The following is a 70,880-nucleotide window of genomic DNA, read 5'->3' on the forward strand; positions in this document are numbered from 1 at the left end:
CCCGTTTCTGGATGTTTCTATCTATCAAATGTTCGCTGGCAGTTGGTTTAAGGCGATCAGCTCCGCTGTGAAAGAAAGCCTTACACACTACTTGGGCTTAGCTGCTAAAATATGAAGGGCTGCTGAATGGTGTGGCCCCAAGCCTGGCTTCTAGGACAGAAGCTCGTAGTCTCTGTCTATCAGCCCTCAGTGGAAAGAGCCCACACTCAGAAGACTGGCCTTAAAGAACGATCCGTAACAATAAAGGCCAGCGTGGGACCCCCAACGACTGCCTGGGGTGGGGGCAGGCAACAGTGGGGTTAGTGGGGGGTAGGTCCTTAAGGAATGTAAAGTAAGTGAACCCAAAAGTCGGCCTCCTGCCCATGCTTTTAGACCACAGTTAAAATTTAACAATTTTTTATGTAAATCATCTGGTATACTCAATTCATGGGTTGTGGGGTGGGGGTGGGGGTGCGGGGAGAGGACAAACAATAGGTTTGAGATTAGATAATTTAGTTAGCGCGAAAATTCCAGGAAGTTTGTGTTGATCTGGGGCCTGGATCTTGTTACTTTTTAGCTCAAATCTAAATCTTTATCTTCCTATTATAGTTGAGAGGACTTTTTTTTTTTTACTTAGTCATTTTTACAGTTGTGATTTTTACCCCCCCTGTCACCAAATACAGCCAGTTAGATTAGCAGCTCTTAGCACGGCCATGAAAATATTGGTAGGGCCCAATGGGCCCTGTTTTGTTTATTCTAACGGAGCAGGCTTTGATCTAAACATATTTCCTGGGGTCTGGACGAGATGACCTAATTCCTGTCTTATCCGTCGTCTCCACTTTCTGTGAATCTCAGATTGCGCTTTACTGGGCAACCCTTTGAAATTCACTTTGCATTTTTTCCCACTTTGTTACCCCTCTGACATTTGTTTCACTTGGGGTAGAGTGTGTGACTCTTAGTTAAGGTTCTGATGCTTTATTTTTCTACCAGGGCTGCTAGATTTTAACAGAGTGGGACCTTTTTCTTTTCTCCCACCTTTTTTTTTTCCCTTTTAGGCTCTCTCATTCTTGACATTCACAACACGCCAAAAACAATAAGCAAATAATCTACGGCGAGAAGTTTATGTCAACTGCAAATCATTTCGGATTTTCTGTATGAACCCTTTTTCTAATTCAAAAAAAACCACAAAAACCAACAACTGTCCCCTGTCCCCCTTTCCCCCAATTTATGAAAGTCACTCGACTAAACCTGGCCCATGAGGACTGAGATAGAAAAATCAAAAACTGAGGGTTAGCTTCAGGTGTCTCTTAACTGATCTGCGGGAACCTGTTTCTTCCCTGACTCCACCCCACTCCCACACAGCCCCTGGGCTCCTGGGGGTGTCTTGGGCAGCTTGGGTCTGTGATTGGTCTCTCTCTTCCTTATTCCTCCCCAGGTCCTTGTCAATCACTAAACTGCTCTTGCAAGAGTATTTGCTACAAAGAAGGAAGCCCACGCGCGTGCGTGTCTGTGTTGTGTATAGGGGAGCGCAGTGCACATGCAGGGGGGAAGAAAGAAGGAACACAAAGGGATATAGGGAAAGACCGACACAGGAAGAGAAGGGGCAAGAGAAGAAGGGAAGAGAATGACAGTGACACAGAGAGACACAAGGGAGAAAAAGAAAAGCATAGTCAAAAAAAAAAAAAAAAAAAAAAAAAAGAAGAAACCCCGACAAGTTGCTAACGATTGCAAATTTGAGCCGTGGGCACAAGGCGGTTTGTTCCCTTATTCGCTGTACTTTCCTATATTTTTCCAATTCACTTTTTTTTTTTTTAGAAGGAATGGGGGGGCACTTGTCACCAAAGTCAATATTTTTAGTTCAAAAATGTTGGGGACTTCGCTATCATCATTCTGGGCGGTAGCAACCCAGGGAATTCGGTCCCCCTTGGTTTCCAAACTGCCTCCACGCACCTCGAGTGTCAGAAGGGGCAGCGGGCGGGGTGTGGCGGCGCGTTAACGTGGGCCGCCTTAAAAGAAACTGTGTTGCTTTACAAATATGAATCCATTTCTCTTCTGCGGGGCTGAGCCAAAAGGCCGAGTGTAGGGATGGCAGAGTGAGGGGGGCAGCAGGGCTGAGGACGATCCTCGATTTGGAAATGAATTGGAAATGAAGGGCAAGGCGAGTGGGCAGGTAATGATCAATAGGTTAGAGAGATAGTCCATGGATCGATAGATGGAGAGGCAGGGACAAAGGCGCAGGGAAGCGGGGTGGGGGTGGGGGGGTGGGGAGAGACCGGGACCCCAGGGCTCCGACCTTCCGTTAAGGGCTTCGGCTGCCTGGGGAAGTCTATCTAACCAAAAAGTTATCTTTGCTCCCCTTAACCCCCTTCCAGAAAAACCTAGGTGGGAGGAGGTTGGTGGTGAGCAGGGAAAAAGAAACAACTGCCCTGCTCCCGGCCCGGACCGCCCGCCTCGCGGAAACGGACGCGCAGCCCAGGGTGGCTCAGGGCCTTGACCCCGCGGGCGGCCGGGCGGGTGGGAGTCCCGGGCTGGGGGGCGGCGAGCGGGGGCCGCCGGCGGGCGTGCGCCTGGGACGGTTGTCGGGGCTCAGTCCGCGGCCCCCCCACCCCCTGGAGCGGAGGGAGGGGCGCAGGGGCGCCGCAGCGCAGTGCGCCCAGGGGGCACTGCGAGCCCGCCCTTTTTGGTGGCCCGCGGCTCCGATCCCCACAGCCTGTCCCCAGGCGCCGGCCCGGGGTGCAGGGGCCGCTTCCGGGAGGAGCGCCCCGACCCTGAGGCCACGCGGCCCGGGGCGCCCCCGCGTCGCCGCGCCCAGGCTTGGGAAGGGGAAGGACGCCCCCTCCGCCACGGAAACGTCCCCTCTGGCCCGCGTAGGACAAGAGCTTCTGGCCAGAACTGTGGCCTTCCCTGGCGTCCCCACTCTTGAGCAAAGGCGTCTGTCTTGGGGCGCGTGGCCGGGACCGCGGAGGCGCAGTCCCTCAGTGTTCGCGCGGTGAAGTGTCGGGCAGATCTCCGCACACCCGGACTCTGAGCACAGCCCCACCCGCACGCTCTCCTGCTTTGGGGGCGCAGGCCCCCACTTTGTCCTGCCCTGGCCCCCCAAGCTGAGTCACACAGCTTGGAGTGGCCTGTGTCCCAGTGCAGACTTCTAGTGGGAGGCGACCCGAAGCGTGTCCCTTACCTGGGTGCAGGGCCACCGGCTGCCGGCGGCTCACCACCTCCCTGAAAGAAACAAATTGTCGACCCCTGTAAGACACTAACTTCCACCCTGTCCGTTTGCTCACCCCAAAATAGTGCTCAGGAAGAAAACATGTTTCCCCTATAATAAAAGGGAGAGAGGAAGAATCAGGTTGAATTTTGATGATGAAATGCTCAAATCTTACTGGACTTTTTCTTTCAAATACTTATGTGTGTTTAAATGTTTGAAAGCCTAATTAAAGAACGTGTTGACCTCTCTGGGTTGAGGCCTAGTTTCAGAGTCAGATTATATAACCCCCCCCCCCCCCCCCCCCCCCACTGCATCGGGAATTCTCCGGCCACGCTGCTCTCCCTGCCTGAAAAAAGCAACTGAATCAAAGGAAGAGAAATCAACATACTTGAAATAAACCTGAAGTCTAAATGCGCCACATGTCCCGGTTAACATAACCACTTTTTATTTCCTTTCATTTTTCCTGGGGTTTTTTTCTGGGGCGGGGGGGGGGGGGGGGGGGGTGTGTGTGTGAGCCGTGTGCCCAAACAAGCCATAGAGAACTGGGAAAATACTGAGATCCTCCAAATGAAAAAGAGAAAAAGGAAAAAAAAGAAAAAAGAAAGGAAAAGAAAAAAAATCCACAGGTCATGCAAACCTGTTTCTGTGACGCCTTTTACAATTCCTTATTTAGAGAGAGAGAGAGAGAGAGAGAGATACACACTCACATACACTACTTACTAGTGCCTGGGGAAATGTGAAAATACATTTCAGGCCCTGGCTACATAGAAATGCACTCTAAAAACACAGACACAGTATTTTGTTTTATCTGTTGCAAAAAAAAAATGTATTTGATTACTTGAGTAAAATTACAGTATCTCTGTTGTTAGTAAGTATTAAATGTTAAAGAAATTGGACCCCCCCTTTCCTTTCAACTTTCCAAGAAAGTGCATGTAACAGTCCAATTTTTTCCTTCCATACCTAATACAAAATAAACGAACACTATACCTGCTCTCTTGATCAAGAAGAAGCATTTGCTCTTGTAAGGAACATATGTACATTTTAATGAAAGTGATATTTCTTATTGTATATACAAGAGCATCTACATTTTCTCCACTGAAGGTTGTTCAAGATGCTATACTTAGCAGCATTGTGAAATTCCAGCACAAATTTTCTATTGTGAATATACCTACAAGGCAAAATGTTACGTCTCAGTTTCAACTACCAAAACAACACTTGTATTTTCTCTAAAGAATTCTGCGTGCTTATTACTGTACAGAAACTTATCAACATTGAGGACGACTCAAGTAAAAAGCACAATACAAATCGCAGTTCAAAACGGAAATGGTTAAATCTACCAAAAAAAAAAAAAAAGCAGGTTGAATTTTAGAGTAAAAAAAAAAAAACAAAAAACCCAAAAAACCAAAAAAGCCATAAAACAAAACAAAAAAACCCCAAACCTTTCAAAGAACCACATTGATCAGTCTGTACTTCCAGTCCTTTGCTTAAATTTGTTTAGAAAGATTAGACAATGTGTTTGCTGATAAAATTTTCCAGCAGGATCAAAGTGTACATTTATATACAGACTTTATTAGAGATCTAATGCATCACTGAGGCATTGCATTAACACCAGATTCATATTAAACCGGATATAGAAAATAAGTTAATGCCAGATTAAGACCGCCTAGCAGGGCAACTTGTGATTGCCATAAATGTTACAGCGCTCTAGTCAATTAGTATTTAGTCCAAAATACAGAAGACCAAAGTTAACGCTTGCATTCTGTTTGCAAAGCAAGGTTATATCACTAATAAATAAGCTTTCTTATAACTCTAGAAGTTGAACAAAGTACAAAAGAATGTCTTCATCATGTTGTAGTTCATAGATCTGGGGGAACCAGGAGGGAAGGGGTGGGGGGGGGGGAGGAGGCAACAGTGGGTCTCCTTCTGGAAGGGGGTTGTTATTTCTCCAGCCAGGGTTGCTTTAACTTGTGACAATCTCTTTGCTGTCCTCCACGAAGCGGGTGAAACGGAAGTTGGTTCCGTTCTCACTGCTGGCCATCTTCTCCAGGCCGGCCAGCGGAGCGCTGGGCTCTGAGTTCTGGAGCTTCTCCAGATTTCCCGTCAGCCCACTAATAGGTGAGCTGCTCCCGCTGCCGAGGCTTCCAGGAATTGGAGGGATGCCGCCATTCTGAATGACGGAGATCTCATTGGCCTTCATCGCCAGCCCGTTGGAGAGTGCCGCTGCATACTGATTCCAGAAGCTGGAAGGATCCCCGCTTCCTGACCTTGCCGCCAAATCCTTCTGGAACATTTCTGGGAACTTGACAGGATTGCCTCCTAGAAATGTCATGGGGCCATCCACAGAGAGCCGCCGACCCCGTCGTGCAGGCGTGCTATTCCACATGTGAGTGCCCATGTGTACCTGAGAGGAGGGCAAAGGGGCGGGGGTGGGAAGGGGGCAAAGAAAAAAAAAAGGGGGGGGGGGAGAGAGAGAGAGAGAGAGAGAGAGAGAGAGAGAGAGAGGAAGGGAGAAGCTTAATAGTCGAATCTGTCTCCGCTCATATCCCAACACCCGACAAAGCAAGTGGCCTACATGTCTATTCTTATTAAGTGCCAGATAGTGGAGAAGGTAACGGGAGCTGTCCACTCCGGCCGCCTCCTAGTAACGCGCTCGCTTCTCCCCAGGCCTGGGCCGCCTTCCCTCTTCCTGGGCAAAGATGCCGGCCTTACTTACTCTTTTTTTATTACCCGTATTTAGTTTATAATGGCCTCCAGCAGGCCAGTCTGTCGCAGATAGCTCCTTTCAGGGTTAGAATTGTTATGTCCACTCTCATTGCAATGGTAAGTATTGTATCTGACACCCTTTACCCTATAAACGTCCTCTGCAGATGGGAAGAAAGTACCCCTCGCAGATTGCCCATCGGAGGGCCCGCGCGCGGCGAGAAAGAGCCAGAAAGTAATTATTCATCTCACATTACTGGCAGCGATCTCTAGAGAGATACTCTGTCAACAAAAGATGTACACAGTGAGAGCACTCAACTGTTGCTCTAGAACCTAAGCATATTTGCTTTATTTCCAACACATATCGGGAGGAAATGTATAATCAATTATCATAATACCCATTTAGCCGAGCAGTGACGTGATGGTTTTTAGGAGAGCAAGCCACGCTGGGCTGCATACTTGTGAAAAACAGATGCATCCGCCGAGGAGGACTGTAATTATTAAGTGATACGGGCTGCTCGCAGGCCACGTGGAGGTCTTTAATCAATACCCCATGGCAACGCCGGGCTGTCGCACTTGGTAGGTGAGGCAATTCATTTGGTGCACTTAGCGAGACAGCAAGAGATGGGCAGCTGCTTCGCTGGGGCACCAAATTATTCAATGTGCTCTCACGTCCAGCAGGCTGCGGCCCGCCCCTGACCCGCGCGGGCGCCTGGCCGCGGTGGGCCACGTGCGGCAGGTGCCCCGGCGAGAACGCCCTCTGCCTGCGTGGTTATCGGGGCTGCTGGCTGGCTGGCTGGGTGGGGGCGGGGGGGGGGGTGTGAGGGACAGACAGAGTGAGGTACCTTCAGATTGCCTTTTGTCGTGAAAGCTCTCCCACAAATAGTGCAAGCAAAGGGTTTCTCTCCAGTGTGAGTTCGCTCGTGAATCTGCAGGGCACTCGACGAGGAGAAGGTCTTGCCACACGTGTTACAGTAATGCTGTTTGGGGGTTCTCCTGGGCAGAGCCGGGAGCAGAACTGGGGACGTGGCAGAGGAGGACAGAGGCCCAGAGGGGACGTGACCGGTGGAGGTGTCCTTGCTGTCCTGAGGCGTGACGTGCACGAAGCCGTTGACCTCTGTCTTGATGAGAGACGACAACGAGCTGGCGGGGATCGCCGCCGAGTTCTGATTGGGGCCGAGGTTGGGGCTGGGCTCAAAGAGCTGTGATGGTAGGTCCCGCATCTGATGTGTCAACATGTGCTGCTTCAAATTACCCTTTGTGGAAAAGCCGCGATTGCAAACCGTGCAAATAAATGGTCTCTCTTTGGTATGACTTCTGTAGTGAATGTCCAAGGCACTCTGACAAGCAAAGGTTTTGCCACAAATGTCGCAAGCAGTATTTTTAAATTTACCCCGGTCTCTGAAAGGGAAGAGGATCCCCAAAGAATCTTCCTTGATGATCTTCTCTGCGTGGCTGGACGTCAAATCCAGAGCCCCACCGTTCACCGGGGTGGGGGACGGGCCGTTGGCGAACTCGCCCGGGACTGGCCTCTGGGGCTTCTCCTCCGCGCCGGGGGACTTGCGGAGCTCCTGGGTGCTGTTGGACGGGGACAGAGCCTGCATAGAAGAGGTAGACTCTGAGATGGCCGGGCTGCCCGCACTCTGGCTCTCCATATCGCCGCCCACCGAGGACGAATCGTTGGTCAGGACGTCCCCCTCGACGGAGCCGTTCTCCACGGACTTCAGGCTGGCCTGCAGCTGCTCCGCCAGGCCGGCGCTGATCATCTTCATCTGATTTTCCAAAGCAGCGATGCTTGACATCTCTAGGGGCAAAGGCGAAGAAGATAAGCTGTCCTGGGACGCGTCCGCGGACTTGGGCGTATCGGGGATGCTGCCCTCAGGACAGTCCTCCATGTTTTCGTCGGAGAAGGTGTCCAGGTCGTCGAAATTCTTCTCGTCAAAGGAGCCCGTGTCGGACTCCATGGACTCGGGGTAGCTGTCGGGGACTGGGGTGTTGGGGATCTGACCTCCCATGTGCATTCGGATGTGCTGCTGCAGGACCACGGCGTTCGTGAACTTCTTCTGGCAGATGGGGCAGGAATGCTGGACTCGGAGCGGGGGCATAGCACGGTGGACGCTATAGTGGGTTTTGAGGTTCCCCTTCGTGGTGAAAGCCCGGCCGCAGATCTTACACTTAAAGGGCCTCTCCCCGGTGTGCGTCCGGTAATGCATCTTTAGGGCGCTCTGACAGCTGAGGACCCGGTGGCAGATGATACACTCGTTGGGGTCAGTGGCCTTCTTGTCAATGTTCTCTACCAACTGCTGAAGCTTGGAGGTCTCTGATGCCTGGGCCGAGTCCAGGAGCCCCCCAAAAGGAAACTTGGCCTTGAACTGCTCAGACATGAGCGGCAACAAGGGGTTGGTGAAAGCGGTGGCCCTCCCGGGGCCACCGTCGGCCGTCGCCACCGCCGGGGAGCTCAGAGAGCTGCCGCTGGCTGCCGGGGCGGAGCCAGGGGCCATGGTGCCGTCCTCACTTTTGCCACCGGAGGGTAGCGCGGGGGGCCCTTCGGCCTCCTCTGCGAGCCCACCCGGGTTTCGCGTGGCCGCCTCGGGGGCCCCGGAGTCACTTTTGACTGAGCCCGGGGGGCTGCTGGCAGAATGGCTGATGGGGATCGGGGCTGGCTCTTCGGTCTTGATGAAGGGTGTGAGGCTCGGGAGGGTCGGGGGCAACGGCAGGCCGACCGAAGTGGTCAGAGTGGGCAGGACCGGTTTGGTGTCTAGCCAGCTGGTGACCGGCTTCTCCGGAGGAATGGACATGCCGTACGGGATGCCGGTGCTCGTGGGGATATTGTCCAGATGCTCAGGCACGGGATAGGGGTTCATCTGGATATGAGGGTACTTCTCTTTGTGGCGCTGAAAGTGGACTTTGAGGTTCCCCTTGGTGGAGAACCTGTTCCCACAGATGTTGCACTTGAACGGCCTCTCGCCGGTGTGGGAGCGCAGGTGGATCTGCAAGGCACTGTCGCTCCCAAAGACCTTCGCGCAGAACCTGCACTTGTGTTTGAAGAACGCCTCATCCGAAGCGCTTTTCGCTTCGAAGGCGGCGACATTTGGTGGCTTGCTTTTTCTTTGCTGGGCCAAGGCGGACAAGGAGTTTAAGTCCTCCGCAGTCGTTCCGATGTTGGGCAAAGGGCTGGGGAAAACCGAGTTAGCGGGGGCCGGCTGAGGTAGAAGTGCACTGGACGCAGGAGTTAACAAACTGCTTATTGCAAAAGCTGGTGACGACGATGCCGAGGCCGCGGGGTGGCTGGCGTGGGAGGCGCCGGCGCTCGAAGCCGCTTTTTCCGAGGACGGGGTGGTCACCGCTGCCGCCAAGATGTTAATGCTGGGGGAAGCGCCGCTGTGGGGTGGGAGGGTGTGGCCAGAAGTGCTCTGAGGTAGCTGGAGGGGGGGCAGCTGTTTCACACCGCTGATGTTGGCAGACTGGCTGGCGAGGCTCTGTGCCAATCCAGCCGCCGCCGCCAGCTGCTGAGATAAATGGGAGCTTAGTGTGGACAAGGGGTTGGCGGATGTTCGTAAAGTACCTTGAGAAGGACTCGAAGATGTTGGCAAGTCTGCGTTCTGAGAAGCCAACAGCAATATTTGGTGACGGATCTGCTCGATCAGCTGCAGCTGGTGGATCTGCTGTTGCTGCAGGGCGAGGAGCTGCTCCATGAGGGCCGGGACGGCCGGCTTGCCTCCGGAGGCCCCGCCGCACCTCGCCTCCTGCGAGAACTGGGCCACCGCCACCTTGGTGCTCTGCAGGTTCTCGATGATGACGTTGCTGTTGATCACGGAGAAGTTGCCCAGCGTCGTCAGGTCCCCGAGTTGAGGTAGAGAGGTTGTGATCGCTGAGGTACCTGTGGAGGGGCCGCCGCTGCAGCCTGGGGTGACCCCGCTCCCGCCCCCCCCCAGGGCGCCACCGCCACCTCTGTTAGCCGCCACCGGGGCCTCCACCTCCATGGACTCTTCCCCGTCGCGTCCGCCGTGTTCCGGAAGGTCGCCGCCGTCGGCCTGATCCGTTTTGCTCACGGTGTCGTTCATTTGTTCGTCGGGGTTATCGGGAGGGGGACTGGGAGTGAAGGTGTCGGGCGGGGTGGCCGGGCTCTCATTGACGATGAGAACTAATTGATTTTTAGTGCAGTTCTTCTTGTGGAGGAGAAGATCCGATAACTCAAAGAACTCGGCACAGCACCGGCCACACACGTGGGCGTCCTTGCTCTTGGTGGTGCGATTTGGTTGACCTTTCTCTGCGTCTCCTGCAAACATCAAAAGGGGCAGGGTTAGAAAGGGGGCCGGGCCACACAGGGTCACCCGCGCCTTCGCAACAAGAGGGAGGCTGGTCCATTGTTTTCGGTCGTCAAAACTCAACACGCGTGCCCCTGGAAAAGCAGTCGATATTACCCAAGAACGTTCATAATTAAATCTTAGGGGTGTGGAGGAATCCCTATCAATCCGGCATCTCAGAGAGCCACGGTCTTCAGATAATCCATCAAAATATAAAATACTACGAACTGAAGACATCAGTGCATAATGCAATTCCATAGGCCACTATTGATTTCCAATATTTTATACACCTTATTGTCTACTCATCCAGAGAGGGTCCAGCAACCATTCTGAGGACTTATTAGGCTCTTGAGTTTCTGTCAACCTTATTCATTTTCAACTGATTCAGAGATATCTGTGACAGTTTGTTCTGTCACTAAACTAATTTGTAGTCATTCAGATTCCAATCAGTTGTTGACAAGGGAGGGGAGCGAAATGCGTATCACCAAGCTGGAGACTGACAACTTAAAAATCACCTCCAGCCCCTACCTAGAACCTGAGCTGAGGCCTACCCGTGACAAACACGCTTTAGCCACACCAGTAACAAATCCTCCAGGCTGCTCAAGACTCAGTTGAATACAAACAAGAAAGCAGCGCGCACGCACGCACGCGCACACACACGCACGCGCGCACGCGCACACACACACACACACACACACACAGACACAACGAAGAGAAACACAGTGATCATAATCCGTTACAAGGCCTGCCTGGCACCTATATATCACCCCGTGGCATGTTTATTTTTAAAATTAAAGAATGCAACCCTGGCTACCATTCCACTGTTCAACTTATATATGCCATTGTGCTCCAAATGGCAACGTTACGCCTCTAAATATTTCATCAAGAGTGCTCTCTGTATCTATAAAAAACTGGCACAAGATTTACATTTCTGATTCAACGTCAACTTATAGAAGGATGTGCAGTTAAGGGGAAGGGAAGAAATAATTCTTGGTTTCGAGTTTGCAAATTCTGTGCCATTCTCCTTGTCTGAATGCCTTTAAAAACAGTTGGCTATTCGGTGTTATCAATTGTTTAACAGATTGTCCTGAACCTTTCATTATAAAAATCCCTTTATTTCATGTTTGTTTCCACTGGTTGCTCAGATTTCTTCTCACTAAGATCCATTTGTAAATTAAACATAAAAATCTCCAACTGCAAGCTAACATCCTATTCAAAGACAGGATGGAGCCTTATTGTTTGCCCAGCATGGGGAACACCAACTTCTGTTGTACAAATGGTGTGTGGTCATCTCCGAAGGCTGTGAAAAAAAAAAAAAAAACTGTTTAATTCAAGGATTACCTCCCTGCATGCTTTTCTGCAGAACTGAATCAGATAATAGTTAGTTTCCATGACTTCCAAATTGAATCTCCCAAGAAAACTTGCAGGGGGCGGGGGGGAAAGAAAAAAACTAACTGCAAATATGAATAAATACCAACTCAAAATGTTGCTTCTTCGGTAAACGTAAGAGGCAGCTCCTAAGGGTCAGCCATTTGCCTCTTTGTAGTAAACATCCTAAAAAACTTCAGTAGTGTGGCATTCCGGAAAATACAATTAATACCTAAATACTAACTTCTGGAAATTCCTTTAACTCTACTGGCCTTGCGTGGTGCCCGAGTTGATGAGGAACCCGGGTGAAGTATGCCAAATGTAGGCACACTTTATTCACTGTGAGTGTTATCTGAGTAGCTAAGTTATACTCAACAAGCTAGCTTTTCTAATAACACCCATCTTTTAATCTCCACAAGGGTATGCAGCAAAATGCAGTAACAATACCAAACAAATCTTGGCTGTGGCAGAAAATACCAATAATGATTCAGTTTTAATTTAATGTTTAATCATCTTAATTGGCACCGGGTTCCTGTGCACATTCAAGGTGCTGTTTTAAGCACTTTCTGTCTCTCTCCCTGCCTTAAAATAATGTAAACAAAATATTAAAGGAAATTCGCTGCAGTTACGTCGCTTAACTTGGGACAAAAATAATGTGACAAAAATTCTGTTTAAAGCTTCTTATTTTGACAACCAATTTTAAATGATGCATCCATTTCAGATGCTTATTTTAAACTAGGAAATGCAATTCCTAATATATTCAACAGAAATGTTATTTCTTTCTCTTTGCACATTTCCATATGTAATGGTTATGTTTCCATCTACTTTTACAGCCAATTATGAAGGAACAAAAGCTATTCTGTTTGTTCACACATTTTCAACAAAATGCATTAAAACTATTATGTCAGCATGTTCTATTAAGCTCTGCATTCAGTGGAAAATACTTTTCAACCAGCTCACATTTATCAAAACATAAAGCCACTTTAAAACACAGTTTTGCTTGGTCAGCTGGGCTTAGACAAATAATGACAGATTCAGGACTAAATAACTAGCAAGGGAAATCAGAAAACTGACTTCATCAATTGTACACATTACAATGTAGTTGCCTTCAAATATTTAGCACATCTGTGTTCACGATTAAAGGGCATTTTAATTCTTTATAACTCGCAAACATCTGATATTCTCATAATATATAGACAAAATGAAAAGAAGCTTACTTTACAGGATTTTGCTGATTATTACTTTCCTGGGCTTGAATTCTACATTTGGGCTGCTTCAAGACTCACTTGAGAATTTTCAAGTTTTTCCAACCTGAACATTTTTGTATTTCGGGCCGTGCTAACCGGACGGAAAATAGAGGTGCTTAAAAATATGCCTGCTTGCTTCGAAGAAAGACGGTGTTAAAAAGCTGCCTATGTTTCAGCTTGGATTTTCACAACATTTTAATAAGCTGACATGTGATTCCACTGCCGAGTCAACTAATTTAATTTCCGGATGTTTATGAACACCAAAAAAAAAAAAAAATTCTGGGTATCTATTTTGATTTATTTCAAAAGCAGGTGTCGCTGTACTAAGAGTTAATAGCTCTTAACTTTAAATGTATCTACATTCTGAACTGAACTCCAACAAAGACGCTCAACAGCAACAAAGACAAAACATGAGGACTAGTTTGAATCTTTAACTACCAAAGGGAGTATTTTAAGTTGTAAGAGACACACACACACACACACACACACACACACACACACACACACACAAACGTGTTCCAATTCATTTTTCTGACTGGCTGCTATCTTGTTTCTCAATAATCTGTTACACAGGATTGCAACTGGTGATCCCATTATAGTAAATACAGTTGCCTTGTTCCCTGTGCTATGGTGAAAATAACATTCCAGTTCCTTCTCTATGGGTTTTGCATCCAAATTAATTTTATGATCCCAGTCACAAAGGAAGAATTTAAGAAGGAGTAGTTTTCTGAGTATGCACACACACAAAGATCTCTGGCATTTTTCTGGGATTTTTTTTTTTTTTAGAGGATAAGGGGGTGAACTTGTAGCTGCATTCAGTTTATGCTAAAACCCCGGATGTTTCAGTTCTCGTACTATTTAGGTACTTGACCCCCAATTCAAATTTGTCAGTTTTTCATCATCTCAACCAAACATTGCAGAACAGGAGGCAGAAAATGGAAGTGTTCCAGTGTATCTGTCTACTGTGAAAACAAAAATAAAACTATGCCCCACACGGCAAGGTTTAGCCAAGCCAGGAAAAAACCAAAACAAAACAAAACAACCCTATTCTACCACATTTAGTTTTCTTTTTTGGAGCTCTTCAGAAAGATCCTTCCCTTTACTTTCCACGACCTTAAGATCACATTAACGTTTTTAATGGAACCCCTTGTGATTGGGATTGTGGAGCCTATAATTTTAACAGGCTGTGCTTTCCCGGAGACCCATTTGGAGAGGCCATCAGCACCGTTTCTGACTGATTGGTCTTTCACCTTTTTATTATCATCATTATTGTTCTGCACCGATCCGGGAAAAGCCTCCACCTGAATGTCCAGCTCAAGATGCCAAAGAAATTTTAAACACTGCCACATATGCTCTGTATATTCTCCGTAATGTCTGAAGTTTCCTCTATGTGATATGCAACCAAATGACACATTTACTGGCCCGCTTCAACTCCCTCCGTGTTCTGGCCGGGATTAGTGGATTCTTGAGTGGAAGACTACAAGCGAAGGCTCTGGAAAAAATAACAACACGGTCCAGACACGCCTTTTTAAACAGTGATACAAGCCCACCTAACGTACACAATCTGTGTTGGGGGAAAATGTCTTCCCCTCGGATGAATCAAACTGAACGCTAGATGGGGTTCCAGTTGCAAGGGTTTTTGTTCAAAAACTTCTTTGTGGCTTTCCTATTCCAGTGACGCGTAAAAAGAGAGACTCCTTAAGGCGAGATCTCAACTTTGACTACATAAACATTGGCAAAGGCACAAGAAACTAAATCCCTGTTGTTTGAGGGTAAAACTGAGCTATGGGAACTACCTGTCAATCTTCCCCTTTGGGGGTCTGGCATCTGAGGGTGACAGGGGAATAAGGTTAGGAAAAGACACCAAGCTGATAAGGTGAAACTAAAATAAACTACTAACTTCCTGCTAAGTGACTAGGAAGACTGAATTTGGGGGTCACTGGGAAGATACTGAAGGACATATTATGATCTGGACCTTGTCACCTCTGCATGGGAGGAGGCTAGCAAAGGTTAAAACAGCTCGACACATTAGCTTTTGTAAAGCCTGGCACACACACTTTTTTCTGCTGGGGGGAGGGGTGCTGGGGCTTAGGATAATTTACCATCTTTGCTAAACTGCTAAATTACTGCAGCTTTGGTAATCGAAGAATATTTTGGACGACGTGGCTAGCTGTACCAGGACAGGTCTCAGAAAAACCGAATTAAGACCGCACGAGGACTTTGTTCCGGTTATGAGCTTGGCTTTTAACCATTTCAACAAACTTAGCAAACTGCGAGTCGGGGCGGGATCTCTCGCACTCGCACTGAGATCCCCACATGAGAAATGTGGGTTTCTGCCTTCTAAAGGGCTCTTGGTGGAGATGAACTGCTACCTGCAAACGCAGAAGTGAAATAAAGTCCCCAAAGAATAACCTACAAACTGGCACTTGCACCTACAAACCATAGGAGAAACTTGATGTACAAGAAACCATGAGCTGTTCACTATCACAGATTTACTTTTGCATCCAGTCTCTCGTGCCCCACTACACTTTGCTTGTTGTGTGTGGTTTTGCCATTTTTAGAAAGTATCTGTGGCCCGAAGCAAATCCCCCAAAACTGCATTTTCTCACCCAGAATCTTCCATTATGCCACAAACTTAAAATAGGCCTGATTACCCATGAATTCTTTCCAACTGCCTTATCTTGCAGGTGTCCGTTTTTCAAAAAAAAGCAATTAATTATAGTTCTCTGTAACCTTTTGGGCCCAGAAATCAATGTGTTGCCATTAAGCTGCTCACAATGAGTAAATTACTTTGGTAAATAATAGAATTTCATTATTAATATAAATAAGAGGAATGTTTATGATACTTTATATGACTCAGTGTTTTATCTCCAGTTCGTGAGGTTTTTATCTTTCTTCCAATATTATCTTCTCCTTGAAAAACTGAGCGCCACAATACTTTAATAAATGAATGGAGTCTGAATGGGGCCATCCCTGCAGTTACTTGAATCTCAGAACCACTACCCAAGGAAGAAAACCCCAAAACACACACACACACACACACACACACCCCTCTGAAACCCAGAGCTTAGTAAAGAACCCACATAGAAATCATTAGATTCGAATAGTCCCCTTCCTCAAGAATGATTTATCTCAGTACATAATTTTTCCAGTGGCAGTCATCTTTCTACAAATGATTCCAGGCTCACTGAATATTATTTAAAAGACAAGTTAATATGTGCCATAATGCTGGTTTCATAAGACATAGAAAAATTCCCAACTTTAATGTAGGGTGTCTGTGGCATTACAGCTGCACCCAAGTAGAATTAAAACATGAACATTGGAAGACTGACCAAGTAATCTTGTTTTCTTGAACTTGTTCTGATGGAGTTATCCGTGTGGCTGTTGAGCATGGCTATGGCTTTCTTTGTATGCGCGTGCACACACATGCGCGCGCACACACACACACACACACACACACACACACACACACTCATGCCTGAGTGAGGCACTGTCTTCTAAAAATTTAGGAACCTGTATAGATGTGACAAGAGAAACCCCCAAACAAAACCAAAAACCAAAACAAACCAAAGACAACACTCCAACCCCATCAACTCTTTCAAGTGTGTGTTATGTGTGGGGACGTGAACAGACACTGCTGAATTCCTTGTGGGAAAGATGGTGACTTTTGAAAGGGAACTCCCAGAGATGTCATCTACTCTGAAGTCCGTTTATCTCTCAACTGCACCCAAATAAAAAGATGGGGAGAGTGCAAGGCCCTCCTGTAAGTCAGACGCTGAGAAGGATTAGTTGTGTACTAATATCATTACAACATACTAAATCCTGTAACCCTATTACAAAATCTACCCTCTAGGCAGCTTCCCCCAAACTTATTGTTCAACCATGTAAAAACAGTCATAACCTAAAACCATTACCACGGAAGAAAAAAGGGGTGGGGGGTGGAGAGAGGTGAGAAAGAGAGGAGAGCGGCTCTGGACACAGTGCCCCTAACACTTTACTGCTTCTTAGGACAATGAATCAGCTTTAGGGGAGAAAAAAAAAAAGGAAGAAAAAGGAAAGAGATGGAGGGAGGAAGAAAGAATGAGGAAAAAAAGAAAAGGAAACTTGATTCAGTTACTTAATTAACTTACCTCAAAGCTCAAAGAAACTAAAAAAAAAAAAAAAAGTCTAATAAATAATAATGGTAAGAGGTAGTGAACTCCTTTTATGCCATCGCTTTATGAGAAGCCTTAACTATTAAAAATTCTGGATTCAGAAGGCGACAGGCGAAAAGGCAAAGATGTACCCAGACATCATTTCTTCCCCAAGCCCGAAGCCCCGAGTCTTTGGCTCCCTTTTTAAAAATGTGTGAAATCGGTACAAATTTACAAAACAAAACACAAAACCAAACCAAACCCGAAAAAACGCTTTCTTCTCCTCCCGTTTGGTTTTTCCTACAAATATTGGGAACTTGAACAGTATTCCGGGGCGGAAGGGCTCACCAGAAACTTTAGGAAAGGTGGGTGTGGGGGCGAGAAGAAGAAACCAGCTGAGAAAACCGGGGAAAATATTCGGAGCTGTTGCTGCGGCCTTGGGTAAATTTCACCCCGCTTTACCTCGCATCCCCGGTTTGGCCTCGGGTGGAAAGCGGGGTTCGGGGGCTCAGCTGAGCGGACTAAAATCGCAGAGACTCGGGTAAGGCTTGAAGCTGGGGAAAGTACTGGGGTTGGGGGGTGCAAATATTTGTAAAGCCATTTTCTTAACGGGTCTCAGTTCTCCCCAATTTCTCACAGGGATCCCTATGCCAGCAGTCTCCTTTCCCGACAGCCGGGGTGCGGGGAGTGGGAGTCCCGGCGACTTTGCCTCGGCTCTGCGTGGGTCCCCGAGCCCCAGCTCTACTGAGAAGCAGGCCTCTGGGGAAGGAGCCCGGGAACCGCGGGGCCCGGGCGGCCGCAGAGTTTAGTGGACAGAGGTGCCGATCCCAGGCCACACTTATGAGCCCTGTCGGGTCCAGTTCCCTCCTCCATCCCCCAAAAAGCCGCCCGGGACTTGAGCATTCCGAGTGGCATCCGGAGCCGCGGAGCCCCCGCGGGGGTTGCCCTCGTCCTCCCGCGGCCGAGAGGCGAGCATCATCGGCCCGGGGACCGAACCGGGCGCCGCTCCTTCGCCTGCGGCGCTGGGCCTGGGAAATCGGAGGCCCCTAAAGTGAACCCCCCTCAGGGACAAGGAGGGACTCGAGGTGTCCTCCCTCCGTACCCTAAATCCCCTGCCGGGGTCTCTCCTACTCTCGGCCTCAGCGCTCTCACACAAACTTTGTTCTAGACTTGTTCATTCCCTTCGGGACCCCGCAGTGGTCGCCTCCACCCGAGAAAGCCAATGCCTCTGTTTCGGGGGGGAGGGGGTGTTCTCCTCTGGCCGGAGAGCCCCCCCCCCCCACCCCAGCCCTGGAAAAAGACCCTTACGATTCCTGGAAGCACGGGGTACCACCATCCTCTGCGGGAGCACACCCAATCTAGAGATTTTTTCGGGGCTGGGCAGGGGGTGCATGTACTGGGAGAAAAGACGCCGGGATAAACTTGGGTAGCCGGCCCCCAACACTGTCCCCCGTCCGCCTGCACTGTGTCTCGGAAGGAACCAGCAGCAAAGAGCACCCTCCACCCCTGCCGCGACCCCAGCAGGTCGGGCACGGGCGCCCCGACACAGGTCCCCGTCTTCTGGTAGCTCTGAGCCCCTAAAGTCACCCCATTCCGCCGCGCCGGCCCAGGTGGAGTGTGAGCGCTTTGGGGGGGCGCGGCACAAGGGGGCTCCCCCACGCTGGGAGTTCAGCCCGGAGCACCAAGTAAACTTCCTTCCCGCGGGGCGGCAGGGCCGGCGCGGCGGAGGCCTGCCCGGGGGCCCCGGGCGCAGCGCGGGGAGCGCAAGGGGCCCCGCGCGGCCGACCTCCGCCCGCCCCGCGTCCAACCGGCTCCCCGGGCCCCGGCCGCGGCTCCCCGGAAAAGCCGGGCCGGAGGAGCCGGGCCGGCCTGGCCGAGCTCCTCCCCACCCCCCACCCCCTACCCGGGAAGACCCAACAACTCCGGAAAGATCCTGCCGGGAGAAGTGTTTGCTCTCCCCGAGCCAGGGAGGGAAGCCCGGCGCAGGCAAATTGGAAATTTAAAAAGAAATTAAAAAAAAAAAAAAAAAAAAAGAAAGAAAGAAAGAAAGAAGGAAGGAAAGAAAGAAATACGCTGAGTGGGAAAGGCGAACAGGGACCCGGCGGCGGCGGCGGTGGCGGCGGCGGGGCGGTGGGCGCGGAAACCAGCCGCGTGTGCGTGGGTCCGGGTGTGCGTGAGTGTGAGTGCGAGTGCGTGTGTGTGCGTGTGTGTGTCCGCGGCGCGGGCCGGAGCACTCACCATCTCGCCGGGGGAGCGAGGCCACTTCGGGGTCGGATTGGAAATGTTGAGGCTTCGCTTGCTTCCTCCGCGACATGCTGGCTCAAACATCAGCTGGGGCAGAATAAAAAATTACTAAAAAAAAATCTTCTCAAAATTACGGAAATCGAGCGGCGGCGGCGGCGGCGGCTCCCCCCGCCCGCCGGCCCGCCCGCCCCCTCCCCGGCTCCCCGGCCCCGGGCGCAGCGCGCATGTGTCCTGCTATAATTATGATTATCAATAATGCATTGCGATTAATCATAGAGGGGCTCTTTGAAAGGCGATTGGCACCGGGCCAGCGCTATTCAAACCCGCTCGCCTTAATCAATTAGTTCGTGATTTGCTGCAGACCCCTGTCTCTCCGCGCGCTGGCCCAATAAGCCGGCCGCGGGGCTGGCTCTGCGCGCCGCGCCGCCCGACACTGGGTTAACCCTCTTCGCGACCGCCCGGGACTCCGCGGCCCGGCCGCCGCGGGCCTGCCTCCTCGCCTCTGCGCGCCCGGCGCCCGGGCCCGCGCCCCCCCCCCCGGGTCCCCCCCCATCCCGGGCTGGGCCGACCCGAATTAGCATGCCCTCCCCGGAATTAAGCCTCCTGGGTGGGGGGTGGGGCCGGGCGGCGGGGGCTGGAGACCCAGGCTGCGGGCGCGCGGCGAACTTCCCAACTCCGGCGCAAGGCGCGCCGGACCGCGGGGGGAGGGAGTCCCGTGGCGGGATTTGGGGGGAGGAAGTCCCGTTTCGTGAGTGTTTCTTCGTTTCTTTAAGAGCTACCAGAAAACAGCCCACCCCCACCCCATAAAAAAAAAAAAATAAGCGAGTGGGGAAGAGCCAGCCCCACGCCGGTCCGCCTCCCGCCCGCGGCCCGGCCTCCCTCCCGCTCGCCGCCTGGCTCGGCGCTCCTGCGCCCCGAGTTCTCCATCCCCTGGATCGCGGGCTCGCGGGGGCGCGGAGAAGAGGACCGAGGAAAGGTTTGGGAACGTGATGGGTTTGGGGCTTTTGGAGGGGGGGAGGGGCAACTCTCCCGCCACCCCGTTCCTTCTCAAAGGGCCCCGATCCTCCAGCCTCTCGTTGCTCCCTCGCTCCCTTTCTCTACCTCGGACATTCCCAGGACAATTAGGGCTGAAGTTTTCGGGAGAAGCAGCCCCGAGCCCGTGGGATAAGGGGCGGCCCGGCTCCGCCCAGGACCCCTCCCGGACCTCCCCCCCGGCTGCCCCGGTTGGCTGCAGGGCGCGTCACTCCGCGGGGAGGCGGCGGCGGCGGTGGCGCCGCCGAGCCCGGGGCGGGCGGAGAGCAGGGACCGGCCTGGGATCCGAGTTCAGCTCCAGCCGGGGGGAGGGGAGGGGCCGCCGCTTACCCTGAACGCTGCAACCCGCCCCTGGCCTCGGGAGGCGCGGCCCAGGCCGGCCGGGCCTTGGGCAGAGCCTGTCCCCAGGACCCCTAGGCTCTCCGCCCTGGGGAGGGGGCCGCGCCCCAGGCTCCTGGCAACCAGGTGGCCGTGCTGAGCCGGGAATGGTGGCGGCGCGCGTGGTGGTGGTGGTGGGGGGGGGGGGGTTGCGGGGGTGTCCGCAGTGTCTGGCCCGGCAGAAGCTCGTCTCCATCTCTCCGGCACTTGCCGAGCGCGGCACCCAAAACTTTTCGCACCAGCTCCATCTCCCCAGGCTGGGATGCAGCCTCCCTACCCGCACCCCGGGGTCCGGAATCGGGACCCGGGTCCCGCACTCCTTCCGCTGGGCTCGGGCGCCCGCGAACCTGAGGCTCAGTCCTCGGCTCAGCCTAGCTCTTTCCTCTTGCGCCTCAGGGTCTCCTCGCTCCCAGGTTTCCGAAGTCCTGCGCCCGAAGGACAAACTCAAACTTCGTTTGAGTAATGGGGGAGGAGGGGGGTGCAGATACACAATCCCTGCCCTATCTCGCTATCAGGAGAGGAGAGGGCTCATAAGGACGCCCCAATTCGAGAGCGCCCTGGAGTCCGGAGAGCACCACAGTCGGTTCGCGCGAAGTGGGCACCAATCTTTCGAGTGGAGTTTCGGGTGCTCTGGACCCTTACCGTTCTCCCCCAAATGACTCTTCTCTCTTAGTTACGTTGGTCTTTGGTCTTTTTTTTTTTTTTTTTTTTTTTTTTTTAATTCTAAATCTTTTGTGTGCGGGTGAATATGAATGTTTTTGTTTTCCTCCTGGCGACCTTCCCCCCACCCCCCTTGGTGTAACTTCTCCCTTCTTTCTTATTCCTGTTCGCCCTTTCTTCACCTTTTCTCTTATTTTTCCTCTCTTCTGCCCTCACTCGGTCCCTGAAACACACACACACACACACACACACACACACACACACACACACACACACACAGAGGCTACACTCCCTTTCCACTCGCTCTCCTTTCCTCCCCAGGTCCTGTTGGTTACAGTAGATTTTGATAAAAAGACAAACGAAGCTATCAGTGGGGCTGATGTTGAAGAATGAAGATAATAATGTTTCCATAGGTGGTGCTTCAAATGCCATTATTTCTCACTGAATATTTAAAGAGATCCCTCGGCAAAGATGGATCTGCGTGCTCCTGGGGTGCGAGCCGCTCGCTTTCCCCAGACCCCCGGGAAAGTGTACCGGAGCACGTGCAAATCCCGCACCCCCCACCCTTGCAAAACGGCGGTCTTCGCACACACCAGCCCTCAGTATCCCAGGTACACTAATGTGTCCGTACATGTGCACTTGCACACTCGTTTCTCCGAATATGCCCGCGTTTGGAGCCGCCGCATCCGTCTCTAACACTCTTGGCTTCTTGAAAGTCCGGGCCTCCGGGGCACCGCGTGCTGCCAGGAACCGAGCCGAGCTGGCGATCCCGCAAGCCCTACTTCCCCGTGCGCGCCGCGTGCGCCACGGAAGCTCCCGGAATAGCTTCACACGTGTTCGTTACTTGCTCTGTGTTTTAAGATTAAGGGGGGGGGGGAGAGCCTTCCCTCCCCCCCAACACCAAAACAAACAACCAAACGAAACGCGCACGCCAAAGCAGCTTCGCGATGTTTAATTAAAAATGGGCGAGGAGAGACGAATTAATTGGGGGGATCCAAACTTTAATAACTTTTTTCGTTCTTTTGCGTCCTCGACGGCGTAGAGGCGGGCGTCTCGCTCTGTGCGCAGCGTCCCCCGCTAATTTCTTGTTTGTTTTCTTTCCCTCTGTGGCCGGGAGAGCTGAGAGGGGAGGTGGAGGGGGGGGGATGGGAGGAGGGGGGATGGTCGGGATGGCGGGGAGAGAATTGGTCTTTATTGTTGATGGCAATACATCAATTACGGGCCATTGTCTGGGGCCCAAGTTCCGTGGTTCGCTGACGCGGGCGCTGCGATGTCAGGGCGCGGGTGAAGCTTCGCGTGCCGCGAGGCAAAGAAATAATTAAATTAATGAAAACGGAGACAGAGTGGGGGTTGATTTTTATTTTTGAGCCGGTCGAGAGAAGGCAGCGAGTGCAAGTGAGGTGCCACAGCTGGAGCCTGTCCCCACGCCTTGCTCACCCTAGTGACCTGCGCGCTGTATAGGGGGTCGCGCCGCCCCAGCCTAAGGTGGGGCAGCTGCTGGGCGAATCGGGCCGACGGGGCTCGGACTTGCCCTTTCCACCAGAGGACTTAGCACTTAGGGGCTGATCCACGCTAGGGAATGGGGGGTGGCCCGAAGTGTGGCTGCTGCTGCGCCAGGGTCGTGACCTCGTGGGCCAACAAGAACCGCACCCGGGGGAGGCGCTCGGCGAGGTGGGCGAACTCACGTTTTGGGGGCTCAATGGCCATGTTTCTACTAATGCGTCTCCTTGGTTTTCCCAAGACCTAGAACGCCTTGGTGGGTTGGCAGACCGAAGGGCTGTGCCCCAAGGCCACGGGCCACCGCTGAGTCCCCAAACAAGGGGTTTCGCCGGACCGCCCCGCGTCATCCCGATCCTGGGCAGGGGAGAGGGTGTCGAGCCTCCCCTTTCCGAGGCCTGGTTCTCCCACTCGCAAAAAAATCTTATGCCGGCCCAGTCTGACCCCAGGTTTGGGATGGAGCCTGGAATGAGGCCTGGCCTGCGCCCGGGACCCTCCTTCTCTTTCCGCCGGCGCTGGTTGAGCACCCCAGAACTGAAGGACGCCCCCCTCTCCCCGCGCCCTACGGGTGCCCCTGCTTGCTCTGCCCCAGGCCCCAGTCCCCGCGGGCCCCTGGCCAAGGGTAGGAGGGCACTACGGGAGGTTTCGTTTTCTTCTGTCAAGCAAAAAGCGGCGAAAAGGCGGCAGCGGTGCTCGGGGGGGGGGGGGGGGCGGGGGTGGAGGCACATCGATGGTATCAGCATTATTGATGGGGAAACGTTTGGGGCAGGAGCCCGGAGATCAGGTTCCCAGTCCCTCCTCTACCAGGAGGTGGGAGGGACGGAGTGGTGGTGGTGGTGGTGGTGGTGGTGGTGTGTGTGTGTGTGTGTGTGTGTGTGTTGGGATGGAAACGCCTGAACGCGCCCGCAGGAACCACTCCTAGGGGTTATTTGTATTTTTCTGGTCTGAAAGTTTTGGGGGGCGGTGGGCAGAGAGAGCAAGGACTGATGCAGTTAGTTACCCTAGCCCTTAGAACTCTTGCCCCGGGTGGGGGCTAGAGCACTGGGGGAGAGGGCAGAAAAAATGTCCCAGAGCAAAGATCAAGTTTGGAAAACCCACCATCGGCTCGATTATTTTCCACGCCCCGGGACTTCGCTTTCCCGAGAGTTTCAGAAACTCCTTCCTTAACCGAACGGCTGCTGCTCAAATCCCAACCTCTCCTCCGCCACGGGAGAGGCTTCGAACCCGAGGCCTCGGGGAGCAGGCTCGGGTGGGTACCCCCGGTTCGGGCGGAGTCGATCGACGCAGTGCGCACTCGGCGCGCTCGGTCCCCAGCAGCTAAGTCCCGGCGGCGAAAAGGCGCACTTTCAGGGGGACTCCCGCCGCCCACAGCCAAGGGCTATCTCCAGACCGGCGCCGGGTGCAGCGCGGGGACCAGGCGCCCCGGCGCCGGCTCCGGCGGGAAAGTCAGCTGTGGCGAGCGAAGGGCGGGCTTGGTAACCACCCGCACGCATCCCAGCCAGAGGTCCCACACAGCCTGCCCGAGGCAAACTTCATCTTCCTTCTCTGGCAGGGCCATCCCCACGGCAGCATTCACAAACTGACTTTGCTGGCGACTGCAAGTGCCCGCGATTTTTGCTTTCCGTCCACATGCAGCGTCTTGCGCTGAAATTCACCGCGCCCCGCATGCAACAGTGCCTCGCTAAGGGGGTCTCTGGGTATAAAATTCTTCCCAAAGGAAATGTCTCGAGGTACAGAAAGTGGGAAAGACTAATCGAATTTATAAAAAGAAAACCTTTGCTTCCCTTCGGTTAAAATCCCATTGAGGTTTTCTCAAAGTAAAAAATAAAAAAAAAATCATCCTCCTGCAATGAATAGAGTGTAGCTAATTCCTGGAACCTAGAGGTCGTAGGACCTTTGGATCCAGTGAAAAATGGTGAGATCTTGTGTCATCTGCTGGGAATAGGTGTGAGATCTGTGGAGCCCTTGACTCTGTGCTTTTGGGGGGTGTGATAGGGGTCTGCCAGGAAACTCATTTTCCTTCATACAGGAGATCCTCTCAAAAGAAGTCCCAATGGGAACTCCTAGATAAACTCATTTAGCCAATCTCCCATAACAAACTTAAAAAAAAATTATCGGCTGCCACTTTCTGTAGCACAATGTGCCCCTTTCAAGAATAGATCAACGATTTCCAAAGAGATGTGCATTTGATTTTACAAAAAAGCTCATGTGCCTGGGGATGGTCAAGCGTTTATGGGGGGTGGGGGGGGGCAAGGCACCTTTTGGTTTCTGTTTGGTAGAAATCCGGATGGCCAACTCTGGTTTCAGGACTGTCCCGGGGTCCTGGCTCTTGTCTGCCCAGCAGCCTTGTGAGCCAGGCCTGTCTCTCACATTATTGGGAATTTACAAACCCTACCGATCTCAGCTGCGCTCTGACTTTCATGGGGAGATATTTCTCTGGCTTTCTCTCTACTCCGTGAGGGAGAGATGTGCTTCTGCTTGGAGGGCGCTGCTTGTCAGCGTTTTGACTACCCCCCGCCCCCACCCCGTGCTCACAAGCAACTTCAATTCCATCGCGCTGCTAACACCTCCATCCTTTCTGGCTCCCTGTGTGTGATGAGTAAAAAGGGGGGGGGGGCGATGGATAGCCCACCCACCTCTTCTTCTCTCCCCTTTTCCAGCTCAGTGAAGTTTCTTAATGATCGCACTGTCATTTCTTTCTCTTTCCGGCCTGGCCTCCACTCTTTCATCCAGAGCGTCCCCTCCCCACCCCAGACTCTCTGACCTGTTTTGTACTAAACTCCAGTCCCTGAGCAGCCCTGCTCAGAACTGTGCTCAGGCCGGAATGGACGTAACCTTTGCTTAGGTCTTGCTGTGGCCTTTCGCCCAGGGACTGAAGACGGGAAGACGCCAGCGAGCCTCTCCTTCTCCAACCCAAACAAAATGGTTTCGGGAGAGTTGGGGGGCAGCCTCCACTTTCCAGATTTGTTTTTATTTTCTCTTTCTTTCCTGGACCCCACAGCACCTCCAGTTTGGGAGAACAGCGCTAAGAAAACTGGCCTTTTATCCCAGGCCCCTCGACAGTGTCTTGATTGCTTCATCTCCAGTAATTGCCCCTGGCCGGCTTTATTCGCACGGCCTACCCGGGCATCGGAGTCAGGCTGGTGGGGTTCACATCCTGGCTGTCATTTAACCGTGTCCTGAGGACACAGTGGGTACATACGCTTGGTCCAGGGAGTATCATGACCCTCCTGTCTCCTGCTTCATAAAATGTAGCTGATGGAGAGGAAGCACGGTGCCTCATTCAAAGCATCCAGCAAGGAGTCATCTCTGCCTGCTTTGAGCAGCGTGACCTCCAAATACCTCCAGCAGTTTCTTCATCTGTTTAATGGAGATAATAATAGTCCTTATTTCATAGAGCTCTTGAGGGTTAAAAGAGTTAATATGTATGAGGAATTTAGAATAGTGGCTGGCATATAATTAGCATAAATATAAGTGTTAACTATTATTGTTATTCCCCTACACGTTGTTAGGATCGGATGCTACGGGATGGTTAAAAATATCATTCCCCGTTCACCCATCCGCCCACCTATTCCTTTATTCATTTACTCTGCAGGGTAACATGCCAGGCATGGGGGAGACCACAGAAACATTGTTAATCCCTCCCTTGCTTAAGGGCAGTTAGTCAGAGTGTTTGTTTCCGGGGAGGGTGTTACTGCCTGGCTCAGTGTTGGGGAGGGGAATGGAACGGCATAGGAGCAAGGGTAAAAACAGTGCTGGATTTCAGGGCACGTCTCCCATTTCGCAACTAATACCGGAAGTTGAAACTAGAGCAGGTTGTGCATGAGCCCAAGCTGAACTGTTCATGTGGGCCAGGGACAGGTCATCCGCCTGCTTCTGGAAGGTTCCTGAGCACTAGTGACATGCATGCGGCCTGTCGCTTAGGTCCCTGCCTGTATTCACTGCGTCGTTTTGTTTGGCTCCCACATTTGTGTTTTGATTGTGCGGACTCCTCTGAATCGGGCACAAAACAAAACAAAACAATGAAACAGGTGCTGTTTCTCTTTGGGCCCCTTGCAAGGTATAAACCGTGCGCAGTGTTGACTCAGGCCTCGTGTCGCTGGCTTTTCTGGCTTTCCGTTTTTTTGTCGGATTATAAAAATTGAGCATGGTTGTAACGACAGAGCATTCTGTAGCCAAAGCTAATGGTCGGGGCGGGAAATCCTCCTATCGGCCTGTCCCTGTCGTCCTTCCCCGCCAGGTGTGTGTCTTTTGGGTCTGGATGCCGACCCTCTACGGCTGCGGCCCCCGCCTCGTTATCCGTATGAGAACCCTGTTGTGATCAAAGGTAATTTCACATTTACTGTCGGAATGCACGCAAAGTGCTCTTGTGAACTCCCCTCCCCTCTGCTCTGCCTCGCGATGAAAACACTTTGTACGGTTAAGATGTAGAGTAAGAATGAAAGTCTGAGCAAAAAATACCCGTGAGTGGTGGCGGCGTCTTCTGTAAAATGGGAGACCGTAACCCATGTGTACGTTTTCAGGGGAATCGCGGCTTCTTCGGGAAGCGTCTGACAGCAAATGCAGCTTAAGACATTCACAGATGTCAGCGCGGGGACGGCGAGGTTTCTTTTTTCTCTGGTGTTGAAGGAACAGACTCGATTTAATCTGTCACTGGATGTCCTTCTCCTCAAAAATAGTGCCCGGGGGCCCTCAGGGGCTTTATTTAGAGGCTCTTAGGAGCTTGGCAGTATGTAAATTATGCGTGAGTGTCCTTCATAGTTCCCGGTGGTCACCGTCAGAGGGGTTTCAACATGATTTAGCATTTTGGATGATTTGTAGGAGAGTTAGAGCCAGCCAGTGCGGTGGGGATAGCCCAGGCTGGGTTTGTCGCCGGTGCATTAAATGGGTCTCCATGTCTCGGCTGCTCCTTCCGTTCTCCTCCAGGCCTCTGAGTTGATCTATGAGTAGCTCCCAGCATTGGTGGGTGGCCTCCCAAAAGTCACTGCTGTATCAAGGAGTTCTGAGATTTTTCGAAACGAGAAAGGCCTTAAAACTTTACAAAAGCGCAACTCAACCTTCCCATCAATTCACTGATTCACTCATTCAGTGAACCAACGTTATTGGGCACCTACCTATGCCGGTTAGTACTTTAGGCATGAAGGATAGACTTGTGGAAAGACAAGAGAAGGTTGGGGCGCCTGGGTGGCTCAGTCAGTTAGGCGTCGGACTCTTGATTTCGGTTCAGGTCACGATCTCACGGATCGTGAGTTTGAGCACTGAGTCAGGCACTGCAGCCCGGAGAGAGAGGAGTCTCTCTCTCCCCTGTCTCTCTGCCCCTACCCTGCTCATGCCCTCTCTCTCTGAAAATAAATAAATAAACCAGGGGCGCCTGGGTGGCTCCGTTGGTTAAGCGACCCACTTTGGCTCAGGTCTCGATCTCCCGGTTGGTGGGTCCGAGCCTCGCGTTGGGCTCGCTGCTGTCAGCACAGAGACATTTGGACCCTCTGTCCACCTCCCTGCCCCTCCCCCTCTCGTGCACGTTCCCTCTCTGTCTCTTTCTCGCTCTCAAAAAAATAAATAAATATTAAAAAAATAAATGAATAGGAGCCCCTGGGTGGCTCAGTCAGTTAAGCGTCCAACTTTTGGTTTTCGGCTCAGGTCATGATCTCGAGGCATCGTGAGTTCGAGCCCCGCGTCGGGCTCTGCACTGACGGTGCAGAGCCTGCTTGGGATTCTCTCTCTCCCTCTCTCTCTGCCCCTCCCCTGCTCACTGTCTCTTTCTCTCTGTCGCTCTCAAAAATAAATAAACTTACAAAAATTAAGGTAAACAAATAAATAAACAAACTCTGAAAACAGATGGGGAAGGTCTCTGGTGTTCCGGAGTCCACATTCTGGAAGGGGATAGACATTAAAAAAAAAAAAAAAAGATAGATTGGCTAAAACCCAAGACTGGGAAGCATTTTGGAGAGTCTAACGCCGCATAGCATGATGAAGAGTGACTTGGGTGACAGAACAGGGAGGGAGAGGTGGGGGTCAGGACGGCCTCCGAGGAAGTGACCTTCACACCGAGTCAGGAACGAGGGGAAGGTGTCCGCCATGCCACGATCTGGGGACACGAGCATTCTGGGCCGAGGAGAGAGCAGTTGCAAACATCCTGAGGAGGGACAGGCTCGGAAAAGTGTGCTCCTTTTCCCTTTGCTTCCTCTCCTCCTTATTCTACTTTCAGGAGGATTTGAGAAATTAAATACGTCCCTTTTTTTTGTATTGGGCTTTCTAGTTGAATGGGTAAAACAAATTGTGGAAGGTCCACGCAATGGAATACTACTCAACCGTAAAAAGGAATTAGACACTGATACTTTCAGTGAGGTGGCTGAATCTCGAAAGCCTTATGCTGAGTGAAAGAAGCCAGGACCAGGGCGCCTGGGGTGGGGTTGGGGGGGCTCAGTTAAGCGACCCACTCTTGATTTCGGCTCAGGTCATGATCTCACGGTGCATGGGTTCGAGCCCCACATCGGGCTCTGTGCTCACAGCGTGGAGCCTGCTTGGGATTCTGTCTCTCTCTCCCTCTCTCTCTGCCCCCTGCTCACCCTCTCTTTCTCAAAATAAATAAACTTAAAAAAAAAAAAAGGAGGAAGAAGAAGAAGCCAGAACCGAAAGAGTACACAGGGCATCATTCCACTTCTATAAAATTCTAGACAATGCAAACCAATCTGTGGGGACAGAAAGCAAATTAGCGGTTGAATGGTTGCCTGGGGACAGAGGGGGAGGGAAGGAGAGACTGTCGAGGAGTCCAGGGAAACTTGTGGGGGTAATAGATGTGTTTGTGTTCTTGATTGTCCTCGCGGTCGCACAGTTACATACACATTTCAAAACGGATCAGATTGTACACCTCACACATGTGCGGCTCGGTTTGCTTCAGTCGTATCTCCACAACGATGAAAAACGAGGTTTCTCATTTTGGAACATGCTGGAAATGCACGGTAGAGATAAGGAATTTAGAAAGACATTTAAATGGAAGTCTCCACTGTCGTATGGGTTCTGGAAGGGGATAGACATTATAAGGTCTTCGGGGCTTGGTCATGTTTGATCTGGGAACAAGTATTTGCTTGGGTAGTTCTGGGACCGGGGTTGGCACTGAGCCAACTACCTTGACCCTGGAAAAAGCATAAAGTTTTCCTGGTGTTTTTGAGTTGTCGTGACTTTTTTCTGTGATTCTACCCAGAAACAAAAAGCCCTTTGAATGCCAGGTGCTAATCTAGTCTTGGAATTAGAGGCCCCATGGCTGGTGAGAGAGAGAAGGTTTGAGCCCCAGCAGCTGGTGCATCCAGATGGAGTTTCAGAGTCTGAAGCTGGACCGACACTATTCACGCTGACTTGTAGTTTGCTGACGGGAGGATTAGCTCGAGATGCCGCGATGCAGTTGTCAGGAAGGACCATCTCGGGTGAAGAACGAGGTGTCTCTTTCCAGCCTGCCACGGACAGGTTACGAGAAAAACATGACGAAGAAGAAACACGCAACAGAAAACAGAGTCACCCAAAATGTAAGCTCGAAGTTGTACCACCTCAAAACCGTTCTGGACTGCAGCTCCAAAGATTCTAATTCAGTATGTACACAGTGAGGGCCAGGGCTCTGCCTTTTCATCAATACCCTAGTTACACCGTAGTTGACTTTGACGTGGGTGTCCCAGAGTTCCCATTTTGGGACGCACTCACGCAGACAGGGAAGGTGGGTCGGCGGTGGGGCTTTCTCTATCAGCGTGTCCTTGCGACCCTCTACAAGCTAAATCGAGGACCAGAAATTAAGCTGGGGGGTGCTTCCCTCTGTGTTCTTAGCTTCAGCAAAAGACCCTTTAATTTCAACAGACAAATCACTTTTTAAGGGGCTTGGGGGGTGCTCATAGATTCCTTAAGAGGGCAAGAGAATCAGGCTCAGCCTGTCTAGATCTGGTCTCCAGAAGAGCTCCTGAGGAGATATCGCTCTCACCAACGGAAGCAGTCCCAATGCTGACCCTGCAGAAGCTGGGTGCCATAGAAGCTTCTGGGCGTTGGCTGTAGTTCCCACTCCTGTGACGTCTTCAGCAGACTGGATTCCCTACAGGCCTTGGCTCCGGAGTGAAAGTCTTCGGCAGGGCATTTGGGGGCTGCTTCATAGCTGCAAGGGAGCCTGGGGGAATAGATGCCTGGCATTTTCAGCTTCTGTCTCAGGGGGATCTAAGGCTCATGTAGTGGGGAGTTCCCTGAGCTTTGAGAACCAGAAGAATGTCAGGTGTCTCTATGACTTGTACGGCCCCATCCTCCACCTGAGATGTTCACCGCAATCTTTTTATTTTCCTGAACATCACAGGAGGTCCCCAGAACACACGCTGGGGATGGCCGCAAGCTTTACTTCAGGCATCTAGGGCAGCAACAGCCCTTCTCAGGTTTATTTATTTTTGAGAGAGAGAGAGAGAGAGAGAGAGAGAGAGAATGCAAGCGGAGGTGGGGCACAGAATCCGAAGCAGGCTCCAGGCTCTGAGCTGTCAGCGCAGAGCCCAGCGTGGGGCTCGAACTCATGAACCACGAGGTCATGAGCCGAGCCCAAGTCGGACGCCCAACCGACTGAGCCACCCAGACGCCCCAGCAACAGCCCTTCAGTTGAGTTCATCCTCTGCATTTGAATGGGGCTCTGCCTTCATCATACCCCTTCCAGCTCAACCCAGCATGTCGGAGGATCCCTCAGAAAGACTCCTCAGGCACCATCCATCTGCCCTCAGCCACCTGCTGGAATGTTCTCGGAAAAAAAGGGAGGGAGAAGATAACCACCACGGTTGCATCCTTGCCAGGACTCAGGCTTGGGGCTGAGCACTGTACTCACATTAATTAGCTACCTGAATCCCCCCAGGAACTCTGTAAAGCAGTTCCCATGTTTCCCATTTTACAGATGAGAAAACCGAGGCACTTGAGTAATTGCCCTGGAATCACAGGGGTTTGGAGCCACTGGGTGCCTCATGCCAGGTCTCATGACATCTTTATGAGAGGACAAAAGTTAATAAAACCAAATGAAACAAAGTGATAACAAAAAAACGTCTTCGAGTTTTAGGAAGCCCAGGTGAGGAGGGGACTTGGGACAGGAGTTGGCGTGGGCACAATCTGGACCTCTGTTTTGATTTAAGATAACAGAGCTGTGGTTGCTTTGTATTTTTCTTTTTTTTTTTTTTATGGATGGTCTTTAAATGCCTTTGATTTCGAACTGTGCAGCTGCTGGAGAGCTTTAAGTAAATCCACCCCCATGAATTAAACTGTCTCTGATTCTAGATGAGTTCTTTTTTTTTAAGTTTATTTATTTATTTTGAGAGAGAGAGAGAGAGAGAGGAGAGGGAGAGGGAGAGGGAGAGAGAATCCCAAGCAGGATCCACACGGTCAGTGCAGAGCCCGATGTGGGGCTCGATCCCACGAACCGTGAGATCATGACCTGAGCCAAAGTCAGACGCTCAACCGCCTGAGCCACCCAGGCGCCCCTCTAGATGAGCTCATGACGCAAGCTGGCAATCGAGCCAAGCGCCCCCCACCCCAGCCCCCAAACCCGCCTTCGGGATGACTGCGTAGTTAAGACAGGCAGAAACTTCTGTTTCTTCTTTTTGCCCTGATGGCTGTGGTTGAAGAGTAGTACGGGTGTAGAAGAAAGAGCTATAGAATTGAGGAAAAGGGTGTTGGAGTTGAAACCCTTCTGCTCTGGTTACTGGTAGCAGGATCTTACACCCCAGGCTCGTAGGTGAGCTGGTGGAGCGTCATTATCTATGTAAATCAAGTGACTTCCTCTGTATAGTCACCTGTCTGGGGGTGTTGGCGAGGGTGCCCGACTGTTGGCTCCCCAAGGACGGGACACATGGTAGGTGTTTGGTAAATATTTGTTGAATGAGTGGATCTGGGGAGAGACAGGCTGGTGAAGGGCATCTGTGCACGCTCTAAAATGCTGACAGATGTTAGCAGCCCCGTACTGTTACGAGAGAGAGAGTAGTAGTGTCTCAGCCTTCGGTGCTCTCAGAAATAACCCGCGGTGGGAGGGGGACACCTGGGTGGGCAGTCGGGGAAGCGTCCGTCTTCGGCTCAGGTCATGATCTCCTGGTTCGGGAGTTCGAGCCCCGCGTCAGGCTCTGTGATGAGGCTTCATCAGAGCCTGGAGGCTGCTTTGGATTCTGCGTCTCCCTCTCTCTCTGCCCCTCCCCTCCTCATGCTCTCTCTCTCTCTCTTTCTCCAAAATAAATAAAACATTTTAAAAAGTTAAAAAAAAAGAAAAGAAAAAACCTGGGGATCTTGTTGGAATGCAGTGGGAGGTCGGCAGTGGGGCCCGGGGTTCCAGATCTTCTAACAAGCTCCCAGGTGATACAGGTGCCTCCGGGGCCCCGGACCGCCCTGTGTAGCGAGGGTGTTCAGTGAGCGGCCGGCAACGAGATCTTCCAACAGGAGCGTGGCTCAGAGGTCCAGCTCGTCCAGTGTCCAGAAATGTCCCCGCTCCAGCACCGCACCTGTGAAGGAGCCAGAAGCGCATTCCCGTGTGCTCCTGCAGCATCGAGGGTGGCCTGGCCACGGTAGCTCGCGTTTGCCATATTTGGTGAAAATGTGGCTCTGGCTGCCCGTGACTCTGAGTCACCAGCGCGTGGCACCAGCATTAATAACCTCTAATACTTGTTAGACATGGTGTGTGTTGAGCGGCTGGTCCGCCCTTGACACGTCCTGTTGCCATTCCAGCAAAGGTGGCTGCTGCTGATTGTTTTATGAGACCCTTTCACATCTCCTGAGTCCGTTCTCTTGGCAATGACGTGGGTATCAGCTGTGTGGGCTCTGGAATGTTTACCCCAGATCCCGGACACCCGGGCTTTATTCCCACCTCTGCCCCTTTGCTGGAGGCAGGGGTTTCTCCTGGGGGCAATCTCCACCCTCGGGGACATCTGGCAGCCGGTGGGAACATTTTGGGTCGTCGTGGCTGGGGTGTGTTCCTGGCACATAGTGGAGTGGAGACGCAGATGCTGCCGAACACCGCCTGGGATGGTTCCCACTATAGTCACCGGGCCGAAGATGTCATAGCGCTGAGGTTGAAGAAACCCTGGTGCAGAGGGCGCCTCCTCCAGAGAATGCTTTTGCATAGGCTTCTTGGCTGACTGCAGAGTGGGAGAAGAAAAAAAAAAAATGTCACGTTATTTTTCTTTCTTTTTTAATGTTTATTTATTTTCGAGAGAGCGAGAGATGGAGCATGAGCGGGGGAGGGGCAGAGGGCTCACAGACCCCCGAGGCGGGGCTCGAACCCGGGAACGGCGAGATCACGACCTGAGCGGAAGTCGGACGCGTAACGACTGAGCCGCCCAGGTACCCCGTCCGTGTGTTATTTTTCTAACTTTCAAGGCCAATAGCCTCTTGGGGCCGTGGGTTCAAACCAAGGCCGGTGGGAGCGAGCTCCCGGCCATCTCCGCACCTTACCCCTCTGCCTGGTACAGTGAGGGTGTTGTGGGTCGGGGGGGTGGGGGGGTGGGGGGGTGGGGGTGGGGTGAGATTTTGGTTTTCCCGTCCAACACGTGGAGGGAGGAAGGGAGCCAAGAGCCCCCGCTGGGTGTGTGCCTGTGCCGTCTATTTCAGACCTAGGCCCTGAGCGCTTTGGCCACTGCCCGTCTCTCTCTGGCTCGGATCAGCAGGAGGAAGCAAAGTGCTTAGAGCCACCTTGGCTGCAACAGCCAGACTTGGCTCCCACCCCCCCGCCCCCCCTCCCCCAAGACAGAAGAAGAAGAACGCACGCTAGACAACTCGTTTGGCAGAAAAACACCTTTTCCTCTCCAAAAACCGAGGCACGCCTAATGAGGTGTGGCCTCCCTGGAGTAATTGAATTTGGAATGCCTCTCGGCAGCACGTGGGTCCCTCCAGCGGGAAGCTGCCCCGAACCCCTCCGGCAGCAGGCTCTGGGGGCTCTGCTCTCCTGCCAACGCGTAGGAATAAAATGGGGCGGTGGGGGGAACCCTTGGGGATGGCCCGGCCAGCGCCAGGGACCCCGGGGAAGGCTGTTTCACAGCACAAGGAAACGTCAGCGGGCAGGTGGCGGGCAGGTGCCAGGCAGGCGGCGTGTTGCATCCTGGAAATGGTTTCTTTGCTGCAAGCTCGTGCGAGAGGCAGAAGACGTTTGTCACAGAGGCAGAGACGGGCGGGCCCCACGACGGGATGAGCCTTGATTCTGTCTCTGGCAGCCTTTTACTGCGAGTGATAGGTGCCATCTGGGTCTGACTTGAGAAACGACCGTGCTGCAGGCGCTTCCATCCGTGCAGCTTATTGATCGGCTGTGTCCCACCTCCCTGGAGGAAGGGGAGAGAAGGGAAAAACTCAGGGGCTGCAGTACAGCCCCCGCAGTGTGGTGCTGGGGGCTGCGGCTGCCCCCCCATGGTGACAGTATACATGATGGTCCTTACGGCTTCCTCCCTCCGATCGCCACGCTGTGCCCCCACAGAGACAAGCCAGGTCTGCAGGCACGGTGACCTTTCAGAAAGATGCATGCGTCTTCTGATTTGTTTTCCTCATCAAAATGGTGTGGCCGTGATTCATTTTTCCACCCTTGATACGCTGGGCCCGAAAGCCATTCATCTGGAGCGGAACACCTGAGGATCCCATTCATAAATAATCCTTTTTTTTCTGGGTCCCCCCAGCCGTGGGGTGTGCGGGGAGATTTACACGCCTGGAGCCCACAGGCCACACTCACGGGGGAGAGTGCGTACCCGCTCCTCTGACTTGGCGTGTGGGATTAAACAGTCTGGATCAATATATTGCCATCAGCCCCGAGGGGACATGTTTACGGCATCTACATGAGAGTTAATAATGTAGAAGAGACAGGATCTGCCATCGGCCACAACCGGGGCATAAAACCCATCTTCCAAGTAAAAACGTGAAGGCACTTTAGCAAAAGTTCTGTCTGTGGCTGTTCAGCCTGCAGAGAGAGAAAGGTCTGTGGAGGATAAGGCTGCCTGAAATGAGTCAGGAGGGGTGAGTGGGGTGATGGGGAGAGGGGCCTTCCTGGCGATCGGGCTGTACAGCTGAGTGGCTAAGGGCCAGGTCAAGCGCCTCAGTTTCTGCAAGTCTCAGTCTATTAATGACCATAATAGTACCTGGCCTCGTAGGTTGTTGGAAGGATCTATTGGACTAATGTGTATAAAATGTGTAGCCCGTCCCTGGGGTTTAGCGATGGCTCTGTGAATGTCAGGCGGGAGATGACGATGCCGTTGATGACGTTGCTGTTGGTGGCAAGGGATCACTTGATGCCTGGAAGGTACCAGATTACAAAGTAAAGTCACATGCCCTCACCTGACTCCTACTACCCTGTGTCAGGTAAGAAGCAGCCTCTTCTCCTGCTTCAAAGCGTGCTTGGCGGCCTGGAGGCCAGGCAGAGCGGTCACAGAACGCGCCCGCGGTGGGATGATTGTTTGAACTCCAGATCTGGTCTTGACCTCTGCCCTAGAGCCCTGTCCTTCGCTGCCCTGACTTCCTCAGGCGGTCTGTTGGCCGTGGGGCCCCGAGGCTGTAACGTGGTTTTCACCTACCGCTAGCAAACTCTGGGTAAAGGACACTGGTCACCGAAGTCGTCACTCAGCATTCTTGTTTGCGTGGTATTTTGGCCTTTGGATGGTCTGTGTCTTCATTCTGTTGTGTTCACCGAGTGTTGCCAATTCATGGTGAATATGGCAGGCGGGAGACCCCAAGCAGCCAGAGCCTGCGTGTGGAGGGAAGGTTGCCAATTCGGCAACTAGGATTCTGTGTACCCTTTTTTGGTCAATTAAAACCTTGTGTTTAACTCAGATCATCCCTTCATGGGGCCATCTGAGTCCGTAATAATCTCAATGGCTACATGTGCTGAGCCAGGCATTCACTGAAACGCTTTACAAGTACAATCTCAGTTATAGGCTTTGCAGCAGCCTTACAAAGAAGGCCCTTTTATATGGCAGCGTTCTTGGCTGCAATCAACCGAAGCCAACCTGCTATTCCAGAAGGACGGAGTTTGTGGGAAGGACACTGGGGCTTCCAGAGTGGTTGGAGGGCTGAAACACAAGGCTGCGGCAAGGGGCAGGGGCGCGATGGATCCCAGAGGACCAGGCAGCAGGGGAAGGCTGTTCTGTGTGCCGGCTCAGCTGACCAATCCCCTCCGAGTCCACTCAATCAGGATATGCTGTGCTTACGTCAAGACCTGCCGTTTGGGGGGCCTGGCTGGCTCAGTCAATAGAGCATACGACTCTTGATCCTGGGGTTGTGAGTTCAAGGTCCATATTGGCTTCTACTAGTGTTTACTAAAAAAAAAAAAAAAAAAAAGAAAAAAGACTTGCCATTTGGCCAGGCCAGGGGAGGAACAAAAGATCTTGCCTTTCAAGCACTAATAATGCCCACTGGGGAGTCCCCAAAAGGAGTTTTGAATGTCGGTTGGTGGCGGGGAGGGCTGGATTCTCCATAGCCCAACGTGGCAAATAACCACCACAGGAACATTGATGGCCCCGTTGTATAGATGAATAAACTGAGGCTCAAAGGGTTGGGCAAATTGCCCAGTTTCCACGGGCATCCAATGGCAGAGCTGGGATTTGCCCTCAGAATTCTCCTCCTCCAGACACTAAGCTGCTAACCACTGAGCAGTCTGCCTCCTGTTAGGGACTTCCTTGCATCGATGAGGATGAGCTCAGGGCTGACCGTCACAGGATGGTCTACTCCAAGTGATCTGAGAGTAAGGAAATTTACTAGCTCCCCTTCTCAGAGTGGGTTAATCCAGAGCCTCAGTCATGACATCAGGGACCCGTGCCAGTCTCATTGTAAGGCTGGGTCCCCTTGTGGCTACAGGGTGACAGTCACGGGCTTCAAGTCTCCTTGCTCCCTCGTTCATGTCCCACTGGGGAAAGTGAGAGTAGGCTGTCCTCTCTTCTCTCTCTCTCAAGTACATGAAAGAACTTTCTCAAAAGCCTCTGGCAAACCTCTCCTGGAGTCTCACTGGCCAGAACTGGGTCACATGAGCACTATTAAAACACATGCTAGGTGTGATTAACCTCAGACCTGTCCCTGGAGATGGCCACAAACCCCAAACTGCATGGCCTTTCCCAGATGACGGAGGAGAGATACAGATATTAGAGAGTTGCCCATGGTCCACTAAAGGGAATAGCAATGCATTTAAATATCCATTATTTATAACGAGGACCCAGGCTGGTGACTAGATTTCCTATACTGATACCTGTGATCAGGTTTATCTCCTTCTCTAGTTAATAAATGCTTTCGCTACACAGCAGCAGTATAAAAAGAACGAAGATACATTATTTGTTCATTGTTCTTTCCAGCCTGGACTTTAGAATCCGACCAGACTATGGCTCGCACATTCTCTCACAGACACCCCGCCCTGGAGCTCTCCTAACCACCTCTCATTGCCTTTACAGGCTCGTTTTATTTGTCAACATCATTTTAAAACACAGCTTGCCTCCCAGTGCAGTCACTGGTGCCATCCATGAGGAAGGGTGGTTTGGAGGAAGGGGGAAGATAGGGCAGAGAAGAAACTTCGCCGAAGGCATGACATCTCCCCGGTGGAGAGGCTTCTCAGAGCGGGATTGCGCCGTTGGTCGGTGTGCTGTGGGTTGCAAGTGACAAAGGTCCAAGTGGACCCTGTGTAAGGAGGAGAGGGACTGAGTAGGGGCTGGAGTACCTTGGCAAAGGTGCAGGCAGACTTCAGGAACCAATGACACGAGGGGCTCACGAGGCCTCTCCACACATTCCCCTCTCGTTCTGCTTCTCACTGTCCTTCCTGTCCACTAGACCGGCTTCCTCCACTTCTGACATACCCTCGTGGACAGAAATGCGGCTGCCTGGAACGCTCTCTGCCTTATGCCAAGATATTAGATGCTTATTTTGTTTTTTTAAGAGAGAGAGAGAGAGAGAAGGAGAAAACCCCAACCTGAGACAAAAATCAAGAGTCAGACGCTCAACTGACTGAGCCACCCAGGCGCCCCTTTTTCAGTTTTCATTTCAAGGATCCCTGAAAGGGCTGTCTGTGGTTCAGTGTGGCTCAGTGCCAATCCCTGGCCAGTCACCTATGGTCAGGAGTCACGCAGTACTTACAAAGTGATTCCCAATGGGGAGTGGGGCAGTTCTGGGAGGGTGGTCCCATGAATTCCATCACAACTATCTTAGTGACATTGAGGGGAGAGTGGGGGGAAGGGAGCTTCCTTTGTGAGTCTGGGGACTTTGGCTCTGCCTGGAATTTCCCAAGGAGACTCAAGTTCTCTCTCATCTCACCCCTTCCTCTGGAGGATTCTCTGGAAGCTGTTGGATCCCTCAGGAAATGGTGGTTGACAGAGCTGGACAAATGGACACAGCACAGTCCCCGCCCTCAAGGAGACTAGAGACGGGTCAGGGAGACGGATGCGCACACAACTTTGGAGCCTTCACTGGGACTCCTGGGGACGTCAGCTGTGACACTCACCAGGCGTCATGGCAGTTTCCTGCGTGGGGGCTTCTGCAGAATCTCTGCCACGTCCTGGACTTGGCTCTGTGCCGCTGTGACAGGTAAGTGATGGGATGAATACCCCCCCCCCCCATTCAAGGCAGAATCAGAATTGCCAGAGAGAGGTGCAAGCCGGCTGCCTGTGAGAGGGGAGCCGGGGACTGGGGAGGCCATCACAGATGTGGCCTGCACCGAGCTGTGCCACAAGGGGCCAATAGATGGAAGAAATGGCCACTGAGAGGAGGTGAGGTGGGAGGTCAGCTCCTCCTGAACGGCTCTGCAGTCTTCTCGGTGTTTCTGTCCCTGGCCTGGGCTCTGACAACCCAACATACTCCCCAGAACGCTATCTGAATCACAGCGATCAAACCCGAGTTGTCCCTGAGATCCAACATCTGCCGGTATATGCCACGCCTTCCGGGTGCTCTGGGTGTTTCCAACCAGCCAGTCCTACTCATCTTCACGATGAGTACCAGTCTATGGCACTTTGTCACAGCAGGCTGGACCGACCAAGACAGCACAGATCGCAGAGGCTGCTGCCTTTCCACTGGGCTTTCAGAGAGAGGCCCTCAAGTTCCCCCCCGAGGCTGGCCTGCTCCTGAATGGGGATGAGACATGCTTTTATAACTGGTGTCAGAACTGGCCAGGATGGGACTGAGCCCCAGTGTCCCATGGGGACCTGGAACCAGTGCAGCTGATAGGAGAAGGAGGGCTGGATGACAGAGGAACCAGTCAAGGTGTGTGTGGAAAACCACCTGAGCCGCAGGGTGAACCAGGTGAGTGGGTTTGCTTCTGAAGGACTGAACCCTGGTGGGCCTTCTGCAGAATGGCGACACTGTGGGGATGGCCCCAGGACAGCAAAACATGGTCCCAGCAGCCAGAGTGCCCCCCCAACCCCCACCCCCGGGGAACTGAAGTCAGGAGCCAGGGCGACAAGGGACAAGCATGAACCCGGGCTTTATATCCAAATATTTTAAAAGGTTTGTTAGGACAAATCAAGGCCAAGGTGAGGCTATGAATGAATCCTATTTCCTATTCCACATAGATTTTCTTTCATTTATTTTTGGTTTTCATTCAGGTATTTGCTGGTTTGTTTACTTTCAGGGAAGCCACGGTTTCCTAGCAGGGTTCACTGGACCCTCGAAGGATGAGGATTTCTAAAGAAAGGTCCTAAATTTCTCATCTAAGGGCTTTCTGCTTCTGAAAGTATGACCCGCTCTTAAAAGAACACATTTTATAGCAGGATCTGGGACACATGGACACGCACGTCACTGAAACAAGGGTTTCAAAAGCCAAAACTTGCCCAGAATAGAGGTGGAACAGTCTTAGCATCGTGGTGCTCAGAGAGTGGTCCCGAACCAGCAGCAGGTATCGCCTGGGATCTTGTTGGAGAGGAGGCCTCCCAGGCCCCACCCCACATATGCTCTATGGGGGGTTATTGGAACATTACCAAGACTTCCATGTGATTCTGATACATTCTAAAGCTTGAGAACCACTGCATTGTCATATAATATACTATGCTATTCTAATCTATTAATGAAAAAAACTTTATTTTTTAAAAGTTTATTTATTTTGAGAGGGGGGGAATGAGTGGGGGAAGGGCAGAGAAAGAGAGGGAGAGAGAGAATCCCAAGCAGGCTCCATGCTGTCCACGCAGAGCCTGACGTGGGGCTTGAACTGATGAACTACGAGATCATGACCTGAGCTGAAACCGAGAGTCAGATGCTTAACCGACTGAGTCACCCAGGCGCCCTGGAAAAAAACGCCTTATTTTTAAGCTACAAGTTTGGGGGTAGTCTAAAGGCTACCTAAGAAACCCTCTGAGGCTCTCTGTGGGCTCCCACCTGCTTCCCTTTCCAAGTTCATCTCGTACTATCTGCCCCTGACAACCTTGCTCTAGCCAGCCCGCCTCCTTTCTGCTTCTCAAACTCAGCCCTTTCTAGAAGCTCTTGAACCTCTGCCATGTTGCACCCCTGCCGAGAGCCTCTCCCTGCGGCTCTCACAGGACTTGCTCGTGCTCTAGAAGGAGCCGTGACTTAGATGCTCTTCCTCAGGGAGACTGCCCTGGCCAGTCTGTTTCCTTTTTGGTAGAGCCCTTAACACAGCTGATACCTGTCTGCCTCCAGTTGAAGGTAAGCTGTGTGGAACGATGCCTGGCATATAGTAGGTCTTCAGTAAATATTTGTCGAAGGAAGGAATGGATTAATACCTTTCAATCCGACGGACCTGGTGGAACACCTCATGATCACCCGGGGAGCATCTTCAATCCACAAAGCCCCGCTCCCCCTCTGCGGTGTGGTCCTTTGGGGATGATATGGAGAATCCCCTGTCCCGATTCCTGGCTTCCCCTGTCCTCCACCATTCTTCGTATGCAATATCTTAACCAGGAAAATATAGAGGGAGTAGCACCAGACTCGAAGTTAGGGCACAAGGGTTACACACAGAGTTCAGTCCGGCCTGGCCATTTGACCTTGGGCAGGTCTCTGAGTGCCTTTAGGCCCAGGGCAGTTGGGGTCACAAACCTGCTTATAAGAGTCGTCAAGAGTGAGATGGGAGAGAGCTTAGGAACATGCCGCGTATTACGAAGGACTCACAAGCTTCCCACCTGAGGTATTGACCCATAAGCCGCATGTGCGACACAGAGACACAAGACCCTCAAGGAAGCCTCCGGAGCGTGGGCATACAAGTCCGTGGTGGGAGCCCGCAGATGTGAAAATACTACCACTGGTCTTGTGAAGAGTCCCTGAGCCTCAGGGTCTAAAAGACGGCTCTGCTGATTTGCATAAGGATTTGCAGAGCCTTTGCAAGTCATTGGAGGCAGATGGGAATACATCAGGATCCATAATACTCTGGCAACCATCGTTGGCCCCTTCACCTTCACGGCCTCCCTGCTGGAGCCCAGCCTGGAAAAATGGCGGGTTGGGCTTCCCCTGGGGGCTCCCGCGGCCGCCCCCTCCTTCCAGAAGCGAGTATGGGGGCTTCCGAGGGCACTCCAGTGCCACGCTGCCTGATGGATGGCAGGCCTTAAGCGTGACTGAGCTTTCACAGTGGAAACCATTAAAGGGTATTCTCCTTTTAATTCTTTGTGGTCGTTCTCACTCCTTCCTCGGAGAAACCTCTGATTTTTCACTTGCGAGACGCTTGGCTGCGCTTGTCATACCCTAAAAGGTGATTTCAGTTCTCCGATGCCAGGGAACCTTTTCCGCTGATCAAAACACAGCTGCAGAGGCCCGTGTGATCTGCTAATGGGCACCCCAACTCTGGGGTATGTCTCTCCATACCTGGGAAAATAGATATAATTAGGATAACGGATATCATATGTATATGCAAATGCAGCAGGTAGAAATGACTAGCAGTGAGACCGGGCTTGACTTTGCCAAATCCCGTCAGGCCGGCGGTGCAGGTTAACCAGCGGCGACACCATCAGGCCCGTGCCCGCCCCGGAATCAGCTCAGGTGTCTCCTATCATCCCTCTGTCTCCCCCAGCCTGGACCCCTCCTGCAAATTATGTGTCCTGTCCACATAAAAATAGATCGCTCCAGCTCCTATGAGGCTGCAGGGCTCCCCGCATCCCAGAGAAAGTGAGGAAAAGCGGGACAAGAAGAGAGCTAGCTCTCTTCCCCGTTTGGCCTTTGAGAAGGCTTCTGTCCCCAGAGTGGTGGCGACTGGACCAAAGGGGACCTGGCCAATCATTGCTGAACCCGAGCTGCCTGTTTCAAAAAGGCTCACCTCGTTAGGAGGGCCTGGAGGTCCGGTGACTTACCTCTCTGGGCCTTGGGTTCGTCGCCCTAAAATGGGCAAAATAATACCACCTGCCTCAAAGGGTCTGGTAAGCCGTAAGCCTCAGCTAATGTGATCCTCTACCGTGGGTTCGTGGCGGGATGAAGGCAGTATACTCTCCACCGTGTCCCTCCGTCTGCGTGCTCTGGGATAAGTCACTTTACCTCTCCCAGCCTCAGTGTCTCCATCTGTAAAATGGGCGAATATCACCCACTTTCCCGGGCCACGGGAGGGTCACATAGACAGTGGATGGGTGACGTGGTTTCGCATAACAGGAAACGACAGGAGCTAGTTGTACATGTGGAGGATGAATGTGTTCGGGGAGCCCCGAGCCTGTTGTGCTGGGGAGAGCCTCGCTTGTGAAGCTCTGAGTCTGATAGGCGTTGAAGAGGTCCATCCAGCCCATCAAAAGCACTAGAAAGCTGTGCAGGCACAGAGCACGGGCACTGACTTTTTCCAAGCCGTGCAGGCATTCAACATGGGCATCCAGCTGCTTCTACCAAACTGCGACATCTGACTTTTGGGTTGGGGGTCAGGGCTCAGGCCTTTTTCACTTCTGTACGCTCTGTGTCTAACACAGTGCCTAGTTCGTCGTAGACGCTCAAAAAATATTGATTGGCCGCTGACCTACACCATGAGCTAACCTCTCTGCCCCATGGGGGGTGGTGAGAATGCTGTCAGAGTCTTGGCCCCTCGGCCGGTGGCGGGGACAGTGCTTGTACGGTGCGGGTGGACTCTGGGGTCAGAACCACATTCAGATCGCGGTTCTGCCGCATCCTAGCGGTGACCGTGCTTGAACTGCGGTTTAGGAAAACCTGCTGACCATCGCTTTGCCTCATCTGTACAATGGGGATAAAAATACTGCCTTCTTTATAAGATCACTGTGCAGGCTCCTTAAGCTTGCACACGTCAGTGCCCGGCATGTGTCTAAAAGGAAGGTGGCTGGACTGAAGTGAATCTCCTCCCTCCCTCCCCTCCCCTCCACTCCCCTCCACCCTCCTTCCCCTCCTCACTACACAGATTCCAGGACATTTCGTACCCAGTCTGGTCCCAGGCCCCAGAAGTGAAACTGATGCTTTATCTAACCATGGCATTGATGTTTCTTATTCTGTTGAAGGCATCAATATTTGTTCAATAGTATAAGTCTTAAATAAGCGTCTAAACGACATATTACAGATGATGAAAGTCATTTCCGCACAGAAGATTATCTCACACGATCATGTTTCCATCGTTATCTGGGGCCTCTGTAGTTGGCAAATCTCCACAGCTACTTAAATGATAACATTAGTCCTAATACCGTGTAAAATGACTAGTTCCTCGGGGTAGGTTTATTTTTAATAGTGTATGTCAGCAGCAAATAGCCCGGAAGATCCCAGAGGAAAATGCACAGCTCACGCTCTCGCCGAAGCGATGATATGGATATATTTAATATCTATGTTAAAAACCTTTTAGGCGCCATGGTGATATTGAACTGGATAGTTAGATCGTGCAGACAGAATCCTTGGCCGTTTATAGGGCCTGATGCAGGGTGCATTACAGAAACCGTTTGAGGTTGTTCCAAGTCAAATTTGGGCTTCAAAAATCTTTGACAGACATTTGACAGCAAGCAGGTAGTAAAATACCCTGAAACACAAGCTGGGAGAATAAAATCGCTTCCTTTTTTTTTTTTTTTTTGGTGAGTCTGTTGATAAGTTTGCTGCACTATTAAGATGCTTAATCACTTGCCTCCAGCAAGAACAACCTTCCACCTGAAGTTGTGATTTATTAGAGTGCCCGGAACATACTTGCTGTCCACCCAAAAGATGGCCAGGGGATCCTTAGAGGGAAAATAAGGACCATAATTTGAATTCAGGCACATAGCTACCAATGAATGGGGTTGAAAACCAAAATTATTTTGGAGTTGATGTCAGGGGACGTAATATAAAATTTGTGCCCAGATGCACAGGGTTAAGAGATAGAGTGGCCATAGGTCTGGCTTAAACCGTCCCTGGTCTAATGGCCCTGGGACAGTCGTGAAGGGAGTGCCAGGGGAGGGGACAAGGGGCAGCAGGGGGCGAGGCTGCCTGCTAGGGACATCCACCTTCCAAGAAGAAGCATTCCTCTCTGCTTCGGGAGAAGCCCAGCTGGAAAGGGCAATGGGCAGATAGATGCCTGGTTTCAGTGGATTGTTACCCTCAATGTCTCTTCCCTCTGGTCTTTGTAAGTGTGGATCTCACTCCCACTTTCCACATTGAACCCAGGGCAAACTGAGTTCAGGGGCAACGCCTCCGAGGCGGTGAGGGTGATTGAGGTACCCAGTTCCATGGACCTCACTCTTGGAGGAAGGGGTGTGGACGCGAAATAAATAAAACAACACCAACGGCACTGATTTCACTGTTTAACTTCGTGTTTTCCACGATGATTGGACTATGAATTCCTTTCTTGTCAGAATGTCTGTCATCGTTTTGCCATCGTGAAATGCAGTTTAAGAAGCACCCTGGGGTCAGCAGAGTTCGAAAAATACCCCTTGCCCCTTTTCCACATTCTCTTCTTCAGATTATTCAAGCAAACCTGAATGCAGGTACTCTTGGGAAGAGATTCTGCAGGTGGAATTAAAGTCCCAAGTGCCTTTGACTTCGCAATGGGGACGTTCTCTGGGTGGGTCTCACTCCATCAGTTGAGCCCTTGATTGAAAGAGTCAGAAGGATCTGAAGTCCCCTCGCCAGCTTTGAGGGTGAAGGGGACCACGCGGGAGGGAATGTGAACAGTGCAGGGAAGCAGAGAACAACATTGGCTGGCAGCGTGCAAAGTGGGACTCGACCCCACACCCACAATTACCAGCCACGGAATTGTGCCAACGACCCGCAGGACTTCGAAGGCAGATCCCTCCAGAGCCCCCAGAGAAGAGTCCAGTTTGGCTGACGCCTTGCTTTGGGCCTTGTGAGATCGTGCGTAGGGAACACAGGTGAGCCCGCCCGATTTCCGACCCACAGAGCTGTGAGATAAAAAAATGCCTGCTCTTGGGGGTGCCTGGGTGGCTCAGTCAGTTAAGCGTCTGACTTCGGCCTAGGTCATGATCTCACAGTTTGCGGGTTCGAGCCCCGTGTCGGGCTTTGTGCTGACAGCTCGGAGCCTGGAGCCTGCTTTGGATTTTGTGTCTCCCTCTCTCTCTGCCCCTCCCCCGTTCATGCTCTGTCTCTCTCTGTCTAAACAATAAATAAACATTAAAAAAAAATTTTTTTATTTTTTATTTTTTATTTATTTATTATTATTTTTTTTAATGTTTTTTATTTATTTTTGGGACAGAGAGAGACAGAGCATGAACGGGGGAGGGGCAGAGAGAGAGGGAGACACAGAATCGGAAACAGGCTCCAGGCTCCGAGCCATCAGCCCAGAGCCTGACGCGGGGCTCGAACTCACGGACCGCGAGATCGTGACCTGGCTGAAGTCGGACGCTTTAACCGACTGCGCCACCCAGGCGCCCCAAAAAAAAAATTTTTTTTAAATGCCTGCTCTTTCAAGCCACTAGATTTGTGCTAATTAGTTGTACAGCAATAAGAAATCCATAACTGTGGGGGCGCCCAGGTGGCTCAGTCGATTAAGTGTCTGACTCTTGATTTGGGCTCAGGTCGTGATCTCACACTTTGTGAGATCAAGCCCCACATAGAGCTCTGTGCTAACAGCACAGAACCTGCTTGGATTTCTCTCGTGCGTTCTCTCTGCTTCTCCCCCGCTTGCACTTCCTCTCTCAAAATAAATGAACTTTAAAAATAACAGAAAATAAAACAAAATAAAATGTTAAAAAAACAAAACAAAACGTGACTGTTGGTTCAGAGAAATCCAAGCAGAAATAATTGTGGTACCTTTGTCCTTACCCCGTGACGTTTATAAAGTGTTTTACCCGTAGCAAGCACTTTAATCAGGTATGGGCAGGGCAGGTGAGGAAACAGACTCGGGGAGTCTGAGGGGCCTGCCCAGGACACTCAGCCAGTAATTGGAGACAAGGCAGCTTGGATGGGGCTTTTCCTGTGACTTAGGGTGGGGAAGTTTCCTTTACTCTCTCTTGCTTTCAAATGGGAAAAACGCGAGCATTGCCTTGCAAGAAGGAGCTTGGAAAGGAGGGTGAAAAAAAAAATCATAGAGGGACACACCGGGCAAAGAATTCCGCGGCTTGGTGAGAGAGGCCCTTTCTTCATCGCTTGTGTCTGACCAGAAAAGCTTGTTAGGAAAAAGGGCTCACAGCTGTGAGCCAGTGACAATGTGTGGGGGCAGGGTGTGGAGGCCGCCGGAAGCGGACTGCTGGGAAGCTTTATTTGGGTGACTGAGAGCAAAGACACACAGGCCTAGAATACCAAGAGGAACGAAGTTTGCCGGCTGACCTCCCAGATGGGCGGTTTGCAGAGGTGGGATTGCCCGCATAATTAGTTTGCCTTCTTTGCCTCTAGTTCCTACCTAGGCAGCCGCACCCCTCTAAGGGGTCCCTGACTTAGCATCATGGAGCACACAAGTCATCTGGGACCACCCCTCATGGGCGCCAGTGGACCCTGAGTTTCTATTTCCAACACACACACACACACACACACACACACACACACACACACATTCTCTACTTAGCTGTAATATCATGGCAACTCTCCATGTTGGTTACTGATCACTTCCTGATGGAGTAGAGCTCCTTACCAAGCACATTTAGTGTGCGTGTGTCCAGCATGAGTCAGAACTATGTGTTTACTATTGTCCTAATAATAATAAAGTCCAACCCTGATACAGTGCAGACCCAGGGCTGGACACTGTCTTCAGAGTCTGCTGGTTAACTCACTTCTAACAGCGAGCGCACGAGATCCTGGAGAAGCCATCCGGGTTCCTAAACATGTTTCTGCCCAGAGGGAGGTCGAGGTTTTGTAGGCTCCGAAGCTTATACAATCTTGCCGGTCCTTTGGAAGGGGGAAAAAAAAGTTACAAATATAAAATTAGGTAGACGGTCTTGGAAGGAGCCCAAGGAAGAGAGGGGCTCTGAAGCGTTATAGTAAATCTGCCTTGGTTTCCCTCTTTCTCCTTGGCACATGTTAGCTTTGCCTATTCCTGCCCCCTGTGAAGTCAGCAAGGCCACCTGACTCACACTGGTCAACCGAATGTGAATGAGCTTCCTTTGTGTCACTTCCAAGAGGAAGTTTTTACCCTCGGCGTGTGATTCCCGACTCTTCTCCCCTCTCTTCCTGTTCACGGTCCTGCACTGATGGTGGAAGCCTGTGACAGGAAAGAATTGCCTCTGCCCGGGGGACTCCAAATCATTACAATGATTGGAGCATCTCTCCGTGTCTACCCTGCCCCGCGTCAACCCGCAGTGAACACAGAGCGTTCAGTGAGAAATGAGCTTTTGTTATATTAATTGACCAAGATTTTGGAGATTAGTTTTTTTTTTTTTAACCACAGCAAACCTGACATCACCTAACTGCTATAGATAGGGTACTATCATTGTTCCCGTTTTCTAGACGACAAGTCGAGGAACAGAGAGGTTTAGTAACTTGCTCATGATCACACAGCTGGTTAGTGGTTGACTTGGGATGAAGTGTCCTGGTCTCCCAGTGACACCAGGGAAGGGTGGGGGCTTTATTAAATGAAGATATTGGTCTCATCTAGAGGCTGCTACTCAGCAGAGAGTAGCTACTCAGGAGCAGAGAGAGACTCCCAAGCAGGCTCCACACTGTCAGCACAGAGCCCGGTACGGAGCTTGATCTCGTGAACCATAAGATCATGTCCTGAGCCAAAACCAAGAGTCAGACACTCAACCCTCTGAGCCACCCAGGTGCCCCGTTGCCAGATCTTTAAAATTTTTTTTTCAACGTTTTTTTATTTATTTTTGGGACAGAGAGAGACAGAGCATGAACGGGGGAGGGGCAGAGAGAGAAGGAGACACAGAATCGGAAACAGGCTCCAGGCTCCGAGCCATCAGCCCAGAGCCTGACGCGGGGCTCGAACTCACGGACCGCGAGATCGTGACCTGGCTGAAGTCGGTCGCTTAACCGACTGCGCCACCCAGGCACCCCCGGTTGCCAGATCTTTTAAAAGAAAGGCTGTCAACCCAGAGTTTCCATGTGAAATCCCAATTATTATAGACAGGCAACTTGTTGAAGTCTGTTTTTTTTTTTTTTTTTTTTTAAACACCATGAGGTCAAGGCATCAGTGACCTTGATTTGGTTCGCCAGTTTGAGATCTTATGACACCCAACCTCTCATTAAGAAACAAACAAACAGGGGCGCCTGGATGGTTCAGTCGGTTAAGCATCCAACTTCGGCTCGGGTCACGATCTCGCGGTCCGTGAGTTCGAGCCCCGCGTCGGGCTCTGGGCTGACGGTCGGAGCCTGGAGCCTGCTTCGGATCCTGTGTCTCCCTCTCTCTCTGCTCCTCCCCTGTTCATGCTCTGTCTCTCTCTCAAAAATAAATAAACATCAAAAAAAATTTCTTTTTTGGAAAGAAACAAACAAAGACAACTGGGAATTCACGCTGGTAACAGGTACGTGCCACATGACAGGGCTGTAACAGACACAGCAGTTCCGGAGTGCTTCAAGGCCACATAGCACCTGCCATGAACGATTGCATTCGGATGCAGCCTGGAGAAGAGAGGTCTCGTGTAGCAAGATGATGAGGGTTAAGGGTGTTCCCGGTGTAGAGAGACTAACATACGTTTTCAGGGATTCGACCACACAGAAAACGTCTTGTCAGAGGTACTCAAATTTCTCTATGAGCCTGCCATACTCACATGCTAAGAGTCCTTGAGGAAACACTAATTGTTCCGTATGATGAGTATCTGGAAGCTTGACTGTCACTGTGAACGTGGGGGTGAAGCAGGATGCTCTGGTGGGTTGTCACCCAGCCAGAGAGACAGGGGGCTATCACGAAGCAAGTCTTTCCAGACTGGAGATCGGCCCGGACCCCAAACTGGCCGCTCCCTGATGAGGTCCAGGTGTTGACGTCCGACTTGTCTCTTCTTCAGCTTTGTCTGTGGGGCTCCGCTTACTCCCGGGGAGCGGGACAGTGAAGAATAAGAAGGTCCTGTACCCATAATTCCTAAGACTAAGGCTCTGACAAGGAAAGTCATGGTCAGATGAGACTCGCACGCATCCGAGAGCATCTGACCTCCTGCGTTAACCCAGAGGTTCCCAAAGCATAGAGGGGAACACGAAATGCCATAAGAATAAATGGGCTGGGGGCACCTGGCTGGCTCAGTCAGCAGAGCATGGGAACTCGATCGCGGGATCGCGAATTCGAGCCCCACATTGGGCATAGAGGTTACTTAAAAAGTAAAAAAAAAGAATAAATGGGCCATCTATGGAAATAGAATCTTGTGATCAAAGACAGTTGGAAAATTGAGTGGCACGGCAAAGCCTAAACCCCTTCACTGCAGGACTTCTCAGACTTTGAATATCCCACGAGCGCCGGTCATCTCCAAGGGCAACATGCACCCTCTGCCTTGTCATGGAATCTTTTTTTTTTTTTTTTTTTTTTCCAGAACCTCTTAGCAAAGCATGTCATAGAGAACATTCTTTTGAGACCCGCTGTCTGATTTCTCGTTTGTGGCTTCTCTCCTCACCTCTGGATATCCTTGCCTCTTTCTTTCAGGTTTCTTTAAGAATTGCAGTTTTCTCTTTCCAGGAAATGGGTCATTCCTAGGCATCCGTTAGTTTAAAAGATCAGGGGGACCGGTGGAGACCGGGGGGATGTCACCGCCGATCTGTCACTGAATCGCCTGTCCCTGGGCACTCTGGGCTTGCACTGCGTCTCCCCAGTTCTCCACTCAGGAGTGACTTTCACAGAGGGAATTTCCAGCCCACGGGGGGGGGGGGGGCACTTCAAGGCACTTGGGAGGTAGCAGCAGTCGAAAGGAAACACTCCCTCTGCCTGGGGACATGTACTGGGGAGGAGGAAAAGGAAGAGGAGGAGGGAGAGGAGCCCCTGAGTGGTTGACCAAAAGGGGCCCCTTTTATGGCCTTCCTGTTTATGGCCTAGAAGTAAACAGCTCGGGAGCCAGGTTGTCTCTGACGGCAGCTGGGGCACTGGCTCAAGCTGGCTGGGGACCTTCTCTTTCTGGGTGGCAACGGGCGGGGATCTGCCAGTCACGCTAGCCTCAGGGGGCATTGTTTTTTATTTACTGGCATCTTGGGATGTTTTCCCTTCACCTCACACCATCTGCTTCACCCACATTACTGGTCCTGCTGCTTTGCGGGGGGTGGGGGGCAGCTGGGGATCTGTGGCCACAGGCTCTGGGTGCAGATCCCAGCTGTGCCACTTAGCAGCTGTGTGGCTCGGGGCAAGCCCTGAACCTCTCTGGGCCGGCGTCACGCGTGGTGATGAACAGGAGGGATTGGGAGGAGGGGGAGACTGTGCCCGTGCACAGCAGTGGCGACCCGCCTGGCATGCGGTGTCAATACGTGTTTAGTGCTATGATTCTTATGTCGACGGCCCCCCTCGACTCAGCCCCCAGGGCCTGGGCAGGGGAGTGGAGGGCTGGGGAGGTGGTCAGGCCCACCTCTGAGAGGTTCCCGGCCTTGGTCGATGCAGCAGCAATCTCTCTCCGGACTGGAACCTTGAGCACTTTGCCTCCCGAGAAATGCAGGCTGTGATGGACGAGAAGGGGCCCGGCCGGATGAAGAACACGACGCCAGGGGCGACAAACACCAGGAGAATCAATAAACTATAATTATCAGGAATGGTGTCCGTGGGAGGTGGAGCATCCTGGGGCCAGAGAGAGAGAGGGGAGGGGCGGGAAGGTGCCAGAGAGAAGGACACACGCGCATCCTGATGGATGCAGAGGAAGCGTGCATGGGAGCAAGCATCTGCTCGCACGGAGAGCTGGAAGCGTCTGGAACGTCCGGGCCCTCCGGTCCCGGCGGGCGGGCCTGCCTCTGTGGGCAGCACGGAAGCAGCGGGAGTGGGAGCTTCTCGCCTATTCTGTGCAGCCCTGACATCCGTGTGTCTATCCACACGACCGTGTGCATTTCTTTAATTCCCCCAGGTCCTCGCCCACCCACACCAGTCCTCTGAATTACTAATAAAAACCCGAGAGCCTCAGTACAATATCCCTAAAGAGACCGTATTGACTCTTCAACGGGAGGATGGAAGTTTCTAAGGCCCCCTTACAGTGCCTCCTCTATTCAGCTCTGCTGAGACCGTAAGACGGTCTGGGTTGTAACGTATGGGGTTAGAAATGCCACTTGTGTCATCACCAGGGTCGTCACCGTCTCTGAACTGAATGCTCCTTCCGGGGCCCTCCTCTCGATGCAGTTTCTGCTGTAGAACTTCTGGAATCTGTGTGTGACTCTGTCGCCGGCCGTTGAAGGCAAGCCTCAAGGGCCCCCTGGCCATTGGCGAGTCGCTCGGCTAATGAGCCCTCCTCAAAAGTTGCCTTTTCTCTGACCTCCCCACCGCAATACCTGCCGTTGTGAGGCCTCATCCCCAGACAGTCTGTGTGTGTTTTCTTGCTCCTTCGCCCGCCCTGGCGCCCACCCCCCACCCCTTTGATCTGGTGACCTTTACAGGCACGCAACTGGCATTGACTAAGGCCCTTGGGGGTTGACGTGCCTCCTGACTGCAGTAGCGGGACCCTCACAGGAGGAACGTCTTAGTGACCCTCCCTCCAGTAGGCTGAGTCCCCGCCTGCCTTTTCTTAAGGACAATACTTTTGGAGGCAAATGCATGCGAACAAGCTTGTCTCACTTGGGCTTTGTTGCGTGCCAGGCGCTGAGCTGTGTCCTACAAGCAGGGTCTCAGCCAGCCGGCCTAATCTCAGTGGTGCCAAAAGGACCTATTTACCCTTGTTTGCGGGCGGAGGTGCTGGACGGAGTCCGCGCCTCCCTGGCACAGAGCCCGCAGGTGGCCGAGCCCCCAGGATGTCCAGGCGGGTCATCAGCATTGCACTGTTAAGTACAGGCTCAACACCCCCTTTCCCAGCAAAGAAACTAAGGCCCAGACACGTTAACTCCCAAGGCCTCACGGCTCACGGTAAGTGGACCAGAGTAGGTTAGATCAGGCCCCCCCAACTTCCCCGAGGAGACGTTGATGAGAAGATGGGGGTCGCACAGTACATCCCGTCCTGCATTAGGGGGTCTCCAGGGCCTTTCTCACACATCCGCCGGCCCTAAACCTGCCTCATACCCACCACCCACTACCTCGAAGGATGTAACCCCCGCCTTCCCTTGTCACCTTCTCCAGCCGTAGCTGACACATTTTACAAGCAGGTCAGCCTCCCGGCCCTCAGCGGGGCGGCGGGGGGGGGGGGGGGGGGATCACGTGGCTGCCTGGGTTCCCAGGGGGCCGAGGGCAGGAGCACGGGGCCAGCGGGCCTTCTCCCCCTGTGCTTGTCGGGATTCTGCCTGTACCCTCTGGGCGGCACCATCTGGAAAGATCCCTGCTGTCTGGAAGCAGAAGGAAGAATTTTTTGTGCGCCCACTTGGCTGGGTCGGGGAGGGACCCCTCGGTAAGAAGGCTGTGGGTTTGGGGTGGTCCAGCCTGCCCACAGGTGGGCAGATGTCCCTAAACGGTTCCCCCTTGCGCAGGAGAGTGGCAGGGAGAAAGGAGAGTCCCTGTGCACGAAAGGGGTTTGGATTTTTCTATAATCACTGAGCACAGCCTCTGCCTCCTGGAAGGAGAATATGACCCCTTCCTTCCTGTCTTCTCCTCTTCTCTTCTCTTCTTTCTCTTCTCTTCTCTTCTCTTCTCCTCTTCTCTTCTCTTCTCTTCTCTTCTCTTCTCTTCTCTTCTCTTCTCTTCTCTTCTCTTCTCTTCTCTTCTCTTCTCTTCTCCTCTCCTCTCCTCTCCTCTCCTCTCCTCTCCTCTCTTCTTCTTTCCTTTCCTTTCCTTTCCTCTTTTCTTTTCTTTTCTTTTCTTTTCTTTTCTTTTCTTTTCTTTCCTTTCCTTTCCTTTCCTTTCCTTTCCTTTTCTTTCCTTTTCTTTTTTCTCTTCTCTTCTCTTCTCTTCTCTTCTCTTCTCTTCTCTTCTCTTCTCCTCTCCTCTCCTCTCCTCTCCTCTCCTCTCCTCTCTTCTTTCCTTTCCTTTTCCTCTTTTCTTTTCTTTTCTTTTCTTTTCTTTTCTTTTCTTTCCTTTCCTTTCCTTTCCTTTTCTTTCCTTTTCTTTTTTCTCTTCTCTTCTCTTCTCTTCTCTTCTCTTCTCTTCTCTTCTCCTTTGCTCCTTCTTTCTTTCTCTAATTTTCTTCCTCCCTTCTTCCCTTTCTTTCTTTCTTTCTTTGGTTATTTAGGGTTGACATGGTGACCTTGGGCAAAGTGCAGCAGGGAGCTTCCTTTTTCATTCTTATCTTTTTGGTTTGTTTTGCATTCTTTTAATCTGTACAAAACCAGGAGAGTTTCATTTGGGGACGATGAAGCCAGGTATCAGACACAGAAATTACCTTCAAGCCTCGGAGTTTTAAGAATTTGTAGGATTCTTCCCCTTTCTAACCTCAGTACAAATTTTTCATTTGGTAACTTATTTTCCTTCCTTGATAGGATATCACTAGAGAAAGGATGGATAAAAAAGAAACAGCGTGCACACGCGCCTGTGTGTGTGTGTGTGTGTTTTCCACTTTAATTAAAAGAAAAGGTAAAACGTGGAATGATAGTCTGCTGAAAAATAGGCTTCCTGCTCGGCCAGTGCCACCCTCCGGGTTATTTGCAAGTGTACAAGGGCTCTGGGTTTCTCCAGTATCTTCAATTTCCACCCCTAATCGTGTTCACTCTTAAACAGTTCAGGAATACAAATGTGAAACTTTACAAAAGGCTTAAATATGTGCAGGATTGGAAGGAGCATTGCTTCGAGTTTAAGGGAATTTTAGTTGTGTTAAGTGGAGTCCATTTTCCCCGCAAATTCAGTCTGCTGCTTTTTCTTTCACTTGAGGGAAAGCCCTGACTGTGGAACCCCAAGCAGAGGAATCGTTTTCACTAGAGGTATTCTTAACTTGCCTTACACGGAGGGAGATGTCTTGAAGCTCAAGAAGAATAAAAATGTCAGAAAAAAAAATAATGCAAGTAATTACATCTCTGTGTCTTTTTTCCAACCTGGATTTTTCTCTTTCTTTCTAGATAGCTCCCCATCAGACATGGTAGACCTTGCGACGTCCCCCCCCCCCATTCCTCGTCACCCCCCCCATGCCCTGCACAGAGCAAGACCAGATATCTGTTGGCCTGGACGCCCACAGGTGAATGGGGGGAGGGGATGGGGATCAGGGAAGGGAGGCAGACTTGGGGAGCAGAGCAATTCCTATAAGCAGATTGGGGGGCTGAACTTTAGCCACGATGCCAAGGGAGAGATGGGTCTGGAGGACAAGTTACTTCTTTCTTTCTCTGATACTGAATTCAACATCTCAAGACCAGTGAAATCTCCCAGTCAGGATGCTTTATAATATGGTCATATAAACTACAGTGACCGGTGCTGGTAAGTTTTTAAAAAGCAGAATCTGTGCCCTATTTTTTTTTTTTTAATTACTTTGATGCTAGCCTTTCGTGGAGTCGGGCAGGAAAGATACCAGAGGCAGGATTTGGTAGTTATTGCTGAAAGTTATCACAATCTGTGTGGTTTTCTGCTCTGGACTGCTTTTTTTTTTTTTTTTTTTTTTTTTTTTCTGCTTACAATACTTTATTCTCCTTTCCACGCTCGCATGCGTCCATTAGAAAGATTTTTGCCTTCTCTTTCATTCCTTTTTTTTTTCCTGCCTCAAGATTTTGAATCTCTGCTCCAGTGCTCGGAGATATAAATTGACGCACGCACAGTGGACTTGTGCACGCACGTCTCGCTGGGTGACCCCGATTTCCTCTGTGGCTTCCCCTGAGGCCCCTTCTGTTCCCTGTCCCCCTTGAAGTTTACAGGTGGGTAGCCCTTATGCACGCTAAGGATTTCAAGCTCATCCCAAGTTCCAAAAATGTCTCCCTCCCCCACGCATCCTGGGTTTCTCGCTGTTGTCTCTATTAGCATGGACCAAACGCCCTGCTTTGCGGGCTGATTTATGGTTGCATTAGGGAAAACTCCACAGAGGGTATAAAATACAGTGTCCCACGCTTGGGCCTGATCTTACGTGTTATCGGTGATTGCAAGTGCGTTTTATAACCCCCGTGCCAAATCGAAATCAAGGTGATTTGCGCATCAATCTCCTGGATAAAATCAGGGCATGCTCTATTGCGGTTTGACCTTCGTGGTGCCTTTGGCTGGTCCGACTTGTCTAAGTCGCTTGGACAATTACCCAGGGACAGTTGGAAAATGCACAGATAATGGCCAGAGCTGGGATTACCAGCTGTATCAAAAGGCTTAACTGCTCACCCCAGAGACTCCTGAGCTCCAGAGAAAAAGCCTTAGGAGGAGGCTCGCATCGTCTTTAAGAAAGGCAGGCTGCAGGCAGAGACGGGGAGCACCTCGGACCCCTCTTCTCCTGCACACTTAAGAGTGAACCCCTAAACACCGTAGCCCATCTAGAAAGCAAAACTCGAATTTTACAAAAAACTGGCAGATAACTGGGCTTCAGAGAGCCCAGGCGGGCCCTCCTTGCCTTGTTTATAATCCCAAGAGCTCAGCCGACTGCAGGTCAGAGACGTAATTAAGTTTCTAGCATGAACGGAAGGCAGGCATCGGAATGAAATCGGTGGCAGCCGTTTTGTCCTGCCCCCGCCCAAAGTGGGTTCTCCTTCGCGATTTTCAAAGAACGTGGTCAGGGGCTGCTGAAAAATCTGTCTCCTCCGAGAAAGTTCAAATCTTAACCCCAAATTTCGATGGCATTTTAAGAGGCTTGCAGGGTTAAGGCTACATTGAGCAGGATTCGTGGAAATTGTAGATTTTTAGAATCTGAAGGCTCTTTGGTGATGCTCAGAGGGTGTATTTAGGATAAATATTTTTAAGTCAGGGTTTTATGCCTATAATCTGAGTTTCTCAACTTATATTTAAGCCCAAACTTCTTTTTAGAGTAATTTCGTCTCTTTTGCATCTACACCCTTTCATAGTCCGAGGGAGGAAGTTCAGATGGATCTTCAGATGCTGAAGCCTGTTTTACAAACCCCTTTAAGATATGCTAATGTATATGGGCTGATTATTAAGATAAATACCTTGTGTTGGAAACTGGAGTTAATTATAATATGTATAATTAGTCACTGGTCAGCCTAGAAGTTATAATTTATTGTTCCCTGATTTGCATTTATTATCAAAGATATTTAATTTAAAGGCATTACCAAAAAAAATAACCTCGTTTGAGTGGTTATGGAGATGGTGGGCATTTAGCAAACTTCAAAACTCTTCCCCCCCCCCCCCCCCGCAAACCTTTTCTAAACCCATTATGTACAATTTCAGGAAATAACACACCAGCATTAGAAGATGGTTCCTGCTTGTTGATTAAAAAATGGGAAAGCCATTTTTGTAAGAGGAAAGAATGCCATTTTCTCTTCCAGACCCTCCTTTTTGGAACACTAGGTAAGCTTGCATGATAAGAGGCTCCAAGTCAAGTAGAATTACGGAGCCTGGGTGGTAAGGATGCCTTTTGTGTCATGCTGGGGGGAGGACAACAAGGTAAAATATTGGCTGCTTTTTCTTGCGGGTCATCATTTCTCCCTGGACAGTGAAAAAGAGACCAGCTGTTTGTTACAGATGCAGCTTTTGTGTAAAAGGAGATTCTTGTGCCTTTGCATCAGACGCTTCCTTCCCAAGAGGAAGGAGTTGACCATCCCGGGGTGAGGTCTGTAAGAATCCACCTTCCAGGTTTCTGTGTCTTCTGATGGAGATGATCGCTGCGCCATTTGGACACTCTTTTTGAACTTTTTGAGGGCCGAGATCGGATGATCCTCTCCCAACCCCCTGTTTCTTCAGGGGTCTGAATTGGGGGTCTCTGATTCAATGGCTTTCAAAAGCCATGAGGACGAGACCTCAAGCAGCCCTCATGCGTTTCCAGGGCAAATCCTTTTGGGTGGTGGAAAACACAGAGACCATTCAAAGTCCTCACCTCCACGGGCTGCAGACCACAGTCTTGCTCAGCCCTTTCATTTCTCCAGAGCTTGCTTCCTTCCCTTCCTCGTGCACACCCCCAACAAATCCCAGGCATTCAGTTTCCTGTCTCAGGCTGTGCTACCCGGGAACCTTCCCTAAGTCATTTGACCTCCGGGCAGGAACGCTCTGTCCGCGAGAAAACTTGGCCTCTGCTTTCCTGGGTCCACCTGGAGTCCCAGCGTGTCTACACGTCTCCTCTCTTCCTCGTCGCCTGCCAATCGCAAAATGGGTTCCCGATACCGCCTTGGACTCTTCGGGCGCGTTTAACGTCATCCGTGGGCCCGAAGAGTTACAGAGCGCTGTGTGACCCTCAGGATGCCAGAATTCTTTTCTCAAGGCCTCTGAAGGCCATGACCAGCCTCGGGGAGGCAGGATAACATGAGTTTTGTAGTTCAACAGACCTGGGTTTGGCCCAGACTGCCATTTACTTCCCCTGCAAGAGCGGCTATGGGCTTAAGCCCAATGCCACCCTCCCCAGGTGATAAGGTGCAGAACGAGCATTTGAACCCAGGACCTCCGTTCCCGAATCCCGGCGTTAACCCCCATCCTGTGCATAGCACAGCCCCTGGGTGCTCATGGGACAGTAGCAGCGAAGATGATTATCCCACTGTTGACATGATGAAAGTGATGTCAGAAACAAGGTAGAAACAACAAGATTCATGCAAGTTGGTAAGATTCTTCCCCGTGGGCTCCTTCTGATAAGAAAAAAAACCCCTAAAAAACCCCAAACCCCAAACCCTGGGTGGGGGGGTCCTGAAATAAGCATTGGCCTTGGAGTCAGAAAACCTTGGAGTCAGATACCAAGTTTGGGTGAGTTCGCTTGTCTAAGCCTTGGTGTGCTCGTCCGTAAAACTGGTGTCAGGATTACACAGAGATCCTGGGTACAAGTTCCCAGCAGCGTGGCTGGAGGGGTAGGTGCCCGGCATACGTCTGAGGGCAGGAAGAAGGCAGTTCTCGGGGACTCTGGAAAGAAGCAACGTGTGGAGCACTGCTACCACCTTGAGCGCCCCCAAGGAAGTGAGGAAGGGAACTTGCAAGAACTCCCGGGACCCCGGTAGACAAGGACTCGTTCCTCTGACTTTACAGCGGTGGTTCCTCTGTGCTCCGGGATCCTCTCCTGTTTCCATGCCCTGTTTTCACACCTATGGCCATGTTATCTTGAAAGTAAACTCCCCAAGCAAAGGCAGGGAGGGCAGAGAGTTTAGTCTATATTGTTCATCACTGCCCTCGCAAGGGCCAGGACTGAATGAATGTGGCAGGGACAAGCACCCCACTACGTGCCGAGAGGTCTTAAGGCGTGTCCTTTCTCTGCTCTGTGGCTTTGGAAAAACTACCTATCCCCTATGGACTTCATCCATCCAGCATGCGGGGGACACCAGCTCCACCTTACAGGGTTGGGATAATACCATTTGACTCTTACTGGATCTTTGAATTTTAAGAGCTATGAAATCGACTTGAAAAGAATAACTGAAGGAGATCGAGCTGGTTCTAGAATTTACAGTGGATAACATTTCTAGAAAACGTGCTGCAAACTTTCCCTCTTAGAAATGCAAAAACACCTTTCCAAATAAACTCTTAGGTTAAGAAGCCAAAACTGAAGTGATTGCACTATTTAGGAATTAATGGCACCACAGGCCAGAGCCCAAGGAATGCAGCTAAAGCAGTACTCAGAGAACAATTTATAGCCTTAAAGGGATTTATCAAAACATAAGATTGAAAATAGATGAACTGATGAGGCGCCTGGGTGGCTCAGTTGGTTAAGTGTCCAACTTCGGCTCAGGTCATGATCTCACAGTTCATGGGTTCAACCCCACATCAGGCTCTGGCTGACAGTGCAGAGCTTAGAGACTGCTTCAGATTCTGTGTCTCCCTCTCTCTCTCTCTGCACCTCCCCCACTTGTGCTCTCTCTCTCTCAAAACTAAAATAAATAAACACTAAAAAAGAAAGGAAATACATGAACTGAATATTCAACTCAAGAAATGGGAAAACAAACACCACCACCAACAACAACACACACAGGCACACACACAAAGGAAGAAGAGTTTCCAACTGAATTTTTTCATAGAAAAGTCTTAGGAGAGTGGGACATATTTCTACCAGGAGATGTTTTCTTTTCTTTTCTTTTCTTTTCTTTTCTTTTCTTTTCTTTTCTTTTCTTTTCTTTTCTCTTTTCTTTTCTTTTCTTTCCTTTTTAAGTTTTATTTTATTTATTTGTTTATTAATTTATTATATACAACTTATTGTCGATTTGGCTAATGTACAGTGTACACAATGTGCTCTTGGTTTTGAGGGTAGATTCCCATGATTCATCACTTACATACAACACCCAGTGCTCATCCCAACAAGTGCCCTCCTCACTGCCCTTCATGCATTTCCCCCCGTAACCTCCCATCAACCCTCAGTTTGTTCTCCACATTCAAGAGTCTCTTATGGTTTGCCTCTGTCTCTGTTTGAAACTATTCTTCCCCTTCCCTTCCTCCATGGTCCTTCGTTAAGTTTCTCAAGTTCCACATCTGACTCAAAACATGTGATATCTGTCTTTCTCTGACTGACTTATTTCACTTAGCATAATACCCTCCAGTTCCATCCACGTTGTTGCAAATGGCAGAATTTCATTCTTTCTCATTGCCGAGTAGTATTCCATTGTATGTATAAACCACATCTTCTTTATCCATTCATCAGTTGATGGACATTTGGGCTCTTTCCATAATTTGGCTATTGTTGAAAGCGCTGCTATGAACATTGGGGTACATGTATGAATCAGCACCTATACCAGGAGATTTTCTGAAAGTGGTCACCAATTGATACATTTTCCATTAGTCAATAATTTGTAATTATACAGTGCCCCATGGAGAGAATGAAGCTTTCTAGACGATATAGCTATTCTGCAATAGTCAGTCATGTTTTATCTACATCCTCCTTGGAAAAGCACCAATCAAGGAAGACGAAGGGAATTGTGGGGAGCAGACCCTTGATCATGTGAAGAGGCATCTTGCTACGTGATGCAATTTGTACAATGTGATAATGGCATCGAGGAGCACCTAGACACCAGAGTGCAATATGCAGGGTCCTGTGGGGAGAGAGGACCTTTAGCCACCAGCCAAAAGTTCCATGGGGGTAAAAAGGAGGTAGAGGGGGAACAGTGTGCTGGCTTCCTTTTCTAGTTCCATTTGATAATCTGGTGACTAATAGGAAACCAGGCCCCTAGCTCCCTGAGGATGTCATCCAGACAGGAGACCACTAGAAATTGTTATTTGGGCTGGAGCAAAGAAGACCTTAAACTCCCATTTCTTTAAACAACGCTTGACTCTAGACTCGCTCAGAACAGCAAGAGAATTGGGCCAAACACCTTTCTTCAATGTTTTCTCCACACTGGTCTGCACCAGAAAGTGCCAACACTTTCTCTCTTGCCAAGAGGGAGGAACCAAGAAACAGGAAGCTTTCCAAGCCTAAGTCATCAACCCATGCATGGGGCTGCTGGTTCCTGTGCACCACTGAGTGGGGTCGGGTCCCCGGGGTGACTGGAGTCTCCCCTTAACTGGCGGGTGTCTGGAACCAGACACACGGTAGGGGTGCTGGTATCTTTAGACTTGGGGACCCAATGGGACCTGCACTGACTTATTTAACCTCTTGAAGCCTTGTTTTGTTTTGCATTGTTGTTTGTGGGAGTTTTTTTTAAATCTTTCTTTTTTTTAAATTCTAGTGTAGTTCACATACAGTGTTATATTAATTTCAGGTGTACAACATAGTGATTTGACAATTCCGTATAATATTCAGTGCTTATTGTGATAAGTGTGCTCTTGATCCCCATCACCTATTCCACCACCCGCCACCCCCCCCCACCTCCCTTCTGGTAACTTCTGTCTGTTCTCTACAGCTAAGAGTCTGCTTTTTGGTTTGTCTCTCTTTTTTTCCCCCGCGTTGTTGACTTGTTTCTTAAATCCCACATAAGAATGAAATTATATGACATTTGTCTTTCTCTGGCTGGTTTATTTTGCTTGGCATTGTACTTTCTAGATCCATCCATGTTGTAGCAAATGGCAAGATTTTATTCTTTTTTACAGCCAAATAATACTCCATTGTGTGTGTGTGTGTGTGTGTGTGTGTGTGTGTGTGTGTATCACATCTTCTTTATCCATTCATCTATCGATGGGCACTTTCATAATTTGGCTATTGTGGGGGTATAGCTCAGTGGTGGAGCATTTGACTGCATAATTTGGCTATCGTAATTAGCGCTGAAATAAACACAGGAGTGTTGGAAGGGGGGTGGCAGAGTGACAGAGAGGATTTCTCCGGAGCCTGTTTGTTTTTTTTTTTAATGTTTAAATTTATTTTTGAGATAGAGAGAGACAAAGCATGAACGAGGGAGGGTCAGAGAGAGAGGGAGACAGAATCCGAAGCAGGCTCCAGGCTCTGAGCTGTCAGCACAGAGCCCGACACGGGGCTCGAACTCACGGACCATGGGATCATGACCTGAGCCGAAGTCGGATGCTTAACCGACTGAGCCACCCAGGTGCCCCATCAGGAGCCTGTTTTATAAGGGCACTAAATCCCATTCATGAGGACTCCACCCTTACAACCTGATCACTTCCCAAAGGCTCCAGATCCCAATACCATCACATTGGGGATTAAGATTTCAACGTATAAATTTGGGAGGTGGATGCAAACATTCAGACCATGGTGCTACCTCACAGGCTGTGGTAAGTTTTCCGTGAGGAAATTACATAAAGCATTTAGATTAATGCCTGGTTTCTGTCCAAACTCAAACTACATAGTGACTTAGCCCTTTTGTGCCAATTTTCTCTTCGGAAAACAAAAGGGGGTAAAGAATAACTGTCATGTCCGAGTTCAGAAAGGAGTTTAAATATATAAGGTGGAGGGACACCTGGGCGGCTCAGTCGGTTAAGCATCCGACTCTTGATCTCGGCTCAGGTCATGATCTCACAGTTTGTGAGTTTGAGCCCCGCATCAAGTTCTGCACTGACAGCACAGAGCCTGCCTGGGATTCTGTTTCTCCCCTTTCTCTCTGCCCCTCCCTCACTCTCTCTCTCAAAATAAATGAATAAACCTAAAAAATATTTATATGTATAAGTATTTATATAAGTATATATATAAAATATAAGTATATATACTTATATTTATAAGTATTTATTTATAAGTATATATTTAAATATAAGTATTTATATAAGTATATATATAAGTATATATAATATTTATATATACTTTATGTATTTATGTATAAGTATATATATAAATACTTATATATACACTTAATATATAATTAAAGTATATATATATAAGTATATATATATATACTTATATGTATATAAGTATATATATATACTTATTTATATAAGTGTGTATATATATACTTATATACATATAAGTATATATATATTTGTACTTATTTATATATAAATATATATATAAGTATATATATACACTTACAAAAATAAGTATATATATACTTATATACATATACCTATTTATATATACTTATATATAAATATATATAAATAAATATATATAAATAAATATATATAATTAAAGTGTAAATATATAAGTGTATATATAAGTATATATATACTTATATGTATATACGTGTATACATATACTTATTTATATATAAGTATATATATATACGTATATACATATAAGTATATATATTTATACTTATTTATATATAAATATATATACTTATATATATAAATATATATATACACTTATACATATAAGTATATATATTTATACTTATTTATATATAAATATATACACTTATATATATAAATATATATATTTATACTTATTTATATATAAATATATATACTTATATATATAAATATATATATTTATACTTATTTATATATAAATATATATACTTATATATATAAATATATATATTTATACTTATTTATATATAAATATATATACTTATATACATATAAGTATATATATTTATACTTATTTATATATAAATATATATACTTATATATATAAATATATACACTTATATAAATAGGTATATATATACTTATATACATATACCTATTTATATATACTTATATATAAATATATATAAATAAATATATATAATTAAAGTGTATATATATAAGTGTATATATAAGTATATATATACTTATATGTATATACATGTATACATATACTTATTTATATAAGTATATATATATACTTATATACATATAAGTATATATATATTTATACTTATTTATATATAAATATATATACTTATATATATAAATATATATATACACACTTATACATATAACTATATATATTTATACTTATTTATATATAAATATATATACTTATATATATAAATATATATATTTATACTTATTTATATATAAATATATATACTTATATATATAAATATATACACTTATATAAATAGGTATATATATACTTATATACACATACCTATTTATATATACTTATATATAAATATATATAAATAAATATATATAATTAAAGTGTATATATATAAGTGTATATATAAGTATATATATACTTACATGTATATACGTGTATACATATACTTATTTACATATAAGTATATATATATATACTTATATACATATAAGTATATATATTTATACTTATTTATATACAAATATATATACTTATATGTATAAATATATATATATACACTTATATATATATAAGTATATATATATACATATATATAAATATATATACACTTATATAAATAGGTATATATATATATACTTATATACATACCTATTTATACATACTTATATATAAATATATAAAGTATATATAAATAAGTATATATAAATATTATATATAATATATAAAATATTTATATATATAATATGTATATAATAGATATACATTATATATATATGGTCGAGCCATATGAAATTGTCAACTTTTGATCACTTTTGCCCTATACAGATAGTAATTTTGTGTGAGTCAATCTGATGAAATGTGGTAGCTTAATTTCCACCTATCGGGACTCACAACCAATTATAAATAAGAATTGTTACTTTATTCCCTCCACACCTTCTAGTTCCACAGTGAAGCAAACCTCAGGGAAATGACAAGACCGAACTTGGGTCTTTTTTTTTTTTTTTCTCTCTCTCTCTCTTTGTTTCATTTTATATTCTCCCCCCCTCCTTGCCCATAATTATATTTCCCAGCACTCTGTAGGGACAAGCTCTGCTAATCAGAAATATCCCATAGAAGCCAGTAGATTTGTTATTTTCAGCGTTAAGTTGTTAATTGATTTGATAATTGCCCTGGGAGACACACACACATACACATACGCAAAACAAATGTCAGGCCGCGCACTTTTCTCTCGACAGTAAGATGAAGGTGTTTTAGTTATTGGAACTCAGATGTCACCTAGAAGAATAAGAGGAGGTACCAGGGAAAAAAGGGGGGGGGAGCAGAACCGGCGTGGCGGGGGAGGCAGGCCATCCCTCTTGGTTATCAAGCGAAATGACTCCCCAAATATGACAATAAATCACTGCAGGAATCAATCAGACGGGAGGCCACTGCTCCACGCTGATAATGCATCAATCAATATTTAATGTTTACACTTTAATTAATCCACACATGGGAAGCATTCTTTCAGTGACAAAAATAAAGGGATGAGAAATAAAACACCTTTTATATCAAGGAGCAGTCAGCACACTGCCTATCTGGGTGGCTTTGATTGGAGCTGTCATTGATCCCCTCGAGCCTGGCCAGCTCCTGAGTCACATTTGGATATCAAGCTAACGTGGGGGAGGGGCCAGGGGTGTCAGAAGCCTGCTGGGAAGATTGTGACTCCCTCAGAACTGCTTCCGAGTATGGATTCCTGCGAAGGCAGAACAAAGCCAGGGCAAATATCGGATTCTGAACGTTGGTGACACCTTCTCCCCAGAAGTGATTTCTGTCTGCAGATAGTGATCTATAACTCTGGGGGAGGCAGGGTGAGCGGGAAAGACATTTTTGCCTCTGTTTTGAAGAGGCTGAGTGTCATTTCGGACATGTGGGTTGCACTCTCAACCCCCAGGACTCGTCGGGAACCTTCGTTGCCCAGCCGCACGCTTCTCAGGCTCTGCTCCTACTTCCTATCACGCGCTCGAAAAAACCCACACCCCGCATTAATTATAATTCAGGTATAACTGCACACGAAGCTGTTCGACATGAGGTTGACCAGTTGACCGCCTCTCCTTTTTGGAGCATAGCAGTGAGGTGACGATCATAGATGTGAAAAACTGCCACGAGTCTTGGGTTGGGTTCTTCTAGAAGGAGAGCCCGAGGTAAGAATTGGAGAGCACGTGGTGGATAAGTGAGGCGGGGAAGAAAAGGCAGTCAAAACGAGGAGGAGTGGTCACTGCAGGGAGATGGGACTCACTCCCACTGAGACCTCGGGAAGCCACAGCAGAACACTCCAATCAGAGTCAAAGCTGCTGGAAGGTGACAGTGGTGTCAAAGCAACACGTTTCAGTTGCTCTGCCCTCTTCTCAGTAAATCCAACCCTCTTCGAATTTCCTCCACGTGTTGGAAGCGGTAGGTGAAGTAGGTTGGGGGCTGTGTGTGAACGATACGAGGTTACCCCGCAGCACGATGCTCACCCGGCCTGAACACGTTGAGGCCGGCGGAGGGGCTGGCTGGCTGATTCATGAATCCCACTTCACGCCCCTTCTGGGGCATCCAGTCCTGTTTAGAATTCTCTTTGTCTTTCTCCTTCTCTCTCTTTCCCGAGCTTTCTTAGCCACGTCAGTTCTTGTACGGTCCAACAGTTCTATACAAATTTACGAACTCTACTCCCTAACACAAGAAGCAAACTACACCCAGCCAAGGTAGCGTAACACGCTCACGATTCTTGGCACAGAATGTTTGCGATAGCTGCTCGGCGCTGACCGTATTGACTTCATTTTTTTCTTCTTTTGCATTTATACTACCTGCCTCCTCCGCCATCGGATTCCCTGGAGAGTTAATAAATTTACTTCCACCGTATATGTCATTGACTGTACCATATTTCTGATTGGTTGAATAGATTTAATTTTCCGAAGTTCTTGTTATAGGAAGCTGGTTCCATCTGTGTCAGTCACTCTTTGAGTTTCCAAGACTGTATTATGCGTCCTCCGGTTGCAAATAATAGACTGTGCTTCATTAACAAGGAGCAAGAAAAAGAATTGTGGGAGGGCCATTGACTAGATGCAAAGCATGTCCAGTGACCTCAGCTATGACCTATCTTTCTCAAGGGCAACCATCACGTGGCCAAACTCCAAACACCTGTCCCTATGCACCTCTACTTAAAAGCCAAACTCTCAGGAAAAGACTCTTTGATTGGCTTTGGTTAGTCTGTTCTCGCTTCGTGGCCAAGACTAAGTGAGGTGTCTTAAGCTGTCACTTCCTCAAAGAAGTGACATATAGATGAAGAAGGGAAGGAATACCAAGCTGACAAAGGCAGAGAAACCATGATGCCCCCCACAGTCTCAGTTATATAAGATTTTCTCCCTCTGATTTCCCTCCGTTCAGTTTCCCTTGCTGATTTTGAAATGAACATATACATGTTCACAATGATTTTTTAAAGCTTATGGAAGAAATAGACATGCAAAGGGCCAACATCATGGCAAGGAAAAGTAAAATATTGAGCGCCGACTATATGTCAGACTCCTTATATTTATATCCAGAGGGTCCTGTGGTATAAACTCTTGTTTTTCTAATATGTTGCTTGAGCTCCTGCATCCTTCAGAATCAAGGTGTATGATATTTTCCTCTTGAGACTTCCTCTATGCTTTCTTTATATTGTCCAAGAGCCTCTTGGGATTACTTTAGTCCAGTGGTTTTCAACCAGGGCCAACATTACCCCTTCCTGCCCCCAGGTCACTGGCCAATGTCTAGAGACATTTTTGGTCATTACTGGGACTAGGGGGTGGGCTACTCTCGGCATCTACTGGGAAGAGGCTAGAGATGCTTCTACGCATCCTATGGTGCTCATGACAGCCTCCTACAGTAAAGAGTTCTCTGGCCCCAGGTGTTCATTGTGCCAACATCGAGAAACCGTGCTTTAATCCCAGGGGGTCAACTCTAGCCCAAACACCAAGCAAAGAGAAAGGATGAGGTAATCAACATAATATTGCTATTGCTTATCTCGGCCACGTGGAGTCGCTGTTGAAGATTAGTCCAGTATAGTCTGGCAACTGTTCTTCTGGTGAGAATCTCTGCTGTTACAAAATGATGCCCCACATTGGCCTTTTTGGTTTACACTCACACCTTCATATGTTATTTCCTAAAATCCAACAACTGAGCCAGGGAGATTGGACCTGAGGTGTTTCTATTTTCATGACAGATAGATTCTCTGCAGAAGGAAAAACGCCTTGAGCTCCAGGGTTCAGCTGAGTTCCTTCCCTGAACTTGGCCGCCTGAGGCAGAATTAATCCTGCAGACAGATTCCTCTCCCAAGTTCACCACCGATCAGATTTGAGACTCTCTGTGGCCTTTGCCTTTTGTTTCCTCTGCCCCATCATCCTGCTCAATGCAAGCCAGACGTATTTCTTCAGTTGTTCATATCTTAGAGTTGGCTGTGTGTTTGGCACGAGCCTCAGATCAGTTCTGCTACTAGAAAGCAAATGACCTTGGCCTTAGCCTTGGCTCTCCATTAGTAGTAGAGTGATGGGTTGGGTTGGTGGGGGTTTTCTAGAATCAAAGCATGCGATTATATCATTTTTTCCCAAGTTTGGTCAGGTGTGTGAACATGTACTCTTATTCATACTGTTACTATTTGTCTTTGGATTGACTCACTAAATTTACTCAATAACGTTTTTTGAAAACGTTTTTGAAACGTTTTATTCATTTCACACATGGAAAATTAGTTGGCATACATAGAAGATAATATAAGAAATAGGTACATTGCAGGGCGCCTGGGTGACTCAGTTGGTTAAGCGTCCGACTCTTGATTTTGGCTCAGGTCACGATCTCACAGTTGTGGGACCGAGCCTCGTGTCAGACTCTGTCTGCCTTCTCTCTCTCCCTCTCTCTCTGCCCTTCCCCCACTCGTATGTGTGCCCTCTCCATCTCTCTCTCTCAAAATAAATCAATAAGCTTCAAAATACTTTAAAAATTAATAATAATAATGCAAATGAAACAAAAAGACTGTTATTAAATTCTAATGCAATGCTGTGGCTTGCTAAGTATTCGAAGCCACAGACCCACCTTTCATTCTTGAAGACAGAGATGGGCCAGTGTTAGAGAAGGAGAAAAGACACACTAGGACCCATGGAGACTTATTTTTGCTTGACAGCTAATCAGAGGGAAGGGATGAGGGCTGAAAGGGAGTCTTGTGAAGGTCTGAGGTGCCTGTACAGCCCCTCACCTTGGCTCTTGTATCATAGGTCTCCCACAATATCTGAAAGTAGAGTGTTCCTGTGAAAATTTGCCCAAGCCAAAATGGAATAGGGGCACCTGGGTGGCTCAGTCGGTTAAGTGTCCGACTTCAGTTGAGGTCATGATCTCACGGGTCGTGGGTGCTTAGTTCATGGGTTCAAGCCCTCTGTCGAACTCTGCACAGACAGCTTGGAGCCTGGAGCCTGCTTCAGATTCTGTGTCTTCCTCTCTCTCTCCGCCCCTCCCCTGCCTCTGCTCTCTCTCTCTCTCTCAAAAATAAACAAATAAGCATTAAAAAAAAAAAAAACAACCAGAATGGAATAAAGCAAAGAAACAATTACCATTAATTTATATGGAAAATTTTTTGACCGTTTCCAAACCCAACAAATAAATTCTCTTAGGCTCTTCTGAAACCTTAGAACACATCTTGCTAACGGATGCACACAATAAACCGGGCTAAAGCACAGATGCTCACAGGCCCAGTTCAAACGTCTGGTGGCTTGATGCTGAGTATAGTTCCCAGGAAAGAGCTTGGCCCAGGCCTTCTGGCAGCTCAAGGTGTTCACTGCCTCTATAATACTTGCTGTAAAACAATGAATGCTATTTTTTTTGCTTTTTGCCTTTTTTTTTTTGTAAAAGCAAAAACCCTGTCCAGATTTCTTTTGGTTACTGAAAGCGGCTACTAATGTAGGTCTTTTGTGAAAGTGAGGTGGCATAATGCAAACTTTTGGAGAGCGGGGGATACGTGCATATGCATCCCGGACTTCCTGGTCCTGGAGGGCTCTCTGGGCTCCAGTCGTTGGCTTCATCTTTCTTGTTTATATCTCAAAAAAGGCCAAGAGACACTGAGGAGAAGGCAAGTGCTGCACCCCAGTGCTCGCTTCCGGAGGGCAGGCTAATGTTTGCCCTGAGAGGCAGGGCCCCAGCCTCCCGAAGGACACTTTGCCTTCTGATCTGTGACTATCCCCAGTTCCACAATCAGAGACAATCCCCTGGGTTTAAGGATGCTAGTTCTCTGAAAGTATGCGAATTTCCAGGTGGCCATGGGGGGGGGGGGGTGATCTCTCTTGGGGCCATGTGCCAAGTATAGCACCCCAGGACTGAGTTTATTAGTCTTTTCCTGGAAAGGAGTGCAAGGCCCAAGCATGGTTAAGAAGGAGACGTGTCTGGGGGTGCCTGGGTGGCTCAGTCAGTTAAGTGTCTGACTTCGGCTCAGGTCATGATCTCACATTTTGTGGGTTCGAGCCTTGCATTGAGCTCTGTGCTGACAGCTCAGAGCCTGGAGTCTGCTTTGGCTTCCGTGTCTCCCTCCCCGACTTGAGCTCTGTCTCTGAATAAATGAATAAACATTAAAAGAATTAAAAAAAAAAAAAAAAAGGAGAAGTATCTGGTGTCAGGCCAAGATGACCAATGGAAGAAGCAGGGATAAGCTAAGCCCAGTGTCAGAGTTTTGCCAAAGTCCCTACTTGTCTTGTAAGCATTGTCTTCAGCACGGGTAGAGCTTATTTTGGCCCCCAGTTATGATAACTAAAGAAGGGACACCA

At 49.4% G+C, this 70,880-nt stretch overlaps 1 protein-coding gene and 1 long non-coding RNA gene across 6 annotated transcripts; one reads left to right on the forward strand and one right to left on the reverse strand.

The window, feature by feature from the left end:
• Positions 1 to 4,733: 4,733 nt before the first annotated feature.
• Positions 4,734 to 20,303, reverse strand: SALL1 (spalt like transcription factor 1). 5 transcript variants are annotated; one of them, XM_058706845.1, is made up of 4 exons: positions 20,285 to 20,303; positions 19,178 to 19,270; positions 6,726 to 10,163; positions 4,734 to 5,581 (listed from the first exon to the last, which is right to left on the reverse strand). In XM_058706845.1, exons 2-4 carry the CDS (start codon positions 19,251 to 19,253, stop codon positions 5,145 to 5,147), a joined length of 3,951 nt encoding a protein of 1,316 aa, XP_058562828.1. In that variant the 5' UTR covers positions 19,254 to 19,270; positions 20,285 to 20,303; the 3' UTR covers positions 4,734 to 5,144. The 5 variants fall into 5 exon arrangements, with proteins under 5 accessions (XP_058562828.1, XP_058562829.1, XP_058562830.1 ...); XM_058706846.1 differs by lacking the exon at positions 20,285 to 20,303 and adding an exon at positions 19,547 to 19,701; XM_058706847.1 differs by lacking the exon at positions 20,285 to 20,303 and adding an exon at positions 11,119 to 11,491 and having other exon boundaries at positions 19,178 to 19,701.
• On the forward strand, positions 19,738 to 42,282 carry LOC131499102 (uncharacterized). Its single transcript, XR_009255723.1, has 3 exons — positions 19,738 to 20,159; positions 39,013 to 39,268; positions 40,308 to 42,282. It is a non-coding gene; the product is annotated as an uncharacterized LOC131499102 (long non-coding RNA).
• Positions 42,283 to 70,880: the final 28,598 nt, after the last annotated feature.

This window comes from Neofelis nebulosa, chromosome 17 (genome assembly GCF_028018385.1).
Source record: "Neofelis nebulosa isolate mNeoNeb1 chromosome 17, mNeoNeb1.pri, whole genome shotgun sequence".
NCBI lineage: Eukaryota > Metazoa > Chordata > Mammalia > Carnivora > Felidae > Neofelis > Neofelis nebulosa.

Bases quoted from the DNA above. Each gene is read 5' to 3' on its own strand.
- SALL1 (XM_058706844.1), bottom strand. From the start codon at position 18,332: ATGCACCCCCTGCCCAGCCCCGAAAAAATCTCTAGATTGGGTGTGCTC. The intron at 10,164-18,247 runs GTAAGGGTCTTT...TGATGTTTGCAG, and splicing joins ACCCCGTGCTTCCAGGAATC to GAGACGCAGAGAAAGGTCAA. The intron at 5,582-6,725 runs CTCACTCTGTCT...CCTCTCAGGTAC, and splicing joins AAAAGGCAATCTGAAGGTAC to ACATGGGCACTCACATGTGG.